The sequence below is a fragment of the Theropithecus gelada genome, chromosome 11, assembly GCF_003255815.1.
Source record: "Theropithecus gelada isolate Dixy chromosome 11, Tgel_1.0, whole genome shotgun sequence".
Classification (NCBI taxonomy): domain Eukaryota; kingdom Metazoa; phylum Chordata; class Mammalia; order Primates; family Cercopithecidae; genus Theropithecus; species Theropithecus gelada.
The window spans coordinates 14476968-14549056 of record NC_037679.1 but is presented as its reverse complement, the minus strand read 5'-3'; the positions used below and the strand labels follow the sequence as shown (position 1 = coordinate 14549056).

At 36.0% G+C, this 72089-nt stretch overlaps 2 protein-coding genes and 2 pseudogenes across 3 annotated transcripts; 1 reads left to right on the top strand and 3 right to left on the bottom strand.

Annotated features, from left to right (window-relative positions):
- Positions 1-18786: 18786 nt before the first annotated feature.
- LOC112634232 lies at positions 18787-19765 on the bottom strand (annotated as a pseudogene).
- Positions 19766-32049: 12284 nt separating this feature from the next.
- Positions 32050-32985, bottom strand: LOC112634231 (olfactory receptor 6C76-like). The gene has a single exon (XM_025401436.1). It carries the CDS (start codon positions 32983-32985, stop codon positions 32050-32052), a length of 936 nt encoding a protein of 311 aa, XP_025257221.1.
- A 20907-nt stretch (positions 32986-53892) lies between these two features.
- LOC112634919 lies at positions 53893-54697 on the top strand (annotated as a pseudogene). The gene has a single exon (XR_003121848.1). The product of XR_003121848.1 is annotated as a 60S ribosomal protein L7a pseudogene (transcript).
- A 4269-nt stretch (positions 54698-58966) lies between these two features.
- Positions 58967-59905, bottom strand: LOC112635311 (olfactory receptor 6C75). Its single transcript, XM_025403403.1, has one exon. The coding sequence runs from the start codon at positions 59903-59905 to the stop codon at positions 58967-58969; it is 939 nt and encodes a 312-aa protein (XP_025259188.1).
- Between the last annotated feature and the right edge of the window lie 12184 nt (positions 59906-72089).

Sequence of the window (72089 nt, the reverse complement as noted above, 5' to 3'; positions counted from 1 at the left end):
CAATGCAGTAATTAAATACAGTGCTAAAAATACGATTAAAAATAGTAACTTCTTCTTTTTTAAAAGAAATAATTACATGTTTTTTAAGAGAGGAGGTCTCACTATGTTGCCCAAGCTGAAGTACAGTGGCTATTCATAGGCAGGATTGCAGCCTTGAACTCCTGACCTTAAATGAACTTCCTGCCTCAAGCTCCTGAGTAGCTGGAGCTGCAGGTGCGCACCATTGTTCCTGGCTTAAAAAACAGTATCTTCTTGTTGAATATGTTATAGAAGTGGAAACCAGGATATTTAAATTACATTTGCATAAACAGTAATGGTACTTCAGTAATAAAAACTCAGTCATTGACTTATTAAAGACTTTATCACAACTGTAGAGACAAATATAATTTAAGAAAAAATCACAACATGAATCTTTTTATTTGAAGAAAATGCCTTCATGTGATGTTAACATATATTCAAATGTTTATGTGCAGAGCTAACCACTGTTACCAATTTGATGTATACTACTCCACATGCATTTTAATTGTGGACACCTGCTATATCAGTCCATTTTCATACTGCTATGAAGAAATACCTGAGACTGGGTAATTTATAAGGAAAAAGAGGTTTAATAGACTCACAGTTCCACATGGCTGGGGATGCCTCACAACCATGGCAGAAGGTGAAGGAGGAGCAAAGGATATCTTACATGGTGGCAGGCAAGAGAGTGTGTGCAGGGGAACTGCCCTTTATAAATCATCAGATCTGATGAGATTCATTCACTATCATGAGCATGGGAAAAACCTGCCTCCATGATTCAATTACCTCCCACCAGGTCCCTCCCATGACCCACGGGGATTATGGGAACTACAATTCAAGATGAGATTTGGGTGGGGACACAGCCAAACGATATCACCTGTCTTTGACACTTAGTAATATATTTTTAAGCATTCATACCTAAATAGAAAATCTTCTATTTTTCTCTAAGCAATAGTTAACCATTTAATATTAGCTTAAACATTTACAACATCCATTTTAATGACTAAATATGGTTTCATTATATGGATATGCCATAATGAATAAAATTTATCTTTGCTGAACATACCAATCTTTGAAAATATCCCTTATTATAAATGATATGAGAATGCATAGACACACAAGTGCCTCTTGGCATTATTGTTCTATTATCTCTTGACTATAAGTTTTCTCAAATGAGTTACTGAGTCACAACTTTGCACACTTAAAATGTTCACAAATATTTCCATGTTTCCCTAGAGAATTGTTTGTTTGCATTACATGTTTCTATAAAAAATGATTATTTTAATATAAATTCAGCATATAAAAGATTAATACCTTTAATCCTTCCTAGTGTAACAGAGAATAAAACAGGGATTATGTGCCTATTTCTGGGATATTGATTCTATTTTGATAATGTCTTACTGATCTCAGAATGTTTATTGTGATTTTTATCCTTCAATTTGATACCTGGTAGTATAATTATTTCTCTTTTTCCCTATTATTTATTGATATCTTGGTAAATTTTCCATTTTTTAAAATTGTTAAATATGTTTCTAAGAAATAATTATGATAGTTTTTATTTGTATTATGCAAATAGACACATATAAAAAAGATGGGCCGGGCGCAGCAACTCACACCTGTAATCCCAGCACTTTGGGAGGCTGAGGCAGGTGGATTACCTGAGGTCAGGAGTTCAGGTAACCTGGCCAACATGGTGAAACCCCATCTCTACTAAAAATTACAAAAATTAGCCAGGCATGGTGGTGGACGCCTGTAGTCCCAGCTAATAGGGAGGCTGAGACAGGAGAATTGCTTGAACCCGGGAGGCAGAGGTTGCAGTGAGCTGAGCTTGTGCCATTGCACTCCAGCCTGGGTGACAAGAGTGAAACTCCATCTCAAAAAAAAAAAAAAAAAAAAAGATGTACTGTCCATTTTAAATATTTGATCAAAATACATTGTTTTTAATTTTACAATACAGCATAGTATTTCCTCGAAGATTTAGAATGAATGTCCTGTTTCTTGATTCTAGAAAAATTTTACACATAAGTATAAAACATTAAGGCACTATTTTTTCAGAAATTCAACACTGATTTAAAATCATGAAATACTTGCATAATTTTCATACTATTAAGAAAATATTGAATGATTTCATTTTGTTAGACATGGTCAAGTTTAAGACATTTCTTGACTGGGAAGCCTGTACTCAAAAGAAGGCCATTATGTTAGGAAATAAAATAGAATTTATAAGGAAAAGTACACAGGGAAAGAAAGAAATCGGTATAAAGGTAAATCTGCTACACAGTAAAGTAGACGTAAGTTTCCTGTGAGTTTCACTGGAATTACTGTTTTATATTTGGTGGTGGCCTTGCTGCAGTGGAAACTTTTAAAAAGATCTATAGTTTACTGTGATGTGCACTTTTGCCTTTGTACCAGAGTAAATTGTGATTATAATCCTTTCTTTCTATTTTGTTTTCAATATACATTTATAATAAGTACATCTAATTTTCTGTTTAATGCTCAGTGATTAAGATGTTGGACTATAAAAGTCAAGTCCTTAATATTCCATTTGGTATCTTTTTGTAGCCCACATCAAGAACACAACAAATACCTCATCCACGTAAGTGATAATGTGTAAGTAAATGGAGAAGAGTCAGCCAAGCTTCACATGTTACACTCAAATTCCGAGAGTTATTGGTTATTTCCTTATCTAAATAAGTAATGATTTACTTGAAATAATAGGTAAAAACTCATTATGTCACCTCATAATATTAAATATATGTATTTTTCATCATCCTCAATTGTCAATCCCTTAATAAGAACCTAAAATAGCCCATGTTCATGAATGTCGTGGGATCTAAGTCATTACTTAGTATGAGTTAAAAAAAAAAAAAATGTTCAATATAAATATGTGTGTCTGCACCTATCAGAAAAAAAGTAGAGACATTAGAGAAAAGACAGTTGTATTAGTCAGGCCTCTCTAGAGAAACAGAACCAATAGGATGGATGGATGAGTAGATAGATAGATAGGTAGATAGACAGATGACAGATAGAAAAATAGATAGATTTATTTATTTATTATAAGAAATGTGTTCACACAATTGTGGATACTAAAAAGTTCTAAGAGCTACAGTTGACGAGCTGGAGACCCAGGAGAGCTAATGGTATACTTCCAGTCCAAGTCCAAAGGCCTGAGAACAAGGAAAACTAATGCATCTGGAAGAGTCTGAGGCAGAAAAACAAACAAACAAACAAACAAGCAATGTTCCAGCTCAAAGGAAGCCACGTAGTAAGAGTCCCTCTTACTTGCAAGAAGGTCAGCCTTTTTAATCAACTCAGGTGTTCAACTGATGAATGAGGCCCATCACATTAGGAAGGGCAATCTACTTTCTTTAGTCTACTGATTCAAATGCTGATCTTACCCTGGGTGTGTCTGTGAGGGTGTTTTTCATTAACTTTTTATCTGTGAGAAACGCCCTCACAGACACACTCAGAATGTTTGACAAAATGGCTTGGCACTCCATGGACCAGTCAAGTTGACACACAAAATTATCCATCACAGTGGTGGAAATAGGAAGTGCCAGGAATTCATCTTTTCATTTAGACAAGAATTGTACTGGCAGAAAATGTCTGAAGTGGCTACTTTGGAAATCTGGAGTCTATTTGATTGCTTGTAGTTTCTAGTGGAAAGACTGTCTGATAAATGTGGCTAATATTGGTTGATTTTAGCCTTTAGGATAGTAGCAGCTACCCACTCATCACTCCAAGGTGGAGCTGTAGGGATAAAAATCCACATTACTGGTGTGGTTTTCTGGATCCAGGATTGGAATTAAGGAGTTTGTCCTCCGAATACTGGGATTCTGTCTTCTGATTGCTGCTAGCTGCTTCTCATTGCCAAGATGTAGGCAAAGAAGCTGTGTGCCATTGTTTTAGAAAGAGAAGATTTAGAAAAGACCGGAGAAAACCTTAAATTTTCACCTCAGGCTGAATTATAAAAGAAAAAGAGAAAAGCAAAAAAGCAAACCCTGTGGAAGAGACTCTCATTTTCATAGTTTAACTATTTTCATAGTTTCCACATTAAAAGATTCCAGTGTCCTGTTTTGTAACAACGAAAATAATCACAAAGCATACAGATAAACAGTAAAGTATCCATTAAAATGAACATAATAAATAAACAGAAAACCTATCTAACGGTGTTCCAAATGTTGGATTTACTAAACAAAGGCTTTAAAACAACTCCCAATCCATTTCCAGGGAAGTGGGACCAAGAAGGCAGAGTAGAAGCAGCTCTCGTGTACCATTCTTAGGGAGAGGAAACACAATACCTTTGTATTGAACACTGACCCTGCAGGCCGATTGTCTGAAAAAACATGTTAGAATACATCAAGGCCACAGGGGTATACAGAGAACACAGAGGAATGAAGCTGGGCACCAGTCTGTCTGGGCTCACTCACCTGGGAAAGGGTGAATGAGAGAGAGCCCTCAGGGGGGCCCACGCTCTCCATAGAGACCTATTCAATACTGAGAATGTGAGAATCACCCTGCCCGCCTCCCTGCGCCACCCTCCCCACCATGCTTCTAGATTGAGGCAAAGAGCCACCCAGACATTTTGCAAAAGCAGCTCTTGAATCCAAGAGGACTGCTACAAGCCTTGGGCCTCACAGCAGAAGAGCATCCCCACCATAGGCCCAATAGAAGCCACAGTTGTGGTACTTGGGGGCAGTAAGATTGCCAGACTTCCATTGTCAGATGGGGCTTGCTGCCTGCCTCCAGCCCAGTGGTCTTGCTTTGGCCTGAACTGGGCTAGCTCTCCCACCCACCCCCACCACTGGTAGCCAGGCAGGCAATGCTTGCTAGAGCTTCCAGCCCAGCAGTTCCATGTTTGTGTAAACTCAGCTGAAGGGCACAACCTCCTGTTGTCCTGGGAAACACCCAAACACCATAGCACATGACTTCACCTGCCCAGGCCACTGGTAGCTAGGCAGATAATGTTTGCAAGAGTTTCTGGGCCAGTGGCTCCACTTCTGTGTGAACTCAGTTGGAGGGCACAGCTTCCTATTGCTTGGGAAAACAGCTGGATGGCTGAGTGAGGTAATCCCACCACCGGTAACCAGGTGGACAGTGCCTACTAGTTTCTGGCCCAGTGGCCCTGCCTCTGTGTGAACTCAACTACAGAGCACACCTTCTTGTTGTCCTAGGAAACAGCCAGATGGCAGAGTGTGTGACCCCATCTGCCACTACTACTGGTGGGCAGGTTGGCAACATCTACTAGAGCTTCCAGCCCAGCAGCCCTGCTTCTGTGTGAACTCACCTAGAGGTTGTGGTTTTCTGTTTTCCTGGGAAACACCAGATAGCAAGGTAAGCAGCCCCATGCTAGGGCTGGGCCAGAAGCTTTGGCAGCCATGACTCACCTCACTGGTAACCAGGCAAACCATGCCTGCTAGAGCTACCAGCCCAGCAGTCCTACTTCTGCCTGAATTTGCAGAAGGGCGTAGCTTATTGTTGCTGTGCAAACACTCAAGTGGCAGGGTGGGCAACTTCACCCTTCTCTTCCTCTTCTAGCCAGATAGACCACACCCACTAGAACTTCCAACCCAGTGGTCCCATTTCCTCCAAACTCTGCAGGCAGGCCCAACACCATGTTTCCCTGGGAAATATATGGACAGCAGATTAGGGCCACACTGGCAAGGACATGGCTTGTATTTTTATATGGTTAGGCCTTGTGTTCCCACCCAAATCTCATCTTAAATTATAATCTCCATAGTCCCCATAACCCCCACATGTCAAGGGAGAAAACAGGTGGAGGTAATTGGATCATTCGGGTGGTTTCCCCCATGCTGTTCTCATGATAGCAAATGAGTTCTCATGAGATCTGATGGTTTTATAAGGTAGTTTTCCCTGCTCTTGTTTGCAACTCTCTCATTTTCCACCATGTAAGACATGCTTCTCTCTCACCTTCCACTATGATTGTAAGTGTCCTGAGGCTTCCCCAGCCATGTGGAACTGTGACTTAATTAAACCTCTTTTTTTTTTTTAAAATAAATTACCCAGTCTCAGGTATGTCTTTATAGCAGTGTGAGAATGGACTAATACATATGCCAACTGCAGGTGCTGCCTGAGTGAGTACTGTTGACTGGAACACCCAACAAAATGAATGTGAGCATAGAGACAGTAATCAGAGGCTGAGTGGTAACCAGGTAATCCTACCACCGGTAGCAGACTAGAATCAAAACCAGTCAATCGAGTTCACCTTATACCATAATCAAACTCCCAAGGGCATCAAAAGTAAAAAAAGAAAAGCAAACCATCCAAAGGATACTAACTTCAAAGACTGAAGAAACTTCAGCCCACACAAATGACAAAGAACCAGCACAAAAACTGTGGCAACTCAAAAAGCCAGAGTATCATCTTACCTCCAAACAACCATAATAATATTTCCAGTAATGGTTCTTAACCAGGATGAAATGGCTGAAATATCAGAAATAAAATTCAGACTATGGAAAGGAATGAAGATCTTTTAAATACAGGAGATACTTGAAACCCAATCCAAGATATCCAAGGATTACAAGGAAACAATACAAGATGTGATAGCCAAAATGGACATTATAAGAAAGAATCAAACTTATCTGATAGAACTGAAAAACACACTAGAAGAATTTCATAATGCAATTGCAAGTATTAACAGGAAAACTGAACAAACTGAGTAAAGACTATCAGAGCTTGAAGGCTGGCTCTCCAAAATAACTAAGTCAGAGCAAAATAAAGGAAAAACAATAAAGAAGAATAAACAAAACCTATGAGAAATATGGGATTATGTAAAGAGACCAAATCTATAACTCATTGGCATCCGTGAAAGAGAGGGAGAGAAACCTAGCAACTTGGAAAACATATTTCAGAATATTATCCATGAAAATTTCCCCAAAGTCACTATAGAGGCCAACATTCAAATTCAGGAAATGCAGAAAACCTCTGTGAAATACTACACAAGAAGATAACCCCAAGACACATAGTTATTAGATTCTTCAAGGTCAAAATAAGAGAAAAATGTTAAAGGCAGCTAGGAAGAGGCAGGTAATATACAAAGGGAATTATATCAGGCTAACAGCAGACCTGTCAGCAGAAACTCTACAAGCCAGAAGAGATTAGAGGCCTATATTCAGAGCCCTTAAAGAAAAGAATTTACAAACAAGAATTTCATATCCAGCCAAACTAACCTTAATAAGTGAAAGAGAAATAAGGCCCTTTCAAACAAGCAAATGCAGAGGGAATTCATCAACATCAGACCTGCCTTGGAAGAAGTCCCGAAGGGAGTGATAACTACGGAAAAGACCATTACCGGCAACTACAAAAGAAAGACCATTACTGGCATCACACTTAAGTACCTAGACCAGTGACACTATAATGCAGCCACACAAACAATGCTGCATGATAACCAACTAACAACATGATGATGGGATAAAATCTGCATGTATCAATACTATCCTTGAATGTAAATGGGCTAAATGCCTCAATTAAAACCCAATGGCTTGCGATCTGCAAGATACCCTTCACACATGCAATGACACCCATAGACTCAAAATAAACAGATGAAGAAAAATCTAACAAGCAAATGGAAAACATAAAAAGGCAAAGGATGCTATTCTAATTTCAGACAAAACAGACTTTAAATCAAGATAAAAAAATTAAAAGAAGGGCATTACACAATGGTAAAGAGCTCAATTCAACAAGACAATGTAACGATCATGAATATATACACACCCAACACAGGAGCACCCAGATTCATAAAGCAAGTTGTTAGAGACCCATGAAGAGACTTAGATAACCAACCAATAATGGTGGAAGACTTTAACACCCCACTGATAGTATTAAATCATGAGGCAGAAAATTAACAAAGATATTCAGGAGCTGAACTCAATATTTGATCAAATGGATCTGATAAACATCTACAGAACTCACTATCCCAAAAGAACAGAATATACATTCTTCTCACCTGTAGATGGCACATACTCCAAAAATGACCACACATTGGGTCTAAAACAATCCTCAATAAATTAAAAAAAAAATCATACCAACCATGATTTCAGACCACAGTGCAGTGAAATAGAAATAAATACTAAGAAAATCACTCAAAACCATAAAATTACGTGGAAATTAAACAACCTGCTCCTAAGTGACTTCTGGGTAAATAATGAAATTAAGGCAGAAATCAAGAAATTCTGTGGAAATAATGAGAAAAAAGATACAACATACCAGAATCTTTGGGACACAGTCAAAGCAATGTTAATAGGGAAGTTTATAGCACTGAATGACCACATCAAAAAGTTAGAAAGATTTCAAATTAACAAGCTAACCATCACAAATAGAGAAACTAGAGAAAGAACAAACCAACCCTAATCCCAACGCTAGCAGAAAAAACATAACTAAACCCATTGCTAAACTGAAGGAAATTGAGACATGAAAATCCATACAAAAGATCAATGACTCCAGGAGCTGGTTCTTTGAACGAATTAATAAGATAGACCACTAGCTACAGTAATGAATAAAAGAGAGAAGATCCAAAGAAACACAATCAGAAATGACAAAAGGGACACTACTACTCACCCTACAGAAATACAAAAACCCATCAGAGACTATTATGAACATCTCTATGTGCGCAAGCTTGAAAAGCTAGAAGAACTGGATAAATTCCTGGACACATACAACCTGCAAAGACTGAACCCAGAAGATATTGAATCCCTGAAGAGAACAACAATGAGCTCTGAATTCGAATCAGTAATAAAAAGACTACCAAGCAGAAAAAGCCCAGGAACAGACAGATTCACAGTTGAATTTTACCAAATGTGTAAGAAAGAGCTGTTACTATTCCTGCTGAAACTATTCCAAATAATTGAGTGGGAAGGACTCCTCTCTAACTTATTCTATGAGGCCAGCATCATCCTGATACCAAAACCTACCAGAGACAACAAAAAAAAGAAAACTTCAGGTCAATATCCTTGATCAACATAGATGGATAAATACAAAACAAAATACTAGTAAACCAGATCCAGCAGCATATCAAAAAACTAATCCACCACGATCAAGTAGGCTTTATTCCTGGGATGCAACATTGGTTTGACATACACAAATCAATTAATGTGATTCACCACATGAGCAGAACTAAAAACAAAAACTACATTATCATCTCAATAGATGCTGAAAAGGCTTCTGATAAAAATCAACTTCTCTTTACAATCCCTCAACAAACTAAGCAAAGAACACACGTACTTCAAAATAACAACAGCCCTCTATGAAAAACCAACAGCCAATGTTATGCTAAATGGGCAAAAGCTGGAAGCATTCCCTTGAAAACAGGAACAAGATAAGGATGCCTTCTTTCACCACTTCTATACCACATAGTAATGGAAGACCTAGCCAGAGCAATCAGGCAGGGAAAGAAATAAAAGACATCCAAATAGGAAGAGAGGAAATTAAACTATCTCTGTTTGTAAATGGTATGATTCCATACATAGAAAATGCCATAATCTCTTCCCAAAAGTTCCTTCAGCTGATAACCTGAGCAAAGTTTCAAGATACAAATGCAATATACAAAAATCAGTAGCATTTCTATAAACCAATAATATTCAAGCTGAGAGCAAAAACAAAAACACAATCCCATTCAAAATAGCCACAAAAAGAATAAAGTACCTAAGAATATAGCCCACCAAGGAGGTGAAAGACCTCTACAATGAGAATTACAAACCACTGCTCAATGAAATCAGAGATGACACAAATAAATGGAAAACCATTCCATATTAATGGATAGAAAGAATCAATATTTTTTAAATGACCATACTTCTGAAAGCAATTTATAGATTCAATGCTCTTACTATCAAACTACAAATGACATTCTTCATAGAATTACAACAAACTTATTTTAAAATTCACATGGAACCAAAAAAGAGTCTGAATAGCCCAGGCAATCCTAAGCAAAAAGAATAAATCTGGAGGCATCACATTACCTGACTTCAAACTATACTCCAAGGCTAGAGTAACCAAAATAGCATGGTACTGGTACAAAAACAGATACACAGACCAATGAAACAAAATAGACAGCCCAGAAATAAGCCTGCATAGCTGCAACCATCTGACACATTCAGCATAATCGACAAACATATGCAATGGAAAAAGAACTCAATATTTAATAAATGGTGCTGGGATAACTGGCTAGCCGTATGTAGAAGATTGAAACTAGCCCTCTTCCTTACACCATATACAAAAATCAACCCAAGACAGATTAAATACTTAAATATAACACCTAAAACTATAAAAACCCTGGAAAATCTAGGAAATATCATTCTGGATATAGGACTTAGCAAAGATTTCATGACAAAGATGCCAAAAGAAATTGCAACAAAAGTAAAAACTGACAAATAGGACCTAATTAAACCACTGAACTTCTGCATAGCAAAAGAAACTATCAGTAGAGTTAACAGACAGCCTATAGAATGGGAGAAAATTCTCACAAACTAAGCAGCTGACGAAAGTCTAATATCCAGCATCTGTAAGGAACTTAAACAAACTTACTACTAAAAAACAAACAACCCCATTAAAAAGTGGGCAAAGGACATGAACAGATACTTTTCAAAAGAAGACATACATGTGGCCAACAAGCATAGGAAAAATTGCTCAACATCACTGGAGAAATGCAATTCCATACCACAGTGAGATATCATCTCACACCAGTCAGAATGACTACTATTAAAATGTTAGAAAATAACAGATGGCTGGTGAGACTGTGGAGAGAAGGAAACACTTAAACCTGGTTGGTGGGAATGTTAATTAGTTCAAGCATTGTGGAAAGCAGTTTGGCAATTTCTAAAAGAACTTAGAATTACCATTAGACCCAGTGCTCCCATTATTGGATATATATTCAAAGGAATATAAATCATTCTACCATAAAGACACATGCATGCATATGTTCACTGAAGCACTATTCATAGTAGTGTAGACCTCTACATTGCTTAGGTTGCAGAAAAGCAAATAATGTGTGATCTCACTTATAAGTGTGAGCTAAATTTCGAGTACATATGGACACAAAGAAGAAAACAACAGCCACTGACCCTACTTGAGGGTGGGAGGTTGAAGGAGAATGAGGATAAAAAAAAGTACTTATCAGGTACCATGCTTATTACCTGGATGATGAAATAATCTGTACACCAGGCCCCCATAACATTCAATTTACCTGTATAATAAACCTGTACATGTACCCCTGAACCTAAAAGTTAAAATCCTATATTTATCTAAATGAAATAATAAAGCCAGGGGACCAAATAAATATATTTCATCTTACAAAAAAAGAAGAAAAACAATACAAAATAAGATTATAAGGGGATCAGAACATGCTATCCCCACATATGCCACCTTAGCATATTGATTATTTTGAGCCTAAGGCAATTGAGAAAATAGTAGATGCAGGAATAGCTCTTTGACCCTCCACTTTCTACCTAAAAGCAGGGTATACATTTCCTCTGAGAAAGATGATCTTCCTGTACCAGGAGAGGAGAACGCTCTTATCACTAGAGATGGGGAGGTAACACTGAGATTAATGTGTAAGACAAATTTTATTAAATTGACCCCTGTCTTTTCATTAGTTTCCCCTATACATTTCCTAATCACATTCCCACAATTTATTGCCCCCAGCCTATACTCCTTTTTCTATTTTTTGTCACAACTCCACAATTTATCTCTTTTTATTATAATGGTATATAGGCTTCAAGTCTTATTTTTTTCTGTTAAGACCTATATGCACATTTAAAAATTAAAATTTTAACATCAAATAAAATTTGCATACTTTTCTTATGTTAAAAAATAAATTAATTAGACAACTCCCTTGAAGATGTTCCAAAAACTGAAGACAGAGACGGATTAAGACAAGAAAACAATACGTGAACAAAATAAAATACATAACCAAAGAAATTGAAATTGTAAAAGAAACCAAATCAAAATTCTGGAGCCATAAATTACAACAGAAATACAAACAACTTGGGCGGAATCAAAAGCAAATTTGTGCAAGCAGACAAACGAATCAGAGAACCTAAAAATAGAACAATTGAAATTAGGAAGTACGAGGAAAAGAGTGAAGTCAGTGAACAGATACTAAAGAATCTGTGAGGCACAATCAAGCAGGTCAACAGGAGCATTGTGTTTATCCCACATGGAGAGCTGGGAAAAGATGGGGACGAAATAATGTTAAAAAAAATAATGGCTAGAAATTTCCCAAGGTTAAGTCATGAACCTACAAATCCAAGAAGCTACATAAACTCTAAGTTGGATAATCTCTAAGAGACCCACATCAAGACATGTTTTTAATAAAACAATTGAAAGCCAAAAATGAGAAAATCTTGAGAGCAGCAAGAGATAAATGTCTCATCACATACAAGGTATCCTCAATTAGACTACCACTCCATTTCTTATTAGAACCCATGAAGGCAATAGGGAGTAGGTTGATGTACAGTCATACACCATATAACATTTTGATAAATGGCAGACTGCATAAATGATGATTGTCCCATAAGATTAGAATGGAGCTGAGACATTCCTATTGCCCAGCGAACATTGTAGCAATGTTGTAGCACAATGCTCTACCTTTTAGATGTTTAAATATACAAACACCATTGTGTTACGACTGCCCATGGTACAGTAACATACTGTTCAGCACAGTAACATACTGTACAGGTTTGTAGCCTAGAAACAATAGGCTATATCATATAGATAGCCTAGGTATGTAGTAGGCTATATCATCTAAGTTTGTGTAAAAATACTTGATAATGTTTGCACAATGGCAAAATAACCTAATGTCACATTTCCCAGAATCTATCCTCATCATTAAGTCACACATGACTATGTTCAAAGTGTTGAAAGGAAAAAAAGTATTGGCAATTATAAATCCTATATCTGGCTCACCTGTTCTTCAAAAATTAGGGAGACATTAAGATTTTTCCCAGATAAAAGCTAGGGAAGGTCGTTACTACTAGAACTTACCTTTAAGAAATATTACAGTAAGTTCTTCAGGTAGAAATGAAAGGACACTGGACAGTAACAGCACTCCATATGAAGAAATAAAGATCTCTGATAAAGGTAACTACACGGACAACTATAAAAGTTACTGTTATTTTAATTTGTTTTATAACTCCAATTTTAATTATAAAAGAACTAAAATAAAATGCGTAAAACTACTATTGTTCTATGATAGTTGGCACACAATGCACAGCAATGAAATCTGTGATATCAATTACCAAAAGGGGAAAGGGAGATTTATAGAAACAGACTCTTTTATGGTATTAAAGTTAAATGTGAATAAATTTAAATTCGGTTCTAGTAATTTTAGGGTGTTAAATATAATTCTTATGATGAACACCAAGAAAATGTCTATATAATATATACAGAAGGGAATAAAATGTGAAAATATGTCATTACAAAAAATCAACTAAACACAAAAAAAGACAGTGATGGTGGAAATGAAGGGCCAACTATAGGCGATATAAACACCAAATGGCAAAATAGCAAGAAGCAGAAGCACGTCTCTTATAATAATTACTTTAAATTCCAAACTGATTAAACTCTCCAATCAAAAGACATAATTGCAGAAAGGATTTTAAAAGATCCAACTATGTGCTGTCTTCCTGAGACTCTCTTTAGATTCAATGACATGAATATTTTGAAAGTGAATGTATGGAAAAGATGTTCCATTCAAATAGTAAACAAAAGGGACTGTATTACCTGTAATATTAGATAAATACTGTTTAAATGTAATGATATTAGAAGAGATAAAGTGCATTATATATTAGTAAAAGTTTTCATCTCGAAGAAGATTGAAAAATTACAAACATTTACTCACTTAATAATGCATTCAATATATATGAAGCAAAGATTTACAAAATTGAGAGGGAGAACACACAGTTCAAAAAATAATAGTTGTAGACATCAATTCTCCACTTTCAATAATGGATATAACAACTAGATAGAAGATAAGGAAAGAGAGGACTTGAATAATAAAATAATAAGCTAGACTGAACAGAGATATACAGAATATTTGACCCAACAACATCAGAATACATATTCTTCTCAAGTTTACAGGATATTCTACAGGATAGAACACAGGTAAGGCCACGAAATAGTCTCAGTAGTTTTTTTTTTTTTTAAGAAGTATACATATATAATTCAGCTTTCCTATAATGACATAAAATTAAAAATCAGTAACAGAGTGATGACTAACAAAATTTCTGCACAAATATACAGAAACTAAGCAACACATTTTAAATGACCAAAAGAACCACAGGGAAATTAGAAAATATTTTGAGAAAATGAGTATAAAAACATAACATATCACTTTGGGAGGCTGAGGTGGGCAACTAATCTGAGGTCAGGAGTTTGTGACAAACCTGGCCAAAATGACAAAACCCTGTCTCTGCTAAAAATACAAAAATTCACCAGGCATGGTAATGCACACCTGTAGTCCCAGCTACTAGGGAGGCTGAGGCAGGAGAATCACTTGAACCCAGGAGGTGGAGGTTGCAGTGAGCCGAGATTGTGCCACCGCACTCCAGCCTGGGTGACAGAGTGAGACTCCATCTCAAAACAAACAAACAAACAGACAACAAAAAACAACAACAAAAACCAATAACATATCAAATCTTATGAATACAGTGTAAGCAATGCTAAGACATAAATTTGTAGGTGCAAACAAATTAAATAACCTGGATGAATGGTCAAGTTCCTAGAAAGATACAACCCACCAAGACTGAATCATGAAGAAATAGAAAGTCTGAACAGACCTGTAACTAGTAAGGAGATTGACTCTGTAATTGAAAACCTCCCAGCAAAAAAGAATCAAAGAACTGCTGACTTCACCTGTGAATTCTGGCAACTTTTAAGGAATTAAAACCAATCCTTCTCATACTTTTCCAAAAAAAGGAAGAAAAAGAAGCGACAACTCCTAATCCATTTTATGACACCAGCATTAGTAAGTTTGAAAATATCAAACTTGTGCAAAACATCTTTTCTAATCACTGTGGAATAATACTTGAAATCCATATGAGGAAAAGAACTGAAAAATTTGCAAATATATAGAAATTAAACAGCATACTCTTAAACAACCAACGGGTCAAAGGAGAAATCACAAATAAAAATGAAAACACATCATTTCATGACCTATTGAATTCAGACAAAGCATTGCGAACATAATTTCATCCATGCTTTCACAAATAGCAGGGATTTCTTCTTTATGACTGAATAATATTCCTTTATGCATGTGTGTGTGTTGTGTGTGTAAACGTATATGTATGCATATATATATTACATTTTCTTTATCTATTCATCTGTCACTTATCACTTAGGTTATTATCTTCATATCTTGCCTTGGTGAACAATGCTGCAATGAATATGGGTGTGTAGATATCTCTTCAATGCTGATTTCATTTCCTATGAATATATACTCATAAATGGGATTGATGAACTGTGTGGTAATTCTATTTTTAATATTTTGAGAAACCTACAAACTGTTTTCCATGTGACTGTACCAATTTACATATGGCTGTTACCTTTTCTCTAGCCCCTTACTCAACACTTAATGTCTTATCTTTTTGAGGATACAGGTGTGAGGTGATATCTTATTGTGATTTTTATTTGCATTTCCCTGATGATTAGTGATGTTGAGAATGTTTTCATATGCCTTTTGACCATTTGTATGTCTTCTCTGGAAAAAAAAGTTTATTTAGGTTTTTTGCCCATTTTTAAAATTGGATTTTTTTTCTATTGAGTTATATTTGTTACTTATATATTTTGGATTGTTAGCCTTTTAACAGAATTTTTTTTTTCCTCAGTCCATAGGTTTTCTTTTTATTTTGTTGATTGTTTCATTCCACTACAGAAACTTTTTAGTTTGGTGTAGTCCCACTTGTTTAATTTTGTTTTTGTTGCCTGAGCTTTGGGTGTCAGATCCAAAAAATCATTGCAAAGACTAATGTCAAGAAACTTTCTCCCTATGTTTTCTTCTAGGAGTTTTACGTTTTAGGTACTACATTTAAGTCTTTAATCCATTTTGGATTAAGTTTTGTATATAGTATGAGGTAAGGGTCCAATTTCACTCTTTTGCATGTGGATATTCAGTTTCCCCAATACCATTTATCAAAGAGACTATCCTTTCCACATTTCTATTCTTGGAACCTTATTAAATGTGATTTATGTTCTGGGCTTTCTAATTTGTCACATTGTTCTATGTGTCTGTTTTATATTCCAGTGCCATACTGTTTTGATTGTTATGACTGTGTGGTATAGTTTGAAATCACAAAGTGTGGTGCCTCCAGCTTTGTTTTTTCTTTCTCATGGTTGGTTTGGATATTTGGGGTTTTTTGTGGTTCTTTATTAATTATAGGATTTTTTTTTTCTATTTCTATGGAAATGCCGTTAGAATTTTGATAGGGATTACAATGAATCTGTCGTTCACTTGGATAGTATAGACATTTTAACAATATTAATTTTTTGAAACCATGAACACATGATATCTTTCCATTTATTTTTTACTTCTTCAAATTTTTCTGATTAGTTTCCAGTAATTTAAAAATTTTTCTGGGAAAATTTGTAAAAAAAATCTGAAAACATGTTATATTTGTCTTCCCATTTTGAATATTATGAATTTTGCTTCTGCTTTGTATGTTTTAGCATTGGTTAAATGCATCTAGGACAAACATCTCTATAATACAAAGTGGGGGGTGTGCATTATTATATTGTTTTCATGAATACAAATGATACTAGTTTCACCTTTGAGTAAAAGTTTAAAACAGCTAAGAAACAATAATCTTGGGTAAAAAACAATAAATGAGTAAAATTTGCTCATTTATTATGTGTTTTCCTTATGGCTTTAACATAATTATTTTCATATCTCTATCAACTAAGAGATTTTAAAATTTTTTGTTGATCATTTATGGGTAAATAGTAGTATAATTTAAGATCTGATAAATTTTTTTTCATTGGGCCTATTTAAAAGATAAAGTGATACATTCTATCCCAAATTTTCATAATCAAGTTTCCTTATGTTTCTTATCTTATACTAGTGTCTTTCTTATAGTATTGATCCATTATAGTAGTATTTTATACAGGGAACATGCATATATGTTATGGATATTTTGTATATTACTAAGAGAATCTTTTCAACCATTTTATAGTCTACAACTATTTACAAGAATATATACTTTAAATGAATGTTTTAGGCTTCTAAAATTTAGAATAAAATAATATTAAAATCTTGGAAATGTTTCAGAGGCATAGCTCTTAGAATTTTGTATCTTTTAGCAATTTCTTTCATAGTTAAAATACATATTCAGTTTATTTGCTGCTTTATAAATATTTCCTAGTTAACACTTTTCCTTAAAAGTAATGTTTTTATGTAATTGCACATAGTACAATTATTACCTTAGTATCACATAATTACACAATTTTATGGTTTTATTAGTATTAAGAATATTATAATACAAATTTTAAGGTCTAGTCTCAGATCTTATATAAGATTAGAATTTATAAGTAATTAGTTTATGTATCAATCTTACTATTTTATATTAATTTATAAAATTAAATATGTATGTATTTGGTTTTCCTCAAATTAAATTTTTAATTTTCAAGGCTCTGAATTTCATATTTATTTAAAATATTTTTATTCCTATGAATTAAATTGTGTGCACTATTTATGGTGACTATTTGGAAACTGCATAGGTGTATGATTTGTCTTTGAACTGTTTTTATTTGTTTATCAATAAAATTGTGTTCTCTGATCATTATGTGCATGCTAAAGAGGTGTGTATCAAACCTGCATTAATTTTCAGTGACTTCATGGATTGCATTTTTATGACCTCCTACCTTCATCTATTTGATGGTGAATTTGATATTGTGATAATATATCACAAAATGTAAAGTCACTGCATTTAGTGTAAAAGCAGTCATTTCTAATATCTCTGCTTGCAGCACTTTATTGGAGATTATTCTCCCCAACAACTCCAGTCTCTCACACTTCCTTTTTTGCTTAACAGAACATGTGTAATCTGGAAAGACACAGATAAATATTCCTGATGAAGCAGAGTTGGCGAAACTTGGATAGCTTGAAATAGCCCATTTTCACAGAAGATTATTGTTTCTCAGCTGTTTTTCCATGTACAGATTCTGAATATAGGGTTCAATAGAATAAGGGACTACAAAGCACAGTTTTCTCAATGTTGAAATTAGATGCTAATCCATTCATTAATTGTGGGTTGCTGCTAATTTTTTATAAAATGATTTATTTTCAGGTATGATTGGAATATGCTATTTAGAGCTTGCTATATATCTTTTTAAAGCAAAGACCAACATTTATTTAATAGTCACACCTCACAATCTTGATATGCTTGATATATATAAAATAGATATAAGGTGGAAAAATTACAGAAACAAAGGAAAAAATTAAGAATACAGAAAAATGTGCTTGAATATAGGAAAAAAAATAAAAGAAGCTTTAAGATGACCATGAAATCTTTGACCAAGCTATTTAATTTGAATTCTACCCACCGTATTACTTTCTATACTACATTTCTTCTACTTTTTTAAAATAGCATTTGTCCCTTAAATTTCTATTTTATTGATTGTTTCATATGTGTGTTTTATCACTAGAGGTAAGCTCTACAATGATGTGAATCTTTGTTTGCATGTTCCTTTGCATATACCTATTATGTAGAAAGATGATTTGTGTTTTTATTGGTTTATTTGTGGTTTCAGCCACAGATTTAGTTATCACTGTTGCTTGTTCAATGATAGTATTTTTTTGGTGAATTCCCTAAGGGCCTGTTTTACCCGCTGGTTTCTTAAGGTGTAAATAAAGGGATTCAACATGGGAGCAATAGAGGTTAATACCTGTACTGCTACACCTGTACTGCTACACCTGTACTGCTGTTAATACCTGTACTGCTACACCTTTGCTCAAAACCACACCTTCTTTTGCAGATGTTTTTACATACATAAAAATGCAACTCCCATAAGAAATAGAAACCACAATCATATGGGAGGAACAAGTTGAAAAAGCCTTTTTCCTTTGCTGGGCAGAATTGTTTTAAGGATGAGTGTGTAGGAGAGAAACACCAAGGCCAAAGTTACAGTGAGTGTGAATACTGCTAACAAAAATGCCAGAAGCTCTAGAAACTGTGTGTCTGTGTAAGCAATCAGCAGCATAGGGGAAGAGTCACAGATGAAATGGTGAATAGTGTTGGAGTCACAAAAATCCAGTTGGAGGCCCGTAATCACTGGGGGAAAAATAATGAGAAAACCAGCCAGCCGGCCGCTGATTACGAGCCCATTACAGACTTTGTTACTCATGATGGTTGTGTAATGTAGAGGTTTGCAGATAGCCATATAGCGATCATAAGACGTGACAGCCAGAAGAAAAAATTCTGTTGATCCCAGAAGAATTTAAAAAAATACTTGGGCCATGCAAGCATTATAGGAAATGGTTGTGTCTCCTGTTGCAATGTTGATCAGAAATCTAGGAATGCAGACTGTTGTAAATGAAATTTCTAAGAAAGAGAAAATTCCTGAGGAAGAAGTACCTAGGAGTTTTCAAATGAATATTTGACAGTGTTAACATAATGATGGCCATGTTTCCACTTACACTCAATAAGTGTGTGATCAACAGAAAGAAGAATATCGCAACTTGTAACTCTGGGTCATCTGTAAGTCCCAGAAGAATGAATTCTCTAATTGATGTCATATTTGGCATGGCTTAGTTCTGAATTCTGATAGGTCTGTAGATAAAAAGAAGAGTGAATATCAATACATGATTTGATTTCAGCTACACTAGGATTGCTCTTACTCAGCATCAAGAACTTTAATAGACCCATTCAACAAGAAGTGGCAGAATATCCACTAGAATACAAGTTCATGTCAGTATTTATTTAGTAGTGAAAATATTAATTTGTGTTGTATTACTTTAAAAAACATTTAAATTTTATCTTTGATAATTCTCTGCTGTATAGTTTTGATTACTTAATGTACAGAAAGGTTTTTTATAGTTATAAAATAGGAAATAATAAATATTTTGCTTGCTTTGTTCTGTTTGTGGAATATTGAACAAGTTATCAAAATACATAGTAATTTTGAAAACTTAAAGGCCATAAAACACAAATGTTAATATTGTCTTTAGAAAACAGACTTTTGGCTGGGCGTGGTGGCTCACGCCTGTAATCCCAGCACTTTGGGAGGCTGAGGTGGGTGGATCAGGAGGTCAGGAGTTCAAGACCAGCCTGACCAACACAGTGAAACCCCGTCTCTACTAAAAAAAAAAAAAAAACCACACACAGAAAAATTAGCCAGGCGTGGTGGTGTGTGCCTGTAATCCCAGCTACTCGGGAGGCTCAGGCAGGAGAATGGCATGAACCCAGGAGGCAGAGTTTACAGTGAGCCGAGATCTCACCACTGCACTCCAGCCTGGGCGATAGAGCCATCTTAAAGCAAAAAAAAAAAAAAAAAAAAAAGAAAAGAAAAAATATTTTGAGTTGTAATTCAATTTAAAAAATGAGCCTTGATTTCTTTTCATAGCAAAAACAAACAAACAAAAAACACAGAAAATGCTATATTTATGGGAAATTAATTGAACTCCATCTCCTCTTGCTTTAGGCAAAACTGATTCTCTTAGCTCCTTTCTGATTGAAGTTGACATAAACACAATGCTGACCTTTATTAATGAACAAGATCACAGTATAAAAGTCCCAATTGGACTTTTTAAATATAGTCAATCAATGCAGTGTTTGTTTTAGTTCTATGGACCAAACTCTGCATGCATGCATCAGTTATTCTGAATTAGTACATTTTGATTGATATAGGTACCTGTAGCTGTCTATGCCAACAAAATAGGAATTTCAGTGAAGTACATAATCAACATCCCAAATATGAATTGCTCAGCATGATCTGCTGCTACCAGTACTAGGAATAGAGAAATCATCTTGACCAATTTGGAGTGAACCATGAGAATAATCTGATTTAATGAACAGAGTCAAAGTGTGAGGTATTAGGAAGGGTAAAGATGATATTGAAATGCAGTCATACATCCTGGGTCTGGCATCCCTGCAATAAGTCATACCAGCTGAGGTTTATCTAAGAAAATGATGTCTAACTCCTTCGTTAAGCAGGTATTTGTATGCTTCTGAACTAAGCTGTGACGAATTTAAAAAGACTCGGAGATCTATGTTGAAGTTTAAACTACATCCGTGAGGTTTTGCTCTCTTATGACATCTGTCTCATTTTTATAGACAATTTGATGTAAAATGTGGTGTCAAAGATTCCTGGATAGGTACATGGCTGTTGAATATTGTGACGTACTTTTCTGTCATACAACACCAAGTTATTTTCATGCTCTTGACGGGATTGTCTTTAAATTTCAAATTCAAATGGGCATCTTTGATGCTTCAAGGATATCTGGTGACCAGTTGAAAATCACGCTGTGGGGACCCTGTGATTCCCTGTACAAAATGTAAGGAGCTCCTTCAAACGGAGGGGCTAGGATGCTAGTGATGCCCTTGATTAAGCAGCTAGCTACCTGGCTGGCCACATGTTAACATGATAAAAGATGCTCAGGCGATTTCTCAATTTCTCTGCTAAGATTGTTCTGGGACACTTTTTTCATCATCTTTGATTAGAGCAGGTATACCAGATAACATGCAAACAGACACAGGATGTGACTCCTCAGGATTAAGAAAACATCCATGCTAAATAACTAAGATCTCAGAAAAGGAAGTAAAGATGATGGTGTTAATTTCAGTAAGTTTAAATAAATGCAATGCATACCAAAAAACAAAAAGACTTGGAGAGACAAAACAATACAAGCATTGATGATAAAAACTTAAAAAAAAGAATTGACAAAATGCCTTCGTGGTACATTTCAAAAAGAGTAGGTGTCAAGAGTTCTGCGATTTAGGAAGATGAATTAACAACATGAAAAAAGAAGAAATACACTCTCTTATGTTAGTCCTTGATAGATTCAAGTCATAGTTTAAATTTAATTAGTTTTCTCATTATCTATAAGAGAAACATAATGTTTTAGCTAGAAAAGGGTCAGTTTTACACCTTTTATCAAACTAATTGATTTTTGTACAGCTGTTCAATTATTAAATTTTTGAAGATTTTTTCCAGATTTCCCCTTGTTGTAAACCATCTGTTTCTCAACCCAAAAGCCACTCTCGGTGAGGATGAGAAAATAAAGTTGGCATATTTTGAAAAATTTTTTTTTGCATTTAAATGTCAACTGTTTCATATTTTCTCTGACATTGCTCAGTGATACAGGCTTTCCAAAAAGCCTTTTTTCTCTAAAAGAAATAGAAAGGCACATTTTGTGTGTTTTAGGATACAATGTTAGAGTGAAGGTTGTTTTTGAGGGAAATATAATAAGACCCTCCCTGGAGACAGAAAACCTAGTGTATTCACAACACTATTAATCTTGGCAACATTTTAATTGGGTTCTCTTGGGAGATATGAAACATTGGAAGAATATAGAATTTTGCATATAATGTTAAACTTTGCAAGACCTAAAGGGAAAGACTGACAAAATAATGATCTCTTGATTGGTTTTTAAAATTATCATTTTGATTATTATTTCAACTGAAAAGAGATTCATGTTGGCTCTGTAGTAGATATCTAGGAGAAGATATGAATTAGGAGGTTGGAATGTGCAGCAACTGGGGCTTAAACAAAATCCCAATCTGAAGATTCCACAGCACAAGTAAAGATAAAGAAATAATTTTCTCTATGGAGAAAACTAAGCATTTTTAGTTGAGTGACTTAGTGAAATATTACAGATTTCTTAAATGCTTAGCATTTGTGAATTTAGAGAGAATAGATAAAATGTGTGACCCAAGATTTAGCATTTTATGGTTTACTTTAGTTAGGTCATAGCATAATGCTAGGCTTCATTTAATGGTGATGTGGGAATGCCAGATCGTAAGGTCCATGCTCTACCATGATAATTAAAGCTAAAACAGTACATGTTACCTTGAATAATAGGAAATATGTATGGGTATGTAAGTCATAATTATGGTAAGCAACACTCTCAGATGATTAGACAGTGGTTAACACTAGATGAAACCGAATAGCCCGAGTCTACCTGGAGAAGCTGTCTAATTCTTATACCGATATTAGCCACATAATACCTGACCTTTGAGCAGTGTATTCACTCAGTGTAAATATTCAACTAAATGTTATGTTTTGCTTTCTTCTCATTTATTTTCTTGTTTTTTTTTTTTTTTTAAAAAGCTCACTTTACAGAAAACATACAGAACAAATCTGTGAAAAACATACACTTGGAAAGAGTATTTTTGTCCATTATTTAAAGGTCACTGCTTCATGAACAATTCAAAAAAGAAAAAAAAGGCTGAATTGGCCATCATGAAAATTAAAAAGTTTTGCTTTGGGTGACAGAAAATAACAGATTGGGAAGTTAAATAATTAGTCAGTCTCTCCACTGAAGAAGACATTAAGCTGGCAAAACTGAGAGAAGTTAACTTTTTGGAACTCTGGAATCTAATAAAAAACAAAGCAACAAGAGGAGTGCTTAACGAAGAAAAAGGTAGCTACATTTTGGTAAGAAAACATTGTGGTGTTGCATTTACCTACCTGATATCCCCCATTTCCCAGCAAAGTGGCAGCCATGGGGACAGAAACCTGCTTTCCTGGTGTGGCTTGCTGATGCAAGAGGGCTAACACAAAATGTTCTTAAAATACTGCATTGTAATGAGAACACATGGACACAGGGAGGGAACATCACACACCAGGGCCTGTCCAGGGATGGGGAGAAATCCACAGAAGGCTTCAATAGCAGATTTTAGCAAGCAAAAGTTTTGCTCTGGAAAGATTTATACTAATTTTCATTTATTTCCACTTATTAACTATTATAATGAACTTCATCAGATAAATTTTGACTAAGAGGATAGAATTTTCCTAACTCTGTTATTTGCCTGATATCTATTAGTATCTATATCTATCTATAGATATCTATAACTATTAATTATATATGATGTATACATTCTATATACATATATACATATGTGTACATATACATATAATGATATATACGTATATGTACATATGTAAATAGAATGTATATATCATATAATACATATATACATATGTGTACATATAAGGTATATATCATATATAATACATATGTATTGTAGTCTTACAAAAAGGCTTGCATTTTTTCATTTTCTTTGTAAATTGTGTGTTATAGTAAGGAATTTGTAAACCAAATAATCATAATTTTAGTTTTCTGTTGCTATTGTTAGAATTTGAAAAAACATGTAAGTCATTCCATGAAAGCAGAAAGGTAAGAAGTACGTGATTGTTAAAGACAGCCTCTTCTTTGAACAATAATGAAAACTATTTGCCAAGGAATTAGATTTTCTACAGTCATTTACATTAATCAAGATAGTCAGACCAGGCTGAAAATCAAGGTGGCAATACCAAATCCGCCTACCTTATACCTAGTCAGACTCACAGCTACTGAGTCCCAATAATTAATTTTATTAATGACACATTGATTTTGAGGGACTCAGTAACTATAGGTAGTAGGCCTGAACTCATTTTTTTGCAGTTCTCAAAGGCCTCCAAAAGTCATTTGCTTGGATGGGGGAAGATGTTGAAACTGTGAAAGAGACAATGAAAAGATGAAGGCAGTATCACAGGTTTGGCAATAAAGGAAAACTAACATATAAATAATTTATCTCTTCATTTATAGAAAACTCTTTAGAAGTCATGTAGCAGTCAAAGGACATGGCAGCCAGAAGGTAAAATTCGGTCACCGCCAAGAAGATGAAAAAAATAGCTGAGACACATAACCATTATAGAAATGGTTCTGTCTCCAGTCACGATGGTGACAAGGAATCTGGGACTGCAGACAGACATGAATGATATTTCCAGGAATGAGAAGTTCTGAAGGAAGAAATACATGGGAGTCTGCAGATGGGGATCTGAAAGGGTGAGAGAGTGATAAAGATCAGATTCCCAGTCCCACTTAGCATGTAGGTAACAAGAAATATGAAAAGCACAACCTGCCACTGTGGGTCACTTGTCAATCCAAGAAGAATAAATTCTATTACTGCCTTGCAATTTCTTATTACTTATTACTTTCTTTCTTTATTATGTTACTCTTTATTTTAGCTACAAAATAAATGAAGAAATAAGAAAGCTATAGCACCAGTAAAGACACTTAAACACACACACACACAAACACGCATTTTAAGAGCATCATTGTTATCTTTTCTTTTACGATAAAATGATCTTGTGGTACATAGACCCACAATATGTTTTAACAATTTTATATTTATTATCTCACATATTAATTCATTATTTGTATATTTCTTTCATTACATTCTCATATATTACAATACAAATATCTCTCTTCTGAATATTCAACATACTTCCTGAAAATAAAATTAAGCCTCTTAGATTGAAACTTTTCAAATAACATTCTGAGAGTTCATTTGCCAGCATTTTTCAATACTTCGATATTCATTTCAATACTTTTTGATATTTTATTTTGCTTTCCCTTGATAGTTTTAATTTTTTAAAACTTTTGAATAAGCATGTATTTTACCTCCCCTATTTAAAATTTTAGAGTTAAAAAAGTCAGCCCACTCCTTAATCTGGTAGAGTAGTCTGTCCCTAATAATGGTTTGCAGAGATATTTAATCTGGAAGTGGTTTTTACTCTAATTCTAATGTTGTAATGAAAGACATTCTAGTTTAGTTAATCATCTATGATAATCTCCTGTAAGACTGTAAAATGTACTCTTCTTGAATATGTTTTTATTTACCAGCTACCTATCATAAAGCTACTGTTTGTTATGTAAAGTAGTATTTTATTTAATTCTAACTGTATTTTAGTAAGCTGCAAGTGTTTTATTAATCCTATTTCTAGACCAATATAACATGTATTCACATTACTGTGTGTTCTTTTCTCCAGTGGTGATAAATTCGTTTGATACTCAAGATACATTTTAGATGAGGCAAGATTGTTTTTCCTTCATGTTTTTCCTTCTGATATCATCCTTGATGTTATGATGCTTTACTTCTTTGTTCCAGTTTAGTTATTTTCAACAAAAGCTTAAATGTGCTGTCACTTAGCATAATTTTTAAAAATACTTAAAGATCCGGATCCGGACAGCTGTTCTGAGTTTGTAAAGTCTCATCTGGTTCTGGTATTCTTCAGAGACTTTAGCACTTTCAAACGGAATATTTTCTCAGGATTAGATAATTTATTATGTGAATATATTTGTCACCGATTTTTACCTACAAGATTCCTAAGAGGGAGATATTTGCCCTTCCTATTATCTATGTTCTTTGTGAACCCAGAGTTGCAGTTTCTTTTAGTCTCTTGCCTTTATATTATGGGTACTGACCTTCACCACATGTAAAATTCACACTGTGTAAAACTAAATACATAAGGTATATCTACTGTGTTAAAAATGCATCAAATTGTTTTGAATCTTGTGCAAAAATAATTATATTTTTTCTGATATTGATTATATTACAAACAACTGTATAGGATATCTCCACAAGAACACAAAATGTCATTCAGTACCATGAGTCGCAACCCATGCTATAAAGAAGAAACTTGAAACTTGTTGCTTAAAACTATAGGAATGTAATGGTTTTTAAATTTTCCTGCTATTTATATATTTTGATATTATGAAATGTCATAATTGTGTGGTTTAAATGCACTAATACTTAATATTGTACATAATTGAGATTACTTGTATAAAGCATAAGCATATACTATTAAGCAGAAAAATTATATTCCTGAAATAACAATTAAGAATATACATACTTTTAAGGTAAACATGACTGGATTAGTCAAAATGTCACTTCTAGTTGCTTTTTAAATTTACTTAAAGCTTCAAGATTTTTCAAAAAACCTCTGCATATTGTTCTGTTTCTTCTTCCTTGCATTTCCTTGCATTTGCAACCAAATATTCAATATATGGACAGAAAATAAAAATCCCAGGAGTACCTCTACTATGTTCACAAGAAGGGCACCCATTTCTGCATATCCAGTCAAATTTCTCTAAGGGTCTGAAGTCGTTGGATACTCTACCTAATTTCTACTGAAGGAAGTATTATCCTGACATTTAAAATGAAATAAATTATAGTTGAAGTAGAGGTGAAGGTAACATCTCCCCAAGCCTGATACGCAAGATCATATTTTGGGTGTGGTAATATTATTATTCAAGCTGGCCATTATTCTGTTTCCTCTACATGGAGGATAGCCTGCAAAGCTTATTATTTAAGCTCTGTTTCCTCTAAATGGAGGAAACAGAATAATGGCTTGCTTATTCTATTAATATTCCTTTTACTATTCCTCTAAATGGAGAAAACAATAATGGCTAGCATATTCTATTAATGTTCCTATTAATATTCCTCTGAATGGAGGAAACAGAATAATGGCTGGCTTGAATAATAATATGACTACCTCAGGATTTATTAAATGAATAAACAAAAGGAGATTAGTGTTCTCAAGACACTGGGAGCTAAGCAATAGTCTGAATTAACACACATTTTAGAATAGAATACTTAGGTAATAGTGGCCTAAAAACAAAGCAGAAGATGTAGGAAGATTTACAGATTCATAAATATCTTATAACTTTACAATGAGAAGAAACTTAATAGTGGAGTACTAGATATTGGCAGCCTCTAGATGACACAGACTATGCTGTGAACAAGTAGGTCTATCTTTAATCTTAAGGAAAATGTCAAAAATCCATTGTGATGCTCTAGACTTAGGCCAAGGTTCTCGTTACACTGAATCAAATGTCAAGATTGTCTTTAAGGTTTTATGTTTTCCCACTGATTGAAAATGTAGAAAATATGATTATAATAAAAATTACTGCTTATTTATTAGATAACTTTTAACATATTTATTATGTATTGAGCTCACTCTTGGGTAATAGAATGCAGTCATGATAAAGTTAGCTGCTTGCATAGTTTTTACATCTTCTGGAATACTGTTAGAAGGCTACATTATTTGTTAAATCTCATAATCCCTTCTTCCTATTTCCAGTCAACAATTTTCCCACAGATGTCAATTCACTATCCTCTGCTTTGATATAAAAAGACATCTATAATATCCCTTTTACACTAGTTATTTTGAGACATATTTAGTTGATATTTAATCCAAGAACTCCATCAAACGTATAAGTATTTTAAATTAAATCAGAACTAAGATTATTTAATAGTCATAAGATGTTAGATACTTCTTAAAGATTTTAAGATGTTTAATGTTTGTAAAATAAAGTTACAACAAAACTATGAAAGGTATATAATTAAATAATACAGATGGCATATGAAGAAAAAATTGTTAAAGTATAACAGCTACGTTAAGTTTGAAGTATATAATATTTAATTAGCCATGATTAAAGCCAAGAACTTGAGAAAACATTGTAAGTATGCTTTAATAAAGAGGTTGTTATAATATTATTTATTATACGAAGATGGTTACTTGCAGATCAAAATACTACTTTAAAGTGTACATTTAGTAGCATGATATAAAGAAAGATGGAAAATTGGTTTAATGTGCATAGTGAACAAAAAATAAATTGAGGTGTAGGGTGGGTACACTTTTTAGTCGATGACCTAATATAACCCTTTCTATTCTGAATTTTGAGTACAGAGGATGATGCCACAGTGTTTGTGATGGCAGCAGCTGCTGTCCTCAAGCCAGCTGCAGCAGGGAGGCGCCACAGCGGGCTGCACGCTCAGTGGAGCCGGCGGGAGTCCAGGACAAGTGACAGCCCCGCCCATTCCGAGTTGGGGCAGGAGCTTCCTGGGTGCCCGCCTAAACCAGGGTTGTAGACCTGGGACTCTGGCTCCACGGAGCAGGCAGGAGCCCGGTCCCTCAGCGCGGCTGTAGCCGTCCAAACCTGGGCTGCACGCCCAGCAATCCCCGCACTCTTGGGTGGCCTGGGAAGGCTCTCTTTGCCTTTGCAGGCTCGGAGGTGCCTGCTCCTGCTGCCTGTCCTTTCCCCGCTCCTAATGCCCGCTCAGATCTCGGAGTGGTGCTGGGGCTGACCCAGGCGCTGTCACAGTCTGGCCGGGTATGCTCATGCTGGGGGCACTGCTGACATGCCAGCCCCCAGTGGACTGGGCCCCCTCTGGACTTTGGGTGCAGAGGAGCACAGGAGGAGAAGCTGAGGGGTGGTGGGGGGGGTCTGGGTGCTGGCTTGCAGGTGCCCCTTGGTGCCAGCAGTCTGGGTGCCATGGATAGCTACTGTAGGCAGACAGGCTACTGGGAGGAAGGAGGTGGTGCCCCTGTAAGGCCCCACCTTCAGGCCAGGGATGGCCGGAAGACTGGGCACCAGGCTGCCAGTCCTGTAGACGGCAGACTGGAGTGGGAACTTGTCGTGCCTCTTCTGCTGCTGATGGCTGCCCATGGACCAATCTGCATGTACTTCTTCTCCTCTGGGGTCCATAAAAGCCCCGGGCTCAGCCAGAATGGGGCAGAGGATGGAGAGGGTGGCCAGAGGACTGGTTGAAGTGAGGAGCTACCCTCTCTGCTGATAGCTGGAGATGACTAGAGGACCAGCTGAAGGGAGGAGCTACCCACTCTGCTGAGAGCTGCAGAGACCACTAGACTACCTGAGGGCAGAGAGGAGCCTCCCAATTCAGGGCCTCCTCTCTGCTGAGAGCTGAACTCTGGATGAGACAACCTGCCTACAGAGAGGAGCTGCCCCCTGCTGGTTTCCTCTGAGCTGTTCTATCACTCAGTAAAGCTTCTCTTCATCTTGCTCACCCTCCACTTGTATGCCTACCTCATTCTCCTGGACTCACGGCAAGAACTCAGGCAAAGGTGCCACTAGCCACAGAGGTTTCCAGCCAGAAAAGTGACACCCTAAAGATCCCATTACATTTAGTTTTTAGGGCTTTTGGCAGCAGTTATTTTAAAAAGTCATACATAATTCTAATATAAATTATAAAAACTAGTAATTAAATAAATTATCTTTAAAATTAATATAATTCAAAACTCATTAATTGTCAGATTTAATGACAGTAAATTTATAGAAAAAGAGTTCGCAGATTGAAATCCAATTCCATTTGTCAAACTGTGGTTGAATTGCAAGAATAAATTGCTTATGAACACAAGTTTGGTAAAAGTCAATAAAATATTGCATGAAAATCAATTGGTATATAGAATTGACACTAAAATTTATAATTATGTCAGGTTTTTATTTTTTGGAGGACTGGTTGTTAAACATTACACAGCATATCCTTTCTGTCTGCCCACATGCACTGAAGGATCTGGCCTTTATTGAGCATCACATTGCTTGAGCCATATCCACATCAATAGATGCAAAGCAAATTCAGATTTGCGTAGAATATGCTAAGCAACTACCAGAAAAATAAAAAGCTTTGTAAAGCAATGAGAAATAAAAATGTAATTTTTGATTAGCTGGAATATTTAGCTCTATGATGCCTAAAGGAGTCCAGTATTCTTATCAATTCTAACTGAACTTATTACCAATTTAACAAAACACTTCGTATAAGCAGATGTAGTAAATCATTTTGCTCAGATACACAGATGCAAATATCATATGGCTATTTTAGACATTTAGACATTCATACTCTCTCTCAGATTGAATGTGTTAGTCTTCGTTCATCTGCTTTTGATTACATGTAACCTTGCTTCTACAAACACTTGTTTGAATAACTCATTTTTTAAACGGGGGAGAAAAGAGAACCCAAGAACTAGGAATTTGAATACATATTAAGGAAAAGTGATCTGATAGTGAATTAAATGATTTCATGTGTTCATGCATTGTTTGTGGAAGAAGATAGGAAAAAAGCAAATTGATAAATACTAAACACATTTTTATTCTTACAAGTGTATAACTATTATTAAGAACCTCTTATAGGAAAAGTTTATATCAAGGTGCAGACAGCGTAAGCATACTTAATCCCATACTCTGCATTGTCCATAAAAATATCAAAACTTTTTAAAAAGAATGCAACCATATAAATACAGTCGAGAGTGTCATTAGTATACTAGAAATTTTAAGAACCACTTGGGAGATAGAAAGCACAGGGGTTTAAAGGGCTAGTAAAATCAAAAGAGAGAAAGGCAAGCCAGATTCTTTTCAAAGGAGCTGCAGGTAAACTCCTGATCCAGCATGAGCAAATTAACAGAAAGAAATGGGCTATCATCAGTGTAGTTCATTAAGGGTGTTTTGTGGTAAGAGTACTGGGGCCTAACAGAAATATTAGAACCGGATTTGAAGTACTTTTGGCATTTGAGCCAAGAAAAGACATCGAGCAAGATATTTTATAATATTAAAGAATGGAATTCACACTGAGGACATAGAATGCCAATGTACCAAATAGCATATGTAAACATTTATAATGCAAAAACCAAATGAGATTAAAGGAGAAACATAAATATACTAGAGGTAGGAGACTTCACCTCACAGAAGAACTTATTTCGGTACAGTGTGCTAATGCACTGGGATAAATAATTTTTCAGATTTGCTTGATGGTAATTTTTTTTTTAAGTTTTTTTCTTGGTGATCAAAGGGAAAGTCTTTCAATGATTGTTTAAAACTAAATTCTGCAGCTTGGCCAACATAGTGAAACCATGTCTCTACTAAACTACAAAAAATTAGCTGGGCGTGGTGGCAGGTGCCTGTAATCCCAGCTACTCAGAAGGCTGAGGCAGGAGAATCACTTGAACCCAAGAGGCAGAGGTTGCAGTGAGCCGAGTTTGCACCATTGCACTCCAGCCCGGGCAACAGCATGAGACTCCATCTCAAAAAACAAACAAACAACAAGAAAACACAACACCTAAATGTTCACAGCATGTAAATATAAACGGGTTATCAAGCCAAGTGAGGTCAAAATGGGATAGAAGAAAAAATCCTGAAGGAAAAATAGTTGAATATATTAATGGTACTGGATGGAGACATAGAACAATGTTAGTATTATGTTACAGATAAGTTTCCATTTCAAGTTCAGGCTATACATTTCTTTGTGACTAAAATTTATTTGAAAAACATTTTTTGATCAAGTTCTGAAAGGACTGTTTTACCTGCTGGTTCCTTAGGGAGTAAATAAAAGGATTTAACACTGGGGCAAAAGAGGTATTGAGCACCGCTACACCCTTGGTCAAAGCCACTCCTTCTTTTGCTGACGTTTTGACATACATGAAAATGCAGCTTCCATAAGAAATGGAGACAACAATCATGTGTGAAGAACAAGTGGAAAAGGCCTTTTTCCTTTGTTCAGCAGAAGGAAGTCTCAGAATTGTCTTAAGGATGAATACATAGGAAAGAGTCACTAATGTTAAGGTTACCATGAGAGTGAATATGGCCAGGAAAAATCCCATGAACTCTAGAAAGGCTGTGTCTGTGCAGGAGATCAGTAGCATAGGAGAGGAATCACAGGTAAAGTGATCAATGATGTTGGAGTCACAGAAATCCAGTTGAAGCCCCATGATCACAGGTGGAAAGATAATGAGAAATCCAGCTAGCCAAGAGCTAATTACAAGCTGGACACAGACTCTGCTGTTCATTATTGTTGTGTAGTGCAGTGGCTTACAGATAGCAACATAACGATCATAGGACATAGCAGTCAAAAGGAAAAATTCTGTTGAACCGAGGAGTATAAAGAAAAACACCTGGGCCATGCAAGAATTATAAGAAATGGTCATATCCCCTGTTATGATGCTGACTAGAAGCCTAGGAATACAAACTGTTGTGAATGAGATTTCTAGAAAAGAAAAATTCCTAAGGAAAAAGTACATGGGCGTTTTTAGGTGCACATCTATCAAAGTGAGGGTAATAATTGTCAGGTTCCCAGTTATACTCAGTATATATGTAAAAAATAGAAATATAAAAATCAAAACATTTAGCTTTGGGTCATCTGTTAATCCCAGAAGAATGAACTGTTTCACAGATGTGTAATTTCTCATTGCTTATTGTTGACTGCTACCAGGTCTATAAAGGAAAACAAGAAACAATGATTTAGTGAGTTCAGGGTTATATTTTATCACATCTGCTGGGTTAGAAAACATATAAGGCCTATAATAAACCAAAAGAAAAATCAGCCATCCAGGTTATACTGAATTATAACAATACGTGTTAACCATAACAAAAACAAATCTACGTCTGGTACTTGCCTTGCTGGTCACTAGCCATTTAATATTGAGTGTGTTACTTGATAGATTTAATAAATAAGAAAAATATGCTTACCAACTGTGTTTTACTTTCTCTTACAAAAATTGATTGGCCGGATACGGTGGCTCACACCTGTAATCTCAGCATTATGGAAGGCTGAGGCAGGCAGATCACTTGAGGCCAGGAATTCAAGACCAGCCTGGCCAGCATGGTGAAATCCTGTTTCTACTAAAAATATAAAAATCAGCCTGGCATGGTGGCAGGTGCCTGTAATCCCAGTTACTTGGGAGGCTGAGGCAGGAGAATCACTTGAACCCAGGAGACGGAGGTTGCAGTGAGCCAAGATTGCACCACTGCACTCCAGCCTGGGTGACACAGCAAGACTCCATCTCAAAAAGAAAAAAAAAAATTTGATCATATGTACACGAAAACTAGAATCATAAAAAACATCAAAATGCAAAATATTCTTTTGTTATTATTAAGATACTATACCAAGGATCACATGTCCCGATTGTCTGAAAATAAAACATTTTGAAGTGTTTTTAAAAGTTATTTTCCATAATATTTCAAGATATTTAATTTCAGTCTTGCCTAGAGAATTAATAATTTATAAATAAATCAGGACCATCAAACTAATATTTCTCTAATCCTAAAATACCAACAGAATTTTTCAAAGTTTTTTCTTTCTAATTAAATATTATTCTATAGAAGATATTCTAACAGCCAAAGTTAAGTCATGTAAGTTATAAATTAATTAGAAAAATGGAAAAAATGAGGCAAGTAATTGAAAATATACTTACAATAATATAATTCCACGTGGCAGCAGTTTAACTGCTAAAACCCAAATGCTATGTGGTTTTACTTTAACTGGCATCAGTGTTTGATGCTTTACTTTGGGAACATTTCATAAGCTTCACAACTCGTTTCTGCCTTTAATTTTCTTACATAATAACATACTTATATAATGAGGAGATGGAATTTGGAAAGATGAACCTGGTTATGTACAGTGGGATGGAACATAATGTAGGAACAAGCCCAGCTGAAAATTCTGTTTTCTCTTCCAGAAGTAGGAGAGGCCCTGATAGGTGACATAGTTCCAGTCGCTGTTCAGAGGTGCTACAACCAGTAAAGTATCCAAAAGGTCCTGCAGCTGGAGATCCACGAAAGAGCTGACAATACGGTGAAAAATCTGGGTGTCTCAATCAGTGGCAAAAGTCTGAAAGTCTGAAACTCACTGAGTAACAGTGTCTCTAGTACTAGTTTGTTGTTAGTAGTAAAGCTAGAGGCCATGGAAGTGGGAAAGGGCAGTAGCAAAATGGGCAGTTTGCATCTGGTTACAGCAGACTCTGGATGCAGACTCTGCTGACACTCCAGGAAAGATCAAGCTTTCCTGGAGTGTCAATCAATGAGACTCTCAGAAACAAAAAGAGGAAGGAAGGAGGGAAGGAGGGAAGGAGGGAGGCAGGGAGGAAAGGAGGGAGGAAGGAAGGAAGGAAGGAAGGAAGGAAGGAAGGAAGGAAGGAAGGAAATGTGGATCCTTGTTAGAATCAGGACAATACTTACAGGGAAATCGGTAAACAGAGATGATGAAGTTGTGTATTTTACTTGTTAATTAAGTGAAGTTCTTAGAGCATCAGAAGGAGAGGGTTCAAATCACAAGTAAGAATCCAAAAACACCACCAGTGGAAAAGATGAACTGCATGGCATATGAATGAACACAGTTGGGACGGAACGTTGGGACGGAACGTTGGGATGGAACGTTGGGACGGAACATCCTTGAAGTGTAAAAGGACTCTTCAACTAGGCATTCAGTATCTCTTTTTTCTCCCCAGAATTTCCGTGAAAATAACAATGTCCTGAGCCTGGATACTACGAAAACTTTCTAATATAATATTTTAAGTGACTCTCAGTAACTCTTGTGAAAAAAAAAGTCTGTTGTTACTATTTTTTCCCTTTCTTCACCTTCCCGCAGGAAAACTTGTTTTTTTAAAGTATTCTCCCAACACAGACTGTTTTTAGCAGCTTTTTTCTTTCTCCTTCAAAATATTCATAGGAGACTGTTGCAGTAAAACAGAGTTAAAATGTCTCTGGAGAGAGATGGTAGTGATGAATGCATATTGAGGTTATGTTGAATAATTTTAATTAAGCATCCTTTGGAAATTATTATTTTTAATCTTTAAATGTTAGGGAGGTGTATAATGAAAACAACGGCAGTGAGGAAATAGCAGTATTATAATTATTTTGGATGTATTTTCAACATAGCTTTATTTTAACCTGAAATAAATATCTGCCAAGATAATATAATTCAATTACATGTAAGCATGTGAAGAAGCAGAAAATAGAACAAGAAAAGGACCATAGGATATAAAATGTGCTACTCAAGTGTTTTATTGTTAATTAAAAAAATGGCATATTTTAACTAGTATATAGGCACACCAACAAGATACAGTAAAAATAGAAAGTATAATGTAAACATAAATCTCATGAAATTGATTATCTAAAGACTTCCTTAAGTATTGTTTCTTTCACATTAGAAAACAAAGAAAGCGAAGTTTATATTAGACAATTTGGACCTAGTACATTGTTTACAACTACTGAATTCATTCTCATTTTTAATCTTTTTCTTACAGTATGTTTGTTATGGATACTGGATTGAAATTATTTTCATTTTTAGGATTATATGTTTGTATTTACCTGGACTTGTTATAGGAGCTGAATCTATTAGAATGAGGGAAAAATATTGGAGGCTTAGGCTGACTGTCTTATTTCAAGAGAACTTTCAAAGAAGGACAATATTTTCTAACCAAATATTAATACGTTTCTTTTCTAATATTTTCTACATGTTATATTCAGTATGTTTCCATTTCAGTGTTTCAGATACTTTTTTGTTTGTTTGTTTACTTTCACCACCAAGCTTCTAGGAACACATCTTTTTTCCAAAGTGTAGCAGGTGACTTTAAAACAGTCCCCCTAGTACCCAACTCTTTGTGTTCATGGCCTTGTATAATCTCTTCTCCAGAAGTGTGGGCAGGGCCTGTGACTTGCTTCTAAACAATGCAATATGGCCAAGATGATGCATTGACACTCATGATTATGTTATAAAAGACTTTTGCTTGCCAGTTTGCTATAGTGTATCTCTCCATTGCTGACTTTGAAGTAAACAGCTTCCATGAATTCTACAGCCACAGAAAATGTGATTCTGCCAGCAACCAAGTAATCTTGAATAGATCACCCAGAAATAAAGTTGCTCACCTACAACTATCCAATCTTCAACAAAATCAACAAAAATAGGCAATGTAGACAGGACTCTGTGTTCAAAAAAATGGTGTTGGGGTAATTGACTAGCCATAAAGAAAGAACAGACACTAGGAGTCACTATTTGGGGTAGCCAGGAGGACAGCATGGGCTGAAGAACCACCTATTGGGTGCTGTGCTTACCTCAGTGTGATGGGATTGTTGGCACCCTGAGCATCAGCGTCACACAACTTATCCCTGTAACAAACCAGCACATGTACCCTTTATTCTATAATTAAAGTTGAAACATTTAAGGCCAGGCGGGGTGGCTCACACCTGTAATCCCAGCACTTTGGGAGGCCGAGGTGGGTGGACCACCTGAGATCAGGAGTTCTAGACCAGCCTGGTCAACATGAAACCCCATGTCTACTAAAAATACAAAACTTAGCTGGGCATGGTGGTGCACGCCTTCAATCCCAGCTACTCAGGTGGCTGAGGCAAGGGAATTGCTTGAACCTAGAAAGCGGAGGCTGCAGTGAGCCAAGATTGCACCACTGCATTCTAGCCTGGACAACAGAGTGAGTTTCTGTCTCAAAAAAAGAACAAAAAAAAAAAAAAGAAAAGAAAAGAAAAAGGAAAACACATTTGAAAATACGTAGTAGCTAACTATAAGTGTGTGTGTGTGTGTGTGTGTGTGTCTGTATAAAAGTCCTGCACTGCATAAAATGTTTGTGAATGATGGACTGCATATATGATGGTCCCAATCATATTATAATGGAACTGAAATTTTCCTGTCACCCAGGAATGTCGCCATCATCACTACTGAACCACATTCATTGCATGCAGTACAACATTGCTGTAATGTTGTGTGACAATGCATTACTCATGTGCTTATGGTGATGCTGGTATAAACAAATCTATTGCACTACCAGTTGGATAAAAGTATAGCACATACAATTATGTACAGTGCATACTTGATAATGATAATAAACACCTACGTTACTGGTTTATATAAAAAAAATTCAATGGCTTAAACCAAAGTTATTTCTCATTCCCAACACATATAAAGTGAAGGCCAGCTAAAGACTCTGTTCTACATCTTGCTCCGGTCAGGACCCAAGTTAATCTAATTTAAACATAATCAGCAACTGTCAGGAGGAAAATAAGGTAGAAAATAAACATAGAGGCCATTATATACTGCCATTAATAAGTGACACGGGATTTCTACTTACATTTCATGGCCTAAAATAGTCAAATAGACATATCTATAATAATGAATACAAAGAAATAAAACTAAATGTCAGAAAATATTAATTTTTATTGATTATTTTTCAGCTCCAAAACCAACATTTATTATTTAACTCTGTAATATCAGGGATCAGATACTGCAAACTACAGTCTCTTTCACCATCAGATTTCCTAATATGCACTGCCAGTAAAAGGCACTACAGCAAAATCAGAAGTGGGAGAAGATGAGATAATTTATTTTTTCCCTTTTTCCGTGTGTGCGGGGAGGAGTCTGGGTATCTGTCTGATGGTCCTAACAGTGGCAGTTGACTTTACAGAGGCAATTAGCCCCAGGGATCAGCTTATTTCTTCATTCGAAGAACTGGCTGCATCATGGCCTTCAGATGTGTAAGCAGTAACGGACAGTGCCCCCTTTTCAGAGATAGGAGTATAAAATCTGTGGGGGCTTTGCAAGGAGTTCCTAGCTACTGAAGGAATCCATGCAGTATTACAGCCTCATAAGAGCACCAATTCCATCTAGCACCTACTCTAAGATCCTGAGTTCTGGAAATCCAGCTCTTTCCCCAGAACAGGTAATTCAAGAGACCAAGGCAAAAGTATCAATGCCCTTTATGATCTATTCTCAGAAGTTATACATTATATTTCCTTTTTTTAAACCTTATCCTTCATGGGTTAGTTTTTATCTCTGGGTGACCTTAGTGTTCCTTCTTTTTTTTTTTTTCCTTTCACCTTTTCCAACCTGAATTAAACATTTCTTGTGTGAAATTTACCCTGGTGATATTTTCCCTTTCCTTTCTGAATCTTAATTGAGAAGAAAGGGATATTGATAAATAGCAGAAGTGACTACCATATGTGGTATTTATGCATCATTCTTCTGTTAGTTATTCTATTTCCCCTATGGCTTTGGCTCAGACGTTAGCAAAAGTACGTTTAGTTACTAGCTGAAGAGACACAAAAATTCATATCTAAGGTTTCGAACTCACAATGATTTTGCCTATATTCATTTTCAGTGGGTACCAATGAAGATACCACTGAGTGTGGTTTTTCACTTGGGGTTCACTGAGCTTCTTGAATCTTTGGATTGATGTCTTTCAGCACTTTAGGACACTCTTTGCACTTATTGTTTTGAATATTGCTGCCCCCTATATTCTTTCTACTTTTCTTCTGGGATGCCAAATTACATGTACTAGAACTTTTGATCATGGTTCCACATGTATCTTATTCTCCATGTTCTTCTTTTCTCTCTTTGCTTTGGATATTTGTTATTCATGCCTACCTTCAAATGTATACTTTTAGCTATTAAAGTGATTTACTGCATTCTTCAATTTAGATATTGCTGTTTAATGCTATTAAGTTTATTGATCCCTCTCTATTTCAAATCTATTGCAATATCATATTTTAATTATTTTATCAATTTTTTTATTCTCTTGAGCACACAAAAATAATAACAATTTTATGATCATTGTGTCCTAACTCCCATGTCTGGATCATCTGTGGTTTTATTTCTATTGCTTTTATTGGTCTTGCAACCCTACATTTTTGCTTGCTTGTTTGTGTTGCTGAGCACTAAACCTTATTTTAAAAATTCTTTTTTGCTTCTGATAGGTTATTGTTTTCAACGTTATGCAGAGAGAAATGAGGAGAACAACTTAACCTGAACTGGAATTAAGCTAGATTTTGAACTAAAGCTGGATTTATATAGATAGATCCAATGTACCTTTGGCTTAATTCAGTACATAGTGTGTGGTTCTTTCCAGATTCCAGTTAATACCTTGGGGTGGGAGGTAAGATATATGTCTTCCTACCACTAGGAGTCTGGGCATTTTAGAAATGCAGAAATTATCTCTTCAAACTTCTGCTCTATTCATCTTCAAAATTTGGCAAACATCTTGAGAAGAAGCCTGCTGGATCCGCTTAAGTAGTTAGCTTCCAAATCTACACAGCTTTAAAATTGAGTAAGGGTCTTTAATGGTACAGTTGGCCATTTGTTCAAAGTCCATCAATGTTTCCATTTTTTCACTCTTAACTCTGTTGTACTATGAATAATTTTCTTGATGTATCTGACCCAAAAAAGCAGCCCTCTACCAGGGTCAAGCCAAAATTCTCATTTCTGACCAAAAGTCATATATAACAAAAAATCCCAGTGTAAAACAAATAATGAATAAAGCACCTGTATGTATATTGATGTTATCTCTGAAGATTTTTCTTTTTCTTTCTGGAATTTTAATCTCTCTAATCATCACTGTTTCTGCAGTAATCTGTTTCTTTAAAAGTAAAGATGTCTCCCTGCTTCACCTCTGGCTTTCTTCTAAACTGACTACCTTGCTTTCTGCAAAAAACTTCAGGAGTATCACCAGAAATTAAAGCAACAATCTTTCATATATTTCTTCATCAATTACACAATCATACATGATTTAATACATTCATATTCTCTAAAAATTATTTTATTTCATGTCCCTCAAAATAGATTTGCTTCCCTTATAGAACTCTAATAAGTATTCCATCTTCCTCTGCTGTTTTCAAAGTTCATGTGAAGATAATACATTTAACACATAAAAAGTGAAGCATTTTGCTTGTTAATTTAATATTTACATTTTAGATATTTTCTAAAATATAACCAATCCTCTGCAAGGAAAATATCTTACCATTCCTATATACCTAAATCAGTTACTGATATTACTGTCTATATAAAATCTCTCTAACTTCTTGGTTACAAATTCAATTTGTTCTTTCATCAATTTTTATAATTTTAATTTAATTTTCTTAATAAAGAATAAAAGCAAAAGATTTGCTCTTCTTATGTTCCTATAATTTTACATTATATCTCTTGTCATAATAAGTCATCTCCTTGGTTTAGGGGACATGTCGGCAAAAATCTATGTGTGTTTTCTTCTAAAGGGGTTTTATTAATGACTTTTCTATTATTTGTTACTTTCTAATTATGCCATTTTTTCCTAGTTGTTATATTAGTATATAATACATATTTAATGCTATGAAGTTGTACAGAGAGAATAAGAAATGAGTATATTTGACTCATAAAAACATATGAGTCAATTTGTGAAGATTCAGTGAATTAGAAGTTACAGACAATGTTGTCATTAGACAGATGCCATTAGATAGATTGATTTTTTTTTTAGAATGAAGAATGAAAAAGCTCTAGTTCTCTTCTTTCTTTGGACTAGTATTAGCTCAGACACTCTGAAAAGCCTAAAGTACTTTATACAACCTTTTAATCCCACTACAGGAATTAGACTTCGTTTTAACATCAACATTTCTGATTTTTCTACAGATGCCATAACAAGACTTTCAATTAGCTTTGTGATTTTGTTTTTCTTTTTAGAGTTAAGGAAGAAAATAGCCAATTAGTATCTTCTCCAAAAGAATCCCCAGAGCTCCTCATCAGTTCTGAGTAAACATATTCATTATTAAAGAACAAAGATAAATCTATGGCACTGTGGAGACAAAACCTTTTTTATTCCAGAGAGAATGAGAAACTCTAAGTAGTGACCAGAGTTCTTAAAAGACAAACTAAAAAAAAAAAAAAACTATTTTGATTCTAATAAGTAAATCAGATTTTCAGATTTTAAGTTAGACTGAATCCAGACATTATTCATTTTATTTATAGGAAAAGTCAGAAAAATGTGTTTGAAATGGCACATGTAAGCTGATTGGGGAGAGAGAGAGAGAGGAAAAGAAAAGAAAGAAGGAAGGAGGGAGGAAAGGAAGGAAGGGAGGGAAAGAAGGAAGAAGGAAGGAAGGAAGGACGGAAGGAGGGAGGTAAGGAAGGAAGGGAGGGAAAGAAGGAAGGAAGGATGGAAGGAGGGAGAGAAGGAAGGAAGGAAGGGAGGGAAAGAAGGAAGAAGGAAGAAGGAAGGAAGGAAGGAAGGAAGGAAGGAAGGGAAGAGAGAGAGACAAAGAGAAATATCCACAAATGTTTTTAAATATCCCTGGCTTTTAGCGTGAACAGATCTCTCTGTTAAGAGTGAGGAAATAGAGAAAAAATATGGGTTAGGAAGAAATAAATATTAAAAAAAATCATTTAATATTACATTTTTGGCTAATGATACCAAAAAATTTCACAATGCCTCAGCAAACAAAAACCTTGTGAAATTTGTGGAAAGTAATATTTTCAGTATATTGTTGTTTTTTGTACATAATTGCTACATAAGTTATTCTGAATGTGTGTCCATAGATTAAACTCATTAAATTCAGAATTAGAAAAATAAAGAAAATATTTATGTAACTCTTGATTAAAGATTCTATATATATATTTAAAAGAGTCTCTAAGTTTGTCTATTAGAATAGTATCATGAACAATGATTTATAGTTATTTTTATTAAGAATTTGACTAGAATGTATATATCCCTTCATACTTAGTAAAGGATTGACTACTCTAACAGTATTGACTATAAAATATTTTCTACATTGATAAAGCTACTTATGAAGTTGAAGTTTACTGAACAATTGAGTAAATAAATTCCAAATTCCATGTAGAATTTTACCTTCATATTTACATACTAATTTTGAGATTTGCATAATTTTGAGATTCATGAATGTTCTTTCCATTGAAAATGTTTTCATTGGCTGTACCAAACAACCCAAAGACTAACCAGAAACATATGATCAGAAAAGAGCAATTGTAAAAAGATTAATTACAAAAATTCAGTTCTAATTAGCTCTTTAAGATGTAGAAATGTGCAGAAAAGCTGTATCTAGCTGAAAAAACCCTGAGATTATGTTAACAATCAGGGGATTAACCAATCTAATCTGAAAGATGTTTTCTTATGGATTGAATGAAATTGCAGGAGTTAACATTTTCGTATTTTAGACAAAACTTTAAACTAGAAAAATGTACAGATACTTATAACAGGAACTAATAAAACCATTCTTTCTCAAAGTAAAAAAGATCTGAAAAGAGATTCTGGGGTTCTGACCACTAGGCAAAATTGTTAAAATCATAGAAGGGAATAAAGTGTATGCTTCTCAATTGAGTTACTTGGTTCTTCATATCACTTTTAAACCTATGCTCAGTAAAGGCTTTTTAACATGTATTATTTATTTTTTTCCAAGTCTGATGAAATTCAGAAGGAATTTAATCATGAGAAACCATACAATGGTGACAACCTTCATTCTTCTAGGACTGACAGATGATTTACACTGGCAAATTGTAATTTTCCTTTTTCTATTTTTAACATATTTATTGAGTGTCATTGGAAATCTGATCATTATTCTGCTCACCTTGCTGGATTCTCACCTCAAAACACCCATGTATTTCTGCCTTTGGAATTGTTCTGTTTTAGAAATCTTGTTGACATCTGTCTGCATCCCTAGATTCCTAGTCAGCATAGTGACTATGGATAAAACTATAAAACTATTTCCTATGATGCTTGTGGGACACAATTATTTTTTGTCATTCTTTTGGGTGTATCGGAGTTTTTTCTGCTGGCTGCCATGTCCTATGACCTATGTCCTGTGATCCTATGATCTGCAGACCCCTGCATTATGCAACCATTATGAGCAACAGAGTCTGCAACCAGATGGCTATTGCCTCTTGGTGGGCTGGTTTGTTAACAATCTTTCCTGGACTTACCATGGGCCTGAGATTGGAATTCTGTGATGTTAATATTATTGACCACATTTTCTGTGACTATTCTCCTCTTCTGAAACTCTACTGCACAGACACACAGGTCATAGAACTGTTAAGCTTTATTTTAGCCACTGTCACACTCCTGATTACATTGGCCCTGGTAATGTACTCCTACACAAATACCATAAAAACAATTCTTAAGGTTTCTTCTGCCCAGCAGAGGAAGAAGACTTTTTCTACCTGTTCCTCCCGTATGATTGTTGTTTCCATCTCTTATGGCAGCTGTATTTTCATGTATATTAAACCTTCTGCATAAGAAAGGGCAGCTTTAAACAAAGGAGTAGCAATACTTCAGTTGCACCTGTATTAAATCCTTTTATATGGCCGGGCGCGGTGGCTCAAGCCTGTAATCCCAGCACTTTGGGAGGCCGAGGCGGGTGGATCACGAGGTCAGGAGATCGAGACTATCCTGGCTAACATGGTGAAACCCCGTCTCTACTAAAAATACAAAAAACTAGCCGGGCGTGGTGGCGGGCGCCTGTAGTCTCAGCTACTTGGGAGGCTGAGGCGGGAGAATGGCGTGAACCTGGGAGGCGGAGCTTGCAGTGAGGAGATCACGCCACTGCACTCCAGCCTGGGAGACACAGCGAAACTCCGTCTCAAAAAAAAAAAAAAAAAAAAAAAAAAAAAATCCTTTTATATATACCTTAAGAAATAAGCAAGTGAAACAAGCCATGAAGAATATAGGAAAAAAGTGTATCTTTACTACTTTGAAATAATAGTTTGGGGTATTATAATAGAATGCCACTCAAACTAATTGAAAATTGTAGCCTGAATCAGCTGGGTTTTTGACATACCCCTTTATTTTATATTTATATTATGATAGTAACTGAAGTCACCCATAAAGAGCCATTTTATCTATTCGTGAATTTTTATCATTTCAATGGTATTTTCTGTATCCATGATAATCTCTTAGGCATTGCTGGAATTACTTCTTCTTTTAACTTAATAATCTGACTTTGCTCACCCTAAAAATATTTCACTATGAACTCGTTTTGGAAATCTAAAAGCTCTCTGTTTTTCTAGCATAAATGTGCCCAGAATATAGATTACTTGTGAACTCTTTCAATATTGATTTATTTGATTTTATAAATCTGTAAGAAAGATTTATTTCTTAAAACCAAATAATAATATTATTTTATTAAAGTATGTGATGTTTCCAGAAACATAATAGTGAACTTAAATAGAAGTATTTATTGGGCTAGGTGTGCTGGTGCACACCTGTAATCCCAGCACTTTGGGAGCCCAAGGCGGGTGGATCACCTGAGGTGTTCAAGACCAGCCTCACTAACATGGTGAAACCCTGTGTCTACTAAGAAAAAAAAAAAAAATAGCCGAATGTGGTGGCACATGCCTGTAATCCCAGCTACTTGGGAGGTCAAGGCAGGAAAATTGCTTGAATCCAGGAGGCGGAGGTTGCAGTGAGCTGAGACGATGCTGTTGTACTCCAGCCTGGGCAACAGGAGAGATATTCCGTCTCAAAAATAAGTATTTATTTTCAGGCTTAATAATATAACCCAGATGCCCATCAATGATAGACTGGATTAAGAAAATGTGGCACATATACACCATGGAATACTATGCAGCCATAAAAAGGAAGAGTTCATGTCCTTTGCAGGGACATGGATGAAGCTGGAAACCATCATTCTCAGCAAACTAACACAGGAACAGAAAACCAAACACCACATGTTCTCACACGTAAGTGGGAGTTGAACAATGAGAACACATGGACGCAGAGAGGGGAACATCACACTGGGGCCTGTCAGGGGGTGGGAGGCTAGGGGAGGGACAGCATTAGGAGAAATATGTAATGTAGATGAGAGGTTGATGGATGCAACAAACCACCGTGGCATGTGTATACCTATGTAAGAAACCTGTACGTTCTGCACATGTATCCCAAAACTTAAAGCATAATTAAAAAAAGAAAAGTATATTATCTGGATGCAAAAAAAAAAAAAAAAAAAAAAAAAAAAAAAAAACTCCAAATCTCTATGCTAGTGTAAATGAAAGGAGCCCTTTTTCATTTAGGAAAGAGAGCTTGTGTTGAAAACTAACTTAAAGATCCTAGGTAGACTATCTCAGTGTCACACAGCAAGTAAATGTTAAATCTTAAATTTGTATCTAGATTTTAAAATTCAAATCCTATGAAGTAATTATCAAGGAATATTGAGTTTTTATCAATTGGCATTAATCTGAAAAACACTTGAGGAAAAAAAGAGCTATTTTAAAATATTTAAAAAGCCATCCTAGGAAGCAGAGAAGATTGGCTCTGTATAACTCTAGGAACACAACTAAATCTTCTGTTTGAGATTTTTAAAATATATGCCTTAACTCATACAGAACTGCTTTATATCTTGTAATGTGCTATGTTTTCTCTCACTGGTGTGTCTTTACACATGCTCTTTTCTTGCTCTGCAGTTGCTTCCTTGGTATTACAAATGTTCTGCTCTGAATAATCGTTAATATTCTTCTAGTCTTGAGTCCACTTTCTCTTAAGAGACACTTTTATTCAGTATATGTGAATTTATGTGTTCAGACACAATAATAAAAGGGGGCATATATATATAATTAAACCATCTGACTAAACCATGGCATTTTACTTTTCAAATTTAATTTCTCATATAGCAACTTCATTATTCTCTCTTTATCTGAATTAATTTGTCTTTATGGCTTATAGTAATATAAATTATTTATTAATTATTTGTTTCACATGTAGAATAGAAGCTCAGTTAAAGTAGGGGCTCTAATTTATTCAACACACTATTTTCTTTTTTCTTTTTTTAATTTTTTTTATGTTTTCTTTTTATTTATTTATTTACTTATTTATTAATTATTATTATTATACTTTAAGTTCTAGGGTACATGTGCATAACGTGCAGGTTTGTTACATATGTATACTTGTGCCATGTTGCTGTGCTGCACCCATCAACTCGTCAGCACCCATCAACTCGTCATTTACATCAGGTATAACTCCCAATGCAATCCCTCCCCCCTTCCCCCTCCCCGTGTTAGGCCCCGGTGTGTGATGTTCCCCTTCCCGAGTCCAGGTGATCTCATTGTTCAGTTCCCACCTATGAGTGAGAACATGCGGTGTTTGGTTTTGTGTTCTTGTGATAGTTTGCTGAGAATGATGGTTTCCAGCTGCATCCATGTCCCTACAAAGGACACAAACTCATCCTTTTTTATGGCTGCATAGTATTCCATGGTGTATATGTGCCACATTTGCTTAATCCAGTCTGTCACTGATGGACATTTGGGTTGATTCCAAGTCTTTGCTATTGTGAATAGTGCTGCAATAAACATATGTGTGCATGTGTCTTTATAGCAGCCTGATTTATAATCCTTTGGGTATATACCCAGTAATGGGATGGCTGGGTCATATGGTATTTCTAGTTCTAGATCCTTGAGGAATTGCCATACTGTTTTCCATAATGGTTGAACTAGTTTACAATCCCACCAACAGTGTAAAAGTGTTCCTATCTCTCCACATCCTCTCCAGCACCTGTTGTTTCCTGACTTTTTAATGATCGCCATTCTAACTGGTGTGAGATGGTATCTCATTGTGGTTTTGATTTGCATTTCTCTGATGGCCAGTGATGATGAGCATTTTTTCATGTGTCTGTTGGCTGTATGAATGTCTTCTTTTGAGAAATGTCTGTTCATATCCTTTGCCCACTTTTTGATGGGGTTGTTTGTTTTTTTTCTTGTAAATTTGTTTGAGTTCTTTGTAGGTTCTGGATATTAGCCCTTTGTCAGATGAGTAGATTGCAAAAATGTTCTCCCATTCTGTAGGTTGCCTGTTCACTCTGATGGTAGTTTCTTTTGCTGTGCAGAAGCTCTTTAGTTTAATCAGATCCCATTTGTCAATTTTGGCTTTTGCTGCCGTTGTTTTTGGTGTTTTAGACATGAAGTCTTTGCCCATGCTTATGTCCTGAATGGTACTACCTAGGTTTTCCTCTAGGGTTTTTATGGTATTAGGTCTAACATTTAAGTCTCTAATCCATCTTGAATTAATTTTCGTATAAGGAGTAAGGAAAGGATTGAGTTTCAGGTTTCTACTTATGGCTAGTCAATTTTCCCAGCACCATTTATTAAATAGGGAATCCTTTCCCCATTTCTTGTTTTTGTCAGGTTTGTCAAAGATCAGATGGCTGTAGATGTGTGGTATTATTTCTGAGGACTCTGTTCTGTTCCATTGGTCTATATCTCTGTTTTGGTACCAGTACTATGCTGTTTTGGTTACTGTAGCCTTGTAGTATAGTTTGAAGTCAGGTAGCGTGATGCCTCCAGCTTTGTTCTTTTGACTTAGGATTGTCTTGGAGATGCGGGCTCTTTTTTGGTTCCATATGAACTTTAAAGCAGTTTTTTCCAATTCTGTGAAGAAACTCATTGGTAGCTTGATGGGGATGGCATTGAATCTATAAATAACCTTGGGCAGTATGGCCATTTTCATGATATTGATTCTTCCTATCTATGAGCATGGTATGTTCTTCCGTTTGTGTCCTCTTTTATTTCACTGAGCAGTGGTTTGTAGTTCTCCTTGAAGAGGTCCTTTACATCCCTTGTAAGTTGGATTCCTAGGTATTTTATTCTCTTTGAAGCAATTGTGAATGGAAGTTCATTCATGATTTGGCTCTCTGTTTGTCTGTTACTGGTATATACGAATGCTTGTGATTTTTGCACATTAATTTTGTATCCTGAGACTTTGCTGAAGTTGCTTATCAGCTTAAGGAGATTTTGGGCTGAGACAATGGGGTTTTCTAAATATACAATCATGTCATCTGCAAAGAGGGACATAATTTGACTTCTTCTTTTCCTAACTGAATACCCTTGATTTCTTTCTCTTGCCTGATTGCCCTAGCCAGAACTTCCAACACTATGTTGAATAGGAGTGGTGAGAGAGGGCATCCCTGTCTTGTGCTGGTTTTCAAAGGGAATTTTTCCAGTTTTTGCCCATTCAGTATGATATTGGCTGTGGGTTTGTCATAAATAGCTCTTATTATTTTGAGATACGTTCCATCAATACCGAATTTATTGAGCGTTTTTAGCATGAAGGGCTGTTGAATTTTGTCAAAAGCCTTTTCTGCATCTATTGAGATAATCATGTGGTTCTTGTCTTTGGTTCTGTTTATATGCTGGATTATGTTTATTGATTTGAGAATGTTGAACCAGCTTTGCATCCCAAGGATGAAGCCTACTTGATCATGGTGGATAAGCTTTTTGATGTGCTGCTGAATCCGGTTTGCCAGTATTTTATTGAGGACTTTTGTATCGATGTTCATCAGGGATATTGGTCTAAAATTCTCTTTTTTTGCTGTGTCTCTGCCAGGCTTTGGTATCAGGATGATGTTGGCCTCATAAAATGAGTTAGGGAGGATTCCCTCTTTTTCTATTGATTGGAATAGTTTCAGAAGGAATGGTACCAGCTCCTCCTTGTACCTCTGGTAGAATTCAGCTGTGAATCCATCCGGTCCTGGACTTTTTTTCATTGGTAGGCTACTAATTATTGCCTCAATTTCAGAGCCTGCTATTGGTCTATTCAGGGATTCAACTTCTTCCTGGTTTAGTCTTGGAAGAGTGTAAGTGTCCAGGAAATTATCCATTTCTTCTAGATTTTCTAAGTTTATTTGCGTAGAGGTGTTTATAGTATTCTCTGATGGTAGTTTGTATTTCTGTGGGGTCCATGGTGATATCCCCTTTATCATTTTTTATTGCGTCTATTTGATTCTTCTCTCTTTTCTTCTTTATTAGTCTTGCTAGCGGTCTGTCAATTTTGTTGATCTTTTCAAAAAACCAACTCCTGGATTCATTGATTTTTTGGAGGGTTTTTTGTGTCTCTATCTCCTTCAGTTCTGCTCTGATCTTAGTTATTTCTTGCCTTCTGCTAGCTTTTTAATGTGTTTGCTCTTGCTTCTCTAGTTCTTTTAATTGTGATGTTAGAGTGTCAATTTTAGATCTTTCCTGCTTTCTCTTGTGGGCATTTAGTGCTATAAATTTCCCTCTACACACTGCTTTAAATGTGTCCCAGATATTCTGGTATGTTGTATCTTTGTTCTCAACACACTATTTTCAAGGCCTACCACACTATCTGGTACAAAGGGATATTAAATTATATTTGCTAAATAAATAAACGCCAACTCTAGAATGATTGTATCTTTAATTCTTTTAAATTCTTTTAAAATAATTGTTTAAAAAATTTTTAATTTCTAAATTTTGTGGGTACATAGTACGTGCATACATTATGGGATGAAATATGTTAATACAGGCATACAATGTACAATAATAATATGCTAAATGGGGTATCCATAGCTTTTATCCTTTGTGTTATGGACAATCCAACTGTATTTTTAGTTATTTTTAAATGTACAATTAAATTATTACTGACTGTAGTCACCCTGTTGTACTATCAAATACTAAATCCTATTTATTCTTTCTAACAAATTTTATGCCCATTAACCATTCCCACTTCCCCCAATCCTTCAAATACTTGTTTAACATCACACTTGAATATATTTGTCAGAATTTTTTGGATCATTTCATGCTTTCTGTTAATGTAAACAATAAGACATGTTCTCTATTTAAAAAGATTGTAGTTTATATTTTAATGGAAATTACCAATATTTCTTTTTAATTATCTTTTAAAACTCATTTTAATAATACTTATCTTTAATGTTGTATTTAATTATTATACATAGCTTATCACAGTCAGTCATAAGATATTTCTATGTATATCTGTGTCTATCATTCATTTATTATCTATCTATTCTAACATATGTGTTTCTAACTACATTTGTAATTATATTTTGCTTTTATGATTCATTTTTCCAGGTAGTTATCTGTGTTTTCTCTACCTTTGTATCACTTATTTTTTCTATTAAAGTCAAACCCAAGTTCTACATTTTGGTCTCTTGCTATTTGTTTTCCACATTTCCACTAAATTATTTTTGGTCATTTAAAAATATTCTGAATTTTAATGTTTTTCGGTCTCATCACAGCTTTGATTTGCTGCAACATTAGATTTATGAATTTTTATAGATTTGACTTATCTTTCCATTATAAATTTATCAGTGTATATCTCTATAAAGCTTTGTTATTTTATCTTTCTTTTAAGCCTTTCTTATACCCTTGATTTATTTTACTTTTACTGCTATTGTCATAATTTGATTGCTTTTTTGCATGACTTTATATTTTACTTTATTTTGCTTTAAAATAGCAACTACATTTTTTTTTTTGTTTTTGAGACAGGGTCTCACTCTGTCCCCCGGGCTGGAGTGCAGTGGTTCAATCCTGGCTCACTGCAACCTCCGCCTCCTGGGTTCAAGCGATTCTCCTGCCTCAGCCTCCCGGGTAGCTGGGATTACAGGTGTGTGCCACCATGCCTGGCTAGTTTTTTTGCATTTTTAGTAGAGATGGGCTTTCACCATGTTGGCCAAGCTGTTCTTCAATTCCTGACCTCAGGTGATCTGCCCACCGTGGCCTCCCAAAGTCCTGGGATTACAGGTGTGAGCCATCGCACCCGGCCAAACAACTACATAATTTTAAAAATGGCATTGAAATTACTGATGATCTTTCAAACTCTCTTGTGGATTTGGGAATTTTCAGAAATAGATTTCTCATTGTGTGAGTGTTGCATATAAGCTTCTCATTTAAAATTTGTTTTACTGATAAATTTGATATTTTTATGAGGGAAAATTGTTGTCAGAAATAGAGTGAAATAGGCCATGTGTGGTGGCACACGCCTATAATCCCAGCAACCCAGGAGGCTGAGGCAGAGGAATCACTTGCTGGGAGGTGGAGATTGCAGTGAGCTGAGATCGCGCCACTGGACTCCACACTGGGTGACAGAGTGAGACTTGGTGTCAAACAAACAAAAAACCCAAAAATACCGAAATAGAATAAAAATGAAATAACAAAACATGATACTCCTAGAAAATACAAGCTCCATATAACAGAATTTGACTTTCATCAGGGACAGGTAGGCTTTACATTTTGAGCTGGTCTACTGAAGATTGATCTTTCCTTCCCTCCCTCCCTCCCTCCCTCCCTCCCTCCCTCCCTCCCTTCCTTCCTTCCTTCCTTTCTTCTTTCCTTACTTTCTTCCTTCATCCCTCCCTCCCTCCCTCCCTCCCTGCTTCCCTCCTTCCTTCCTTCCCTCCTTCCTTCCTCTTTCTTTCTTATTTTTTGAGTGTATTGAATGACAATTATTTTCCACATATTTTCTTTCTTCTCTTTTTTTATAGGTTTTATATTATGTTTTTCTTTTATATTTTAAACTTTGTTTTGTTACAGCCAAATCTCTAAAGGCAGAGTTTTGTATACATCTCCCGTTACCATTGTTTTGGGCGTGTGACATATTCCAGTATCCTCTCTTCTTCTGCACTAAAAGAATAAATTAAAAAACCAGAATTATCAACAGGGTGTATGACAGATATTTTCCCAAAAAATTTGTGTATGTGTGTATTATATCTATGAAAATCCAATAAATCACCACCACCACTCACCACACAACATACATTTCTTTTATACTTTAAGGCATACATCATAATATACTCAAACATCACTTTATTTCTAGTATCAGAACCTATTGAGGGAGAAAAAAATGGCTATTAACTAAAAACCAAACCAAAGCAAAAGAACTTATCCTCTGAATGTGGGGACAAAGAATGAAGTTTTGTAGTATCTTTCTTTTTTATTATACTTTAAGTTTTGGGATACATGTGCAGAACGTGCAGGTTTGTTACATAGGTATACACATGCCATGGTGATTTGCTGCACCCATCAACCCATCGTCTACATTAGGTATTTCTCCTAATGCTATCCCTCCAATATGATTGGTGTCCTTAGAAGAGGAGACAAGGACACACAGAGAAAACACATGTGAAGATGGAGGCAGAAATTATAGTGATGGAGCTACAAGCCAAGGAATGCCAAGAATTGTTTTCTAGTACAAAAAGCTAGAAAAGGGAAAAAAGGATGTTTCCCTAGAGCCTTCAGAAGCATGACCCTTTTGTCACCTTGATTTCAGATTGCTAGCCTTCAGAACTGTGAAAAAATAAATTTCTTGCAAACCAAAACCGTAATAAGACAACATCTCACACCAGTCAGAATGACTATTATTAAAAAGTCAAAAAATATAACTCTTAGATTTGGCTTCTTGATGCTATTTTCTAGATCTCATAGGCATGCTTCATTTCTGTTTATTCTCTTTTCTTTTGTCTCTTCTAACTGTGTATTTTCAAATAGCCTGTCTTCAACTTCATTAATTCTTTTTTAATTTTTAATTTTTGTTGATACATAGTAGGGATATGTAATTATGGAGTACATGAGGGTTGGTTTTTTTTTTTGGGGGGGTACGGAGTTTCACTCTTGTCACCGAGACTGGAGTGCAATGGCACGATCTCAGCTCACTGCAACCTCTGCCTCCTGGGTTCAAGTGATTCTCCTACCTAAGCCTGCCAAGTAGCTGGGACAACAGGTTCCCGCCACTGCCACCATGCCCAGCTAATTTGTGTAGTTTCAGTAGAGACGGCGTTTCACCATGCTGGCCAGGCTGATCTCTAGAAGGAAAGAGCAGAATGGTGGTTACCAGAGTCTAGGGTAGTTGGGGTTGGGAGTAGATGGATTGGATGGGTAGATGTTGGTCAAAAAGAAGGAATAAGTTCAAGAAATCTGTAGTATGACGCAGCAACTCCAGTTAATAACAATATGTTGTGTTCTTGAAAAGTGCTCAGAGAGTGTATGTAAAGTGTTCTCACTACAAAAAATAACTATGTGAGGTAATGAATATGTTAATTAACTAGATTTAGTCATCTCACAAGTATGTATACTTCAAAATGTAATGTTATATATAATAAATGCATATAATTTTATGTCAATTTAAAAAATAAAAAACAAAAATAAAAAGATATCTAATGGTTTTTAATAATATGCCTCATAAAAATAACTGGAGGGAAATTTAAGTAATTGAATGTGCTATAAAATTTATTTACCTAATTCCTAAATAACACATCATTCCTAACAGTAATCCTTTTCATGTGGAGCTTTGCCTATTAGTGTTTTTGGCCACAGAAAGAGAGTAAACAGACTGCTTTGTCCAATTTTCTCTACACTATTTTAAGTTATTAATAATCTCATTTGTACATCACACTAAAATCCTTATTGACGGCAAAATTGACAACCTTTCTGTGCTCTCGGGCAATTCCTCCCCTGTCTTTTTACCTATTTCTCTCTCTCTCTTTATAGAGTGATCTGTATGAATGATTTCAATTTCAGGAGGGGATTGAAGGTAGAATCATTGAATGACTATTTAGAGGTTTCACTTAGCATCTTGTGAATCAGACACAAAGAAAGTATCTGAAGTTTTAGGAAGGCATAGAGATAATATCAAAAGTAGTTTCAAACAAGTAGAAAACACCACCACCATTCCTGAGTTACAACGTTGTTTTTGAACAAATGATAAACATGGTTTGTCTTTTATAAAAACATGATTATGTGGAATATCAGAAAAATGTTAAGACATTTACTCTAGCCTTACTTAAAGAAATTTAACTGCTCTCTCCTCCTGCCGCCCAAGATGCCGAAAGGAAAGAAGGCCAAGGGAAAGAAGGTGGCTCTGGCCCCTGTTGTCGTGAAAAAGCAGGAGGCCAAGAAAGTGGTGAATCTCCTGTTTGAGAAAAGACCTAAGAATTTTGGCATTGGACAGGACATCCAGCCCAAAAGAGACCTCACCCGCTTTGTGAAATGGCCTCGCTATATCAGGTTGCAGCGGCAGAGAGCCATCCTCTATAAGCGGCTGAAAGTGCCTCCTGCTATTAACCAGTTCACCCAGGCCCTGGACCGCCAGACAGCTACTCAGCTGCTTAAGCTGGCCCACAAGTACAGACCAGAGACAAAGCAAGAGAAGAAGCAGAGGCTGTTGGCCCGGGCCCAGAAGAAAGCTGCTGGCAAAGGGGACGTCCCCATTAAGAGACCACTTGTCCTTCGAGCAGGAGTTAACACCATCACCACCTTGGTGGAGAACAACAAAGCTCAGCTGGTGGTGATTGCACACGACATGGATCCCATCGAGCTGGTTGTCTTCTTGCCTGCCCTGTGTTGTAAAATGGGGGTCTCTTACTGCATTATCAAAGGGAAGGCCAGACTGGGCTGTCTAGTCCACAGGAAGACCTGCACCACTGTCGCCTTCACACAGGTGAACTCTGAAGACAAAAGCGCTTTGGCTAAGCTGGTGGAAGCTATCAGGACCAATTCCAACGACAGATACGATGAGATCCGCCGTCACTGGGGCGGCAATGTCCTGGGTCCCAAGTCGGTGGCTTGTATCGCCAAGCTCCAAAAGGCAAAGGCTAAAGAACTTGCCACTAAACTGGGTTAAATGTACACTGCTGAGTTTTCTGTACATAAAAATAATTAAAATACAAATTTTCCTTCAAAAAAAAAGAAATTTAACTAAGTACAAGCATCTGTACTTGATTAAATTCAAATTAAAATCAAGACAGGAATGTCATGCAAGATAAAAATTACTGGTGTCCTATTTTTCTACCCTAATTATCTATTAATTTAATTTACCTTTCCTTCTGAGTGTGTGTGTGTGTGTGTGTATATATATACACACACCAAACAGTAAAGCATTTACTAAAATTGTCTGATTGTATGATTTTACTTAGATTTTATGATCACTTTTGTGATTAATGATTATAACATTTTTATTTATCAATAACTATCTGTTATTTTGATCCCAAGAGAATCAGTGATTTATGAATGATTATTACTCTGTTGAGAGCATTTTTAATATCTAAGACTTCAGTAATGTTCCAAGAGAATATGAATTAATGAAGTGCCAAATTACAGTAATATTGACATTTTCATTCTTAACAACCATTTGTTTGCTAGAATCAATTTCCAAGATGATTTTTTACCAATGAAATTTAATAATTATTTATGATTTCTATAACTTCAAAACAATAGTGACAATAATTGCCATGTAATTTAAAAATGGTTATGACCCAGACATATTTTCTATAAGCATTATACAAATGTAATTTTTCACATTGTGGAAAGTATTTTTTGAAATAGTACAGTATGAACATTAAATACAAGTATAAACTGTTAATAAAAAACCTCTAAATGCCTGACCTATTTTATGTATAAAATATTTACATAAAAATAAATAATAAATAATAGTGAATAATATTTCACCTTACAGCATGATACTACTACTGTAGGAAAGATTCATAGTGATTTTCATGGGTTTACATTTATTGAACATTGGAATCAACTTCTTCAGAAAAATTTTTGTTGATTAAGAAAATCTACTTTCCCTGACCCTCTAATTTTCCAGTTTCTCTCTTCTTTCCCTCTCTTTCCCTCTATCTCTCTTTATCTATCTATCATGTAGATTATATATGTACATACACTTCATCTTAACTTAGTTAACGTTTGTATGTTGTTTCCACACTCCTGATTTTCCCTTTTGCATTTCTGCTTACTTGTTGTAGTCTTAATAAAAGCAAACTTTCAATGTCTCTCTTTTTTTTTTTTTTTTGAGACGGAGTCTCGCTCTGTCGCCCAGGCTCACTGCAAGCTCCGCCTCCGGGGTTCATGCCATTCTCCTGCCTGGGCCTCCAGAGTAGCTGGGACTACAGGCACCTGCCACCAGGTCCGGCAATTTTTTATTTATTTTTATTTATTTTATTTTTTATTTTTAGTAGAGACTGGGTTTCGCTGTGTTAGCTAGGATGGTTAGGATGGTCTCGATCTCCTGACCTCGTGATCCACCTGCCTCCGCCTCCCAAAGTGCTGGGATTACAGGTGTGAGCCAACGCACCCAACCCACAATGTCTCATTTCTTTACAAATTGCCACAATAAAGAATTCATAATCAAATAATTATGTAATCATTATCATGTAATTTTCATTTTGTGATGATATTAGAATCTGTTTGAAAAAAAAAAGTATGCCATTCCATAAAACACAATGGTAAGAAATAGACAAGTGCTGAAGGACGCTCACATCTATAAAAAAAAGTATTTGTTACAGACTTAGAAAACCTGTAGAGCTCTTTACATTCACCTGTATATCAGATGAAGCTGAAAACCAAGGAACCAAACTAAAATCCATTTATCCTGTGTCTAGTCAGATTCACAGCTACTATTCCAAGACAACCAATTTTCTCTTCTTGTTTTAGAAATTTCAAAATAACTTTTTAATTTTGTTTTATTTTATCGAGATAGAGTCTCGCTCTGTCGCCCAGGCTGGAGTGCAGAGGTGCGATCTTGGCTCACTGTAGCCTCCACCTCCTGTGCTCAAGCGATCCTCCCACCTCAGCCTCTTAAGTAGCTGGGACTACAGGTGCATGCCAGCATGCCCAGCTAATTTTTGTATTTTTTGTAGAGTTGGGGTTTTACCATGTTGCTCAGACTTGTCTGGAACTCTTGTACTCTAGTAATTTGCCTGCCTCGGCCTCCCGAAGTGCTGGAATTACAGGCATCTTTTTTTATTATTATTTTAAAATAGAGATAGGGTCTTGCTATGTTGTCCAGGCTGGTCTCAAACTTCTAGCCTCAAGTGATCCACCAGCCTCAGCCTCTCAAAGTGCTGGGATTACAGGCGTGAGCCACCATGTTTGGACAATTTTTATTTATTTATTTTTTTGAGACAGGATCTCACTCTGTTGTCCAGGGTGGAGTGCAGTAGCATGATAAGAGCTCACTGCAGCCTCAACCTCCAAGGTCGAAGCAATTCCCGCACCTCATCTTCTTGAGTAGCTGGGACCACAGATGTGTGCCACCATGCTTACCTAATTTTTAAATTTTTTTGTGTGCAGACAGGCTCTCACTATGTTGCCAAGGCTGGTCTTAAACTTCTGGGCTCAAGCAATCCTCCCAGCTTAGCCTCCCAAAGTGCTGAGATTTCAGGCATGAGCCACCACACCCAGCCAAGATTGCATTTTTGATTTGGTTCTCAGTTTGAATGTTACTGGTGTATAGAAATGCTACTGACTTTTCTATGTTGATTTTATATCCTGAAATTTTACTCAAGTCATTTATCAGGTCTAGGAGTCTTTTTGAGGAATCTTTAAAGTTTTCTAGGTACAGAATTATATTTTCAGTAAACAGAGATCATTTGACTTCCTCTTTTCCTATTTGGATGCCTTTCATTTCTCTCTCTTGCCTGATTGCTCTGGCTAGGGCTTCCAGTATTATGTTGAATAGGAGTGCTGAGAGGGGACATCCTTGTCTTATTCCAGTTCTTAGGGGGAATGCATACAACTTTTGCTGGTTTAGTATGATATTGGCTGTGGGTCTGTCATAGATGGCTGTTATTGTTTTGGGCTATGTTCCTTCAATGAGTAGTTTGTTGAGTGTTTTTGTCATGAAGAGATGTTGGATTTATTGACTACTTTTTCTGTGTCTATTGAGATGATCATATGGTTTTTATTTTTAATTCTGTTTAAGATTCTGTTTAAGTGGTGAATCACATTTATTGATTTGTGTATGTTGAACCATCCTTGCATCCAGTTATAAAGCCCACTTAATTGTGATGAATTATCTTTTTGATGTGCTGCTGGATTTGACAACCAGTTTTCTTAATGACACATGGGAGTTGAGGGACTCATTAACTATAGGAACTGGGCTTGAACACATTTTTTACAGTTCTCAAATACCTCTAAAAGTCATTTTCTTGGGTATAGGTGAAGGGAGTGAAACCTTCTGTGAAAGAGACAATGGAAAGATAAAGAAAATATTATAGGTTTACTAATAAAGGAAAAACCAAGACATTAATAATTCACATGTCATCATTTGCCAAATACCTTATAAAAAGGCAGTATCACACCATAGTAGACCTTACTTTGTCATTTTCTTCATATCAGTAGAAAGGCAATTTTGTATCAATTTAAGGAATCTGAACACAAATATGACTTGCCTTTATAGACCATGGTTTTTCGTTTAAAATATTGGCAGAAACAGAAAAGTTCTCTGTTAAGTAACCTATTTTTAAGGAACAATCACCAAAGAAAAATAGAACATAAATAATATCAACTCTTTGATTACGCTTTGCTGTTTTTTCTAGGAAAGCTAAGACAAAAAATAATACAATCTTAATTCAAACAACAGAGATAATATCTGCACGTTTGTCTTACACTTCTATTTAATGTTTACACACATTTTAACTACATTTCATTGACAAATACAAGGAAACATTTTAATCATGCTTTTAGTTTTATAACATGTTTTTCCTGGTTACACTGAAGAAAAAATTTTAGATATATTAATTAAGATACATAGTTTATATATTTCACATAAAATTAATTTCATAGTTGAATATGGTTTTTAGTAAGTTTTAAATTTATAGCTCTCTCTTTTATGAATGAATTCATAATCTATTTTGCCTTTATATAATAAACAATAGTGATTATTAATTTACCTAAAATTTAGTTACATAGGTGAGAGACCAAACACTTTCTATACAGTTTAAAAGAGTTAAATCTTGGCTTTTAGGCCAATTACATAAAGAAGTGTTGATGATATGTAACTACGTCTAACCAAAAGAGTGAAATAAGGTGTTTAGAAAGAGTTTATATAGAGAAGGGTAGAGAGTTTTTCATTCAGCTTTGCCTTTAGGTGTACATTTTTTACATAATCACATTCATTTATTTAAAGAAAAGATCATCTTCTGGACCAAGCTATTTAAGGCTTGCTTAACTTGCTGATTTCTCAGTGTGTATATGAAGGGATTCAAGAGAGGAGCCACTGAGGTATTGAGCACAGCTACTCCTTTGCTGAAAGTCACCCTTTCTCTGGCAGAAGTCTTAATGTACATGAAGATGCAGCTACCGTAAGAGATGGAGACAACTATCGTATGCGAGGAGCAAGTGGAAAAGGCTTTTTTCCTTTGACTCATAGAAGGAATTTTCAGAATTGTCCAGATGATGTTTGTGTAGGAGAGAATAACTAATGTCAAGGTGACCATCAATGTTACCACAGCTAAAAAAAATGCCATGAATTCTAGAAAGTGAGTGTTTGTGCAAGAAAGCTGCAGCATTGGAGAGGAGTCACAGATAAAATGATCAATTACATTGGAGGCACAGAAATCCAACTGCAGCAGAAGCATTACTGGTGGAAAGATTATCAGAAACCCTGCAAGCCAGGAGCTAAAGACAAGAAGGATACAAACTCTGGTGTTCATGATGGTTGTGTAACGAAGAGGTTTGCAGATGTCCATGCAGCGGTCATAGGACATGGCAGCCAGAAGGTAAAATTCTGTCACCCCCAAGAAGATGAAAAAAAATAGCTGAGCCACACACCCATTATAAGAAATGGTTCTGTCTCCTGTCACCACGGTGACAAGGAATCTGGGAATGCAGACAGACGTGAATGAAATTTCCAGGAATGAGAAGTTCTGAAGGAAGAAATACATGGGAGTCTGCAGATGGGGATCTGAAAGTGTGAGGGTGATAATGATCAGGTTCCCAGTCACACTTAACATGTAGGTAACAAGAAGAAATATGAAAAGTACAACCTGCCACTGTGGGTCACTTGTCAATCTAAGAAGAATAAAGTCTGTTACTGCTGTGGAATTTCTCATTATTTTTTTCTTTAGAAAAGTATTCTGTATTTTAGCTGTAAAATAGGTGAAGAAACCAGAAAGCTATGACACCAGTAAAGAAAATTAGTATTTTTTTTCTGTCTGGCTTTTTCTATTTACCATAATGCCTTCCAGGTTCATCCATGATGTCACAAATGGCAGTGTGGCAGTATCTCCTTCTTTTATGAGACTGGATAACATTCCATTGTATCTAGTTATCCACCTATGCATCTCTCTATTTAATACATATGTATATATTCAATGTCTTCAAAGGGTTTAAACTTGTAGCTATGTATGATAAATAAATCTAGAGAGCTAATGTACAGCACAAAGGCTACAGTTAATAATGTATTGTATAAGATAACTATGGGATGTGATGGATAGAATAATTTTGCTTGGACGTAGTAATCCTTTGTCTGTATATACACATATAGAAAGACTATGTTATATACCTTACGTATACACAATGAAATTAACTGTAGGCTGGGTGCAGTGGCTCATGCCTGTAATCCCAGTGCTTTGGGAGGCTAAGGCAGATGGATCACCTGAAGTCAGGAGTTTGAGACCAGCCTGGCCAACATAATGAAACTTTGTCTCTACTAAAAATACAAAAGATTAGCAGAGTGTGGTGGCAGGGGCCTTTAATCCCAGCTTCTCGGGAGGTTGAGGCAGGAGAATTGCTTGAACCAGGGAGGTAGAGGTTGCAGTGAGCTGAGATTGCACCATGGCACTCCAGCCTGGGCAATAAGAGTGAAATTCCACCTCAAAAAAAAAAATAATAATAATAAATAAAAAAGGAAAAGAAACTAAATGTAAAAAAAAATTAACTTTAGGCCGGATGCAATGGCTCATGCCTGTAATCCCAGCACTTTGGGAGACTGAGGCAGATGGATCACCTGAGGTCAGGAGTCCGAGAACAGCCTGGCCAATATGGTAAAACCTCATCTTTACTAAAAATACAAAAAAATTACCTGGGTATGGTGACGCACGCCTGTAGTCTCAGCTACTCTAGAGGCTGAGGCAGGAGAATTGCTTGAACCCAGGAGGTGGAGGTTGCAGTGAGCCGAGATTGTGCCATTGCACTCCAGCCTGGGCAATAGAGGGAGACTCTGTCTCAAAACACACACACACACACACACACACATCTTTTAAAAAAACCTCATTGTTGCTTTTTGCTTTTAGAGAAAAATGGTTTTGCAGTACATAGATACCAAATACATTTTAAAAACTCTGTTGTTACCTTATAAATCAATTATTTCTATATTTCCTTCATTATATTTTTACATATTTCAGAATAAATCTCTGTCTTCTAAATGTTTCAGTATATTCCGTGAAAACAAGAAAAAAGAAACTAAAACTTCTAAGATTAAGACTTTTTCAAATGAAGCTCATGAGAATTCATAGCCAGCTTACTAATGAAAATTTTTTATTGTTATTTTTCTCTTTATCTGTTCCGTTCTTTTGAATGAGGGTGGAGAAAGAGACGCTTATTCAAAAGAAAAGAAAAAAAGAAAGCATCTCTTTCTCCACCCTCATTCAAATTTTTATAATCCACTTTTTATAATTGACTCAATTGTCTTTACTCAGAGAAATTTATCAGAGAAATGTCCCTGATAATGGTATATAGAAGTGTTTAGTGGACAGAAGAGTATCATATTCTTTACATTATCTTTTCTTTATATATTTCATTTAAATTGTGTGGTTTAATTTGACTTATATGTAATGTGAATAACTGAATTTATATAAAACATAAATATAAGCCATTAAAGCAAAAATTATATTCCTGAAAAAACATACTTACTTTTATGGTAAATATGAATGGTTTAGTGTATCTTATTTCAAAAGGTTTATTCATTGCTGAAACATAAATGCTGTTGGATTTTTCAAGAGCTTTTGCAATCTATTTTTCCCCTATCATCTTGTATTTGTAAAAAAATATCCAAAATATTGATAATAAAGAACAATTTCAAGAGCTTCTCTGTAACGTTTACAAGAAGGGCATACATAAATACATTTTTATACATCAACCCAAATTTCACCAAGGATCTGAGGTCTTAGGATATCCTACCTATTGCCACTTTAAAAAGTATTATCTTGCTATAAATTTTAGTTGAAATGAAGGCTAATATAGTGTCTTTCCAAGCTTGAAAGGTAAGAAGAAATGATCTTCTGTGCAGAAGCAATGTTATTCAAGCTAGTCATGATTTATCTGCTCTGTTTACGATGGACTCAGGGGGATTAGTTAAATGAATAAATAAAAGGTACCATGAAGATTGGTGTTCTCATGACACCAATCACTAAATAATAGTCCAAATTGGTATACAATGTAGAATAAAATATTTAGGTGATACAGAAGCCTGAAATTAGAACAGAAATGTATATAGAAAAATTTACTTTTTTATAATAATCCAAAACTGCAGTAATAGAAGAAAATAAATAATGAAGTAAAAAAGATCCGTAGTCTTTAAATGGTCAACTACTAAATTGTTAGTGAGTTGATTCTCTATTTTAGGGAAATGTTAAGAATTCATTCTGATGTTCTAGAACAGGCCAGTGGTCTCCATTATTCCACATCATAAAAGATGTCAGACTTGTGTTTAAGGTTTTAAATTTTTCCATTGACTGATAGCATGGAAAACCAGATTGTGATTATAATCACTACCATTTATTCGTTCAATATTTACCTTTTAAGGCTTTTAAAGTGTTGGGCTCAGCCTTAGGTTGTGAGAATGCAGAGATGATAAAGAGCTCTTTGCACAATTTTTACTTCCTGCAGAAAAGTGTGAAAATTCTACATTTTTTGGTAAGTATAAAATAAGGTTGCATCTTCATTAAAAAACACTTAAAGACTTCAAATGTCCATGTCCCCACATAGGAATGTAGTCTCCTTTAACGTCCTTGGGTAACTTACGAATTTCCTGGGGGTGCTAACTTCATGCATCCTCACAGGTCCTTTGAGTTCTTCCTGCTGTGCTCCTTGTCCAGGAGTCTGTCCTGGCAGAGGATATCTTGAACCTGTTCCCACAGGAGCTGCTGCTTCCAGTTTTACCCGTTGCCTCTGTTTCAGGGGATAGGTCACTGCTGCTTCCCCTGGATTTTCATATCTCAAGAAAATTACAGCTAGATAAGAGGAATAAGCTCTAGTGTTCTATACAATGATAGGACAGCCATAGTTAATGATAATACACTATACAGTTTCAAATAGCTAGAAAGAGGATATTGAATGTTTCCAATGCAGTCAGGTATGGTGGTTTGCACCTGTAATCCCAGAAACTCAGCAGGCAGAGGCAGGCAGATCCCTTGAGGCCAGGAGTTTGAGACCAACCTGAGCAATATTGTGAGACTCTGTCTCTGAAAACATTATTTTTAAAAATTAGCCAGATGTGGTGGTGCACACCTGTAGTTCCAGCTACTCAGGCAGCTGAGGCAGAAGGACTGCCTGAGCCCAGGAGTTCAAGGTTACCTTGAGCTGTGATCACGCCACTGCACTCCAGCCTGTGTAACAAAGTGAGACCCAGTCTCTAAAAAATAAATAAACAAACAAGTGTTCCCAACATAAAGAAATTATAAATGCCTGAAATGACAAATTTTCTAACTACTCTGATCTCATCACTACACATTATATTATCAAACCATCACTATGTAACCTATAAATATGTACAATTTTGCCAGTTAAAAAAATAAAATGTTTTGTCTTTTGCCCACTTTTTCTATCTTTTTTTATTATACTTTAAGTTTGGGGTACATATGCAGAATATGCAGGTTTTTTACATAGGTGTACACGTGACATGGTGGTTTGCTGCACCCATCAACCTGTCATCTACATTAGGTATTTCTACTAATGCTATCCTTCCCCTAGTCCCCCACACCCCCTGACAGGTGCTGATGTGTGATGTTCCTCTCCTTGTGTCCATGTGCTCTCATTGTTCAACTCCCACTTATGTGTGAGAACATGTGGTGTTTGATATTCTGTTTCTGTGTTAGTTTGCTGAGAATGATGGTTTCCAGCTTCATCCATGTCCCTGCAAAGAGTATGAACTCATCCTTTTTAATGTGTGCATAGTATTCCATGGTGTATATGTGCCACATTTTCTTTATCCAGTCTATCATTGGTGGTCATTTGGGTTGGTTCCAAGTCTTTACTATTGTGAACAGTTTTGCAATAAACATACGCGTGCATATGTCTTTATAGTAGAATGATTTATAATCTTTTGGGTATATACGCGGTAATGGGATTGCAGGGTCAAATGGTATTTCTGGTTCTAGAGCCTTGAGGAATCACCACACTGTCTTCCACAATGGTTGAACTAGTTTACACTCCCACCAACAGTGTAAGAGCATTCCTATTTCTCTACATCCTCTGCAGCATCTGTTGTCTCCTGACTTTTTAATGATTGCCGTTCTAACTGGCGTGAGATGATATCTCATTGTGGTTTTGATTTGCATTTCTCTAATGACCATTCATATGTTTGTTGGATGCATAAATGTCTTCTTTTTAGAAGTGTCTGTTCATATCCTTCACCCATGTTTTGATGGAGTTGTTTGTTTATTTCTGGTAAATTTATTTAAGTTCTTTGTAGATTCTGGATATTAGCCCTTTGTCACATGGATAGATTGCAAAAATTTTCTCCCATTCTGTAGGTTGCCTGTTCACTGTGATGATAGTTTGTTTTTTTTTTTTTTATTCTGTGCAGAAGCTCTTTAGTTTCATTAGATTCCATTTGTCTATTTTGGCTTTTGTTATCATTGCTTTTGGTGTTTTAAATCATGAAGTCTTTGCCCATGCCTATGTCCGGAATGGTATTGCCTAGGTTTTCTTCTAGGGTTTTTATGGTTTTATGTCTTACGTTTAAGTCTTTAATTCATCTTTAGTTAATTTTTGTATAATGTGTGAGGAAGGGAACCAGTTTCAGTGTTCTGCATATTGCTAGCCAGCTTTCCCAACACTATTAAATTGCGAATCCTTTTCCCTTTGCTTGTTTTTGTCAGGTTTGTCAAAGATCAGATGACTGTAGATGTGTGGCATTATTTCTGAGGCCCCTATTCTGTTCCATTGGTCTATATATCTGTTTTGGTACCAGTATCATGCTGTTTTGGTTACTGTAACCTTGTAGTATAGTTTGAAGTCAGGTAGCGTGATGCCTCCAGCTTTGTTCTTTTTGCTTAGGATTGTCTTGGCTATGTGGGCTCTTTTTTGGTTCCATATGAAATTTAAAGTAGTTTTTTCCAACTCTGTGAAGAAATTCAGTGGTAGCTTGATGGGGATAGCATTGAATCTATAAATTACTTTGGGCAGTATGGCCATTTTCACGATGTTGATTCTTCTTATCCATGAGCATGGATGGAATATTTTCCAATTGGTTTGTGTCCTCTCTTATTTCCTTGAGAAATGATTTGTAGTTCTCCTTGAAGAACTCCTTCACATCCCTTGTACGTTGTATTCCTACGCATTTTATTCTTTTTAATAATTATGAATGGGAATTCACTCCCAATTTGACTCTCTCTTTGTCTGTTATTGGTGTATAGAAATGCTTGTGATTTTTACACATTGATTTTGTATCCTCAGACTTTGCTGAAGTTGCTAATCAGTTTAAGGAGATTTTGGGCGAGACAGTGGAATTTTCTAAATATACAATCATGTCATCTGCAAATAGAGACAATTTGACTTCCTCTTTTCCTATCTGAATACACTTTATTTTTTTCTCTTGCCTGATTACCCTATCCAGAACTTTCAATACCATGTTGAATAGCAATGGTGAGAGAGAAACTTGTGCCAGTTTTCAAAGATGATGCTTCCAGTTTTTGCCCATTCAGTGTGATATTGGCAGTGGGTTTGTCATAAACAGCTCTTACTATTTTGAGATACAGCCCATCAATACCTAGTTTATTGAGAGTTTTTAGCATGAAGGGCTGTAGAATTTTGTCGAGGGCCTTTCTGCATCTATTGAGATAATCATGTGGTTTTTGTCATTGGTTCTGTGTAGGTGATGAATTAAGTTTATTGAATTGCATATGTTCAACTAGCCTTGCATCCCAGGGATGAAGCTGATTTGATCATGGTGGATAAGCTTTTTGATGTGCTGCTGGATTCGGTTTGCCAGTATTTTGTTGAGGATTTTCGCATTGATGTTCATCAGCGATATTGACCTGAAATTTTCTTTTTTTGTTGTATGTCTGCCAGGTTTTGGTATCAGGATGATGCGGGCCTCATAAAATGAGTTAGGGAGGATTCCTTCTATTTCTATTGCTTGGAATAATTTCAGAAGGAATGGTACCAGTTCCTCTTTGTACCTCTGGTAGAATTGGGCTGTAAATCTGTATGGTCCTGGACTTTTTTTGGTTGTTAGTCTGTTAATTATTGCCTCAATTTCAGAGCCTGTTATTGGTCTATTCAGGGATTCAACTTCTTCCTGGTTTAGTCTTGGGAGGGTGTATGTGTCCAGGAATTGATCCATTTCTTCTAGATTTTCAAGTTTATTTGTGTAGGGGTGTTTATAGTATTCTCTGATGGTAGTTTATATTTCTTTGGGAAGAGTGGTGATATATCTCCTTTATCATTTTTTATTGCATCTATTTGATTCTTCTCTTTTCTTCTTTATTAGCCTGGCTAGCAGTATATCAATTTTGTTGATCTTTTCAAAAAAACACCTCCTGGATTCATTGATTTTTTGAAGGTTTTTTCGTGTCACTCTCTCTCTCCTTCTGTTCTGCTCTGATCTTAGTTATTTCTTGTCTTATGCTAGCTTTTGAATTTGTTTGCTCTTGCTTCTCTAGTTCTTTTAATGTTGATGTTAGGGTGTTGATTTTAGATCTTCCCTGATTTTTCTTGTGGGCATTCACTTCTATAAATTTCCCTCTAAACACTGCTTTAAATGTGTCCCATGGATTCTGGTATATTTTGTCTTTGTTCTCATTGGTTTCAAAGAACATCTATATTGCTGTCTTAATTTCATTATTTATCCAGTAGTCATTTAGGATCAGGTTGTACAGTTTCCATGTAGTTGTGTGGTTTGGAGTGAGTTTCTTAATCCTGAGTTCTAATTTGATTGCACAGTGATCTGGCGGACTGTTTGTTATAATTTCCATGCTTTTGCATTTGCTAAGGAGTGTTTTATTTCCAATTATGTGGTCAATTTTAGAATAAGTGCAATGTGGTACTGAGAAGAATTTATATTCTATTGATTTGGAGTGGAGAGTTCTGTAGATGTCTGTTAGGTTTACTTGGCCCAGAGCTGAGTTCAAGTCCTGAATACCCTTGTTAATTTTGTCTCATTGATCTATCTAATATTGACAGTGGGGTGTTAAAGTCTCCTATTATTGTTTGGGAGTCTAAGTCTTTCTGTAGGTCTCTAAGAACTTGCTTTATGAAAATGGGTGCTCCTGTATACATTTAGGATAGTTAGCTCTTCCTGTTGCATTGATCCCTTTACCATTATGTAATGCCCTTCTTTGTCTTTTTTTATCTTTGTTGGTTTTTTTTATCAGAGACTAAGATTGTAACCCCTGCTTTTTTTTTGCTTTCCGTTTTCTTCGTAAATATTCCTCCATCGCTTTATTTTGACCCAATGTGTGTCTTTGCATGTGAGATGGGTCTCCTGAATACAGCACACTGATGGGTCTTAACTCTATCCAATTTGCCAGTCTGTGTCTTTTAATTGGGGCATTTAGCCCATTTACATTTAAGGTTAATATTGTTATGTGTAAATTTGATCCCGTCGTTATGATGCTAGCTGGTTAGTTTGCCCATTAGTTGATGCAGTTTCTTCGTAGTATCAATGGTCTTTATAATTTGGTATGTTTTTGCAGTGGCTGATACCAGTTGTTTCTTTCCATGTTTAGTGCTTCCTTCATTGAGCTCTTGTAAGGCAGGTCTGGTGGTGACAAAACTCTCAGTGTTTGCTTCTTTGTAAAGGATTTTATTTCTCCTTTGCTTATGAAACTTAGTTTAGTTGGATATGAAATTCTGGGTTGAAAACGCTTTTGTTTAGAATGTTGAATATTGGCCCCCACTCTCTTCTGGCTTGTAGGGCTTCTGCAGAGAGATCCACTGATAGTCTGATGGGCTTCCCTTTGTGGGTAACCCAAACTTTCTGTCTGGCTGCCGTTAACATTTTTTCCTTCATTTCATCCTTGATGAGTCTGATGATTATGTGTCTTGGGGTTGCTCTTCTTGAGGAGTGTCTTTGTAGTGGTCTCTGTATTTCCCAAATTTGGATGTTGGCCTGTCTTGCTAGGTTGGGGAAGTTTTCCTGGATAATATCCTGCAGAGTGTTTTCCAACTTGGTTCTGTTCTCCCTGCCACTTTCAGGTACACCAATCAAACGTAGATTTGGTCTTTTCACATAGTCCCATATTTCTTGGAGGCTTTGTTCATTCCTTTTCATTCTTTTTTTTCTAATCTTGTCTTCTCACTTTATTTCGTTAAGTTGATCTTCAATCTCTGATATCCTTTCTTCTGCTTGATTTATTTGGCTATTGATACTTGTGTATACTTCATGAAGTTCTCGTGCTGTATTTTTCAGCTCCATCAGGTTATTTATGTTCTTCTCCAAACAGGTTATTCTAGTTAGCCATTCATCTTACCTTTTTTCAAGGTTCTGAGCATCCTTGTGTTGGGGTAGAACATGCTCCATTAGCTTGGAGGAGCTTGTTATTACCCACCTACTCTGAAGCCTACTCTGTCAATTCATCAAACTCATTCTCCATCCAGTTTTCTTCCCTTGCTTGTGAGCAGTTGTGATCCTTTGGAGGAGAAGAGGTGTTCTGGTTTTTGCAATTTTCAGCCTTTTTGTGCTGGTTTCTTCCTATCTTTGTGGATTTATCTACTTTTGATCTTTCATGTTGGTTACCTTTGGGGGTCTCTGAGTGGATGTCCTTTTTGTTGATGTTAATGCTGTTCCTTTCCATTTGTTAGTTTTCCTTCTAACAGTCAGGCCCCTCTGCTGCAGGTCTGCTGGAATTTGCTGGGAGTCCACTCCAGACCCTGTTTGCTTGGGTATCACTAGCGGAGGCTGGTGAACAGCAAAGATTGCTGCCTGTTCCTTCCTCTGGAAGCTTTATCCCAGAGGGGCACCTGCCAGAGCTCTCCTGTATGAGGTGTCTGTCGGCCCCTGCTGGGAGGTGTCTCCCAGTCAGGCTACATGGGGGTCAGGGATCCACTTGAGGAAGTAGTCTGACCCTTAGCAGAGCTTGAGCATCGTGCTGGGGGATCTGCTGCTCTCTTTAGAGCCATCAGGCAAGGACATTTAAGTCTACTGAAGCTGCCCCCACAGCCACCCCTTCCCCCAGGTGCTCTGCCCCAGGGTGATCAAGGGTTTATCTATAAGCCCCTAACTGGGCCTGCTGCCTTTTTTTCAGAAATGCCCTGCCCAGAGAGAAGGAATGTAGAGAGGCAGTCTGGGCACAGGGGACTTGTTGAGCTACAGTGGGCTCCACCCATTTCAAACTTTCTGGTGGCTTTGTTTACACTGTGAGGGTAAAACCGCCTACTCATGCCTCAGCAATGGCAGACGCCCCTCCCCCATCAAGCTTGAGCATCCCAGGTCAACCTCAGACTGCTGTACTGGCAGTGAGAATTTCAAGCCTGTGTATCTTAGCTTTCTGGACTCTATAGGTGTGGGACCGGCTGAGCCAGACCACTTGGGTCCCTGGCTTCAGGCCCCTTTCTGGTTCTGTCTTGCTGGTGTTCCAGGTGCCACTGGGTTATGGGAAAAAAAAAATTCCTGCAGCTAGCTCAGTGTCTGCCCAAACAGCCACCCAGTTTTGTGCTTGAAACCCAGGGCTCCGGTGAGGTAGGCATGGGAGGGAATCTTCTTGTCTGCGGGTTTTGAAGACCATGAGAAAAGTGCAGTATCTGGGCTGGAGTGCACCATTCCTCATGGTGTAGTCCCTCATGGCTTCCCTTGAGTAGAGGAGAGAATTTCCCAACCCCTTGCACTTCCCAGGTGAGGCAACATCTCCCACTGCTTTGGCTCACCCTCTGTGAGCTGCTCCCACTGTCTGACCAGTTACAGTGAGATGAACTGGGTGCCTCAGTTGGAAATTCAGAAATCACCTGCCTTCTGCATTGATCTTGCTGGGAGCTGCAGACCAGAGCTGTTCCTATTTGGTTTAGAAACCCTGCAATTTGGATATCTTGCAAGCAGATGAATTGCTGGAAAGATGGCCAAATAATAGGGTTTCTAAACAATGCATGGCCACCTTCATGAGACAGAGAAATATAGATTCTTGTGTTGGTAAGGAGGCTGGTAGTACTTTCAAATTCAGGTACTCGAAATCTTCTGACACTAGTCTTTCATTCCAATACTCAATCTCATCTCTTTCACAGTTAACACACTAACATTTACATAGGTGTAGACGTTGTGAATTAAATCAACTTTATAATTAAGGAAACTTAGGATTTATTATTGGCTATGTCATCTCTGCAGTTATGAGATAATTGAAATATTAAAATAATGAGATAATTAAAACATTAAAATATGAGATAATTGAAACATTAAAGTTACATTTTCTCTCTTTAAGTTCTTTAATGCACTTAGAAGCACAGCCTCATGCATAAGTCATGAGTCTCCATGAGAATGGCTCCTCAGGAATTTACCACTATTGCCACAAGCTTCAGAGTCACCTGCACTTACTATGATCTGCATCAGCAATATAGATGACTGAGTTAAAAGTTCTTTTATGAATGTATCTGATTAGCAGAACCAAATCACATTGCCACAGAAAATGTGGTGCTTACAGTCTGTGCACATAGATAGGCTTATTTGAAGGTATATGAAAGATGCAAAATGAGCAAATACACAACATTTTTAGAGTAGTAATACCCAGAAGAGCAATTTAAATAATTTATAAAAATAAATTAACTAAAATTTACTGTAATCCTCAATTTACAGATGAGACAACTGGGATGCTTTAGTTGTGATTAAGGGAATTCCATATAATATACTATACAAGGCAGTTGTTCTATTGACACTCTTGTGCTGCATAAAGCTGAATTATCCTTGAGTAAATTGTACGTGGATGGTTGTATGTTATTAAATTAAAATTGGTATTATAATAATAGTAATAGTCACACTTTATTAAGCGCTTGGAAGGTATCAGACATGTTTGTAAGCACTTTTTAAAGTGTTGTTTTAATAAATATTCACAACTACTCTGAGAAAATTACTATTATTTCTCCGAATTTTCATATAAGGAAACTGAGTCATTGAGAGTTTTCCCTAATTTGCTCGAGGTCATACAAATGGACTGTGATTTCTGAGACTATAATACAGTGAATGAGGGAGTACAAAAGCTGCTACTCATACTCGAATAACTTCACCTCATAGAAGCCACTGTTATCAAGGAGTGATACAGAACTTTCCTAATTTAATAATATGGTTGAGTGTTACTGTGCTATTTCACTATTGTGTATATGACAATATTTGAAGTCAAGAAAGCTTCAGAAGTGTGATAGCCATGGAAATCTGATCATAGAAATCTATTTAGTAGCTTAATGAGTCACAGACACATTTTGCCCCACATATGTCCACAGTGGAGATCCTGAGACATAGACCTAAAATCAGAGAGGTTCAGTTGGGTGAATAAGGAGTTTAAGAGGTGGCCAGCATTGTTGATGGGATATAGAGGTTTGTGTCCATAGTTATGAAAAGCAAGGAGTCCTAGAAAGCCCTGACATAAAAACTTGTTCAAAAAAGATGTCAGAGCAGAGCAACGATAATTTAAAGGCAAAATATATTGATAATGTAAATAGAAACTAGGCATTTTGAGACTTCCATCCATTTGTTGATTAACAAATATTTTATTGAATTGCTACACTCCAATAAACCCTTTAGTAGGCAATAATGAACAAAATGTTTCCTTTGCTTAAAAAATGTTTATGGGTTACTAGTAGAGATAGCCAAGAAAAATAAAGTTCTAGTACATTGTAAAAATTGTTATCATATTGATAAGCCCACTTCTCCATTCCAGGATGCTTATGTGATCATATGTGATCATAAAATATAGCAATAAGGCCGGGCGCGGTGGCTCAAGCCTGTAATCCCAGCACTTTGGGAGGCCGAGACGGCTGGATCACGAGGTCAGGAGATCGAGACCACCCTGGCTAACACGGTGAAACCCCGTCTCTACTAAAAAATACAAAAAACTAGCCGGGCGAGGTGGCGGGCGCCTGTAGTCCCAGCTA

Excerpts from the sequence above, each read along its gene's own strand:
- LOC112634231 (XM_025401436.1), bottom strand. The coding sequence starts at position 32,985 with ATGAGAAATTACACATCTGTGAAACAGTTCATTCTTCTGGGATTAACA.
- LOC112635311 (XM_025403403.1), bottom strand. The coding sequence starts at position 59,905 with ATGAGAAATTCCACAGCAGTAACAGACTTTATTCTTCTTAGATTGACA.